This window comes from Arachis stenosperma, chromosome 6 (genome assembly GCF_014773155.1).
Source record: "Arachis stenosperma cultivar V10309 chromosome 6, arast.V10309.gnm1.PFL2, whole genome shotgun sequence".
Lineage (NCBI taxonomy): Eukaryota > Viridiplantae > Streptophyta > Magnoliopsida > Fabales > Fabaceae > Arachis > Arachis stenosperma.
The window spans coordinates 75,835,266-75,907,354 of record NC_080382.1 but is presented as its reverse complement, the minus strand read 5'-3'; the positions used below and the strand labels follow the sequence as shown (position 1 = coordinate 75,907,354).

At 38.7% G+C, this 72,089-nt stretch overlaps 1 protein-coding gene and 1 non-coding gene across 2 annotated transcripts; one reads left to right on the top strand and one right to left on the bottom strand.

The window, feature by feature from the left end:
- Window positions 1-26,042: 26,042 nt before the first annotated feature.
- On the top strand, window positions 26,043-26,151 carry LOC130938620 (small nucleolar RNA R71). The gene has a single exon (XR_009069779.1). It is a non-coding gene; the product is annotated as a small nucleolar RNA R71 (small nucleolar RNA).
- Window positions 26,152-60,011: 33,860 nt separating this feature from the next.
- LOC130934204 (uncharacterized) lies at window positions 60,012-60,653 on the bottom strand. Its single transcript, XM_057863791.1, has 2 exons — window positions 60,449-60,653; window positions 60,012-60,325 (listed from the first exon to the last, which is right to left on the bottom strand). The coding sequence occupies exons 1-2, from the start codon at window positions 60,651-60,653 to the stop codon at window positions 60,012-60,014; spliced, it is 519 nt and encodes a 172-aa protein (XP_057719774.1).
- Between the last annotated feature and the right edge of the window lie 11,436 nt (window positions 60,654-72,089).

The following is a 72,089-nucleotide window of genomic DNA, read 5'->3' as shown; positions in this document are numbered from 1 at the left end:
TACCCTTATTAGTCATTAGTTTGGTATTTAAAGTAGAAGATCACTTTCTATTAAGGATCTTCGCCCATCATTTAAGATGTTTTCATTTTACGCATTGTATTTTTTATCAGTATGAGTTTCTAAACCTCTTAGGTTGAGGGAAGGAGCCCTACTAAGTTTGCTAGAAAGCTCTGGAAGTTTGCTTTCCAGCACTGTTGAGAGCTCATCATTTGGGCCTCTGTAGCTCCAAATAGGCTCGTTTGAGTGCATAGAGGTCAAAATCTGACAGCTTTTGCTACGCTTTCCTTGCCTCTGAATTGGACTTTGCCAAAACTCCTCAATTTCATCCAGAAATTACCTGAAATCATCAGAAAATACAACAACTCAAAGTTGAATCCAAAAATGTGAATTTAGCACTAAAACTGATGAGAGGATATTTTATATGCTTTTTGGCATCATTTTCATATAGTTTTTAGTATGTTTTGTTTAGTTTTTACTAAGTAGGCTCCAGAAGTAGATTTTAGCACTAAAAAGATTGTTTTACCCTTACTTGTCATTAGTTTAGTATTTAAAGTAGAAGATCACCTTCTATTAAGGATCTTCGCCCATCATTTACCATATTTTCATTTTACACATTGTATTTTCTATTAGTATGAGTTTATAAACTTCCTAGGTTAAAGGGAGGAGCCCTGCTGAGTTTTATGGAATAATAAATGTATTACTATTTTTCTTTAATCTGTGTTTGATTCTCTATTCTAAGATGTATCTTCGTTCTTCATCAATATGAATGCGTTGAACTGGCATAAGGTTATCACATTCTACATGTGTTTAGATTGCATCTTTCATCGGACAATGATGAACCACCAGCTTGATTATACATCTCTCAGACGGCTAATCGACAACTTCGTTAGGGACTTCTCAAGACACCAGTTCAGCCAATTTACAGGGAGATTAGGGTCTCTGTGGTAGAGGCTAGAACCAAAGGCACAACATCCTCTGATCAGGGAAATTCGACCTTGGGGTTCAGAATAGATCCACACTAACCCTGGGGTTCAGATCTAGAGGAGTATTGGCGGCTGCTCAAACCAGCATCAATCACATACAGCCTGCCATAGAAGGAATCATTCATAATTAAAGAAGAAAGTAAGACCAGAGTTAATTCAGAAAGATAAAGCATCTCCAAACCTCAACCAATTCCGTATCTCTGTTTACATTCCAATTCACAAAGTATTTTATACACTTTTCTTTATTCCTTTAACGTAATTAAAGCTCAATCCACCAATTCTTCTACCTGCCTGACTAAGACCTCCAAGATAACCATAGCTTGCTTCAAACCACAATCCTCGTGGGATAGACCCTGACTCACTCAGGTATTACTTGGATGACCTAATGCACTTGCTGGTTCAGTTGTACAAAGCGTGGGGATGCGCACACTAAAAACCTATGAAGATATAATGAAACATAAACAAAACATAACTAAAACAATATGAAAATGATGCCAAAATAGCGTATAAATTATCCGCTCATCACTCAACTCACCCCACAGGAAGGTGCTGCCCCATAAGGGATCATCGTAGCGGGCTAGTAGAAGAAACTCAAAGAAGATGACTCCCAATCCCATCTACGGTTTGGGAGAAAAAGGGGCGGTGAAAACCAAAGGTTCCCAACAAGGAGATAACGTAGAACAAAGAGGTTTTTGTACTAACCTAAGTTTAACAGGGAACAAGTTGTATTTCATACTAAGTTTTCATCATAGTTGATAGATACATAAACAGAAAAAGAATAAACACATTGTAAAGCACAAGTAAAAATAAAAAATACAGACAATCAATCACATAGAAATGCACAATCAAGTATGTTTCATACTTCATCCTAGTGTAGGCCATGAACTCGTGTGCCGGTTTTCTACCCACTCCTGACAATACCTGGACACAAGTCCTGGGTATAGTTTTTCTAGCCGATGCACCTCATAAAATGGGCTATTCGATTACCATGTCAAATACCAAAACAAACATCTGATCGCCATGTTAGAATGTTTCTTCGCACTGAAAAATAGCTCAATACACGTTACGTATCGCCGTCTCCATCGAGTAACTCTTAAGTGGGCGTCCCCACACTCATATGCTAGGCGGTCTCAGCTCCACACTACTAGGTGGCCAGCTCGCAGTCTTGGATCTTTTGCTTTTCTTTGGGGCATAGTGCAGCAGTCTTTTGCTTATCTCGCTCACTCGTACACTGCCATAGTATAGCTCAAGAGATTCTCTACTCTTTTTAGCTTCACATTCTCTAATACCATGTTTCCCAAGCTTTCATTAAGATTCATGACTTTTTATATTCTTATTTAACCCTGAAGCGATACTCTACTGTTTAATCATTACATCTTAATTTAGCACTCGATTGCAATTCTTAGGGAGAACGACCCGAGGTTTAAATACTCTCAATTTTTTATATTGGTATGACTTAAGTGAAAAACAACTTAAACTTTGATGTGGGGATTCGATTTCCAGTTTGGACTATGCTATCAACGAAGAAGCTCTTTTCTATATTGAGAAATTCTAAACCAGCATTAATCTCTCACATCAAGTTTTTGGCGCCATTGCCGGGGAGTTGCAATAGTGTTATATTATTGAATATTTTTAATATGTGAATATGTGAATAGTTTGCATTTTGATCATTTCTTGATTTTTGTTAGTAGTTAGGAGTTTGTCTTAGTTACTTCTTAATAGTTTTTATTTTTTTATGTTCTTTCTTTTCTATGAATTCTCATCCCTTTGGGTTGGAGTTTGGTTTTTATAATGTTGTAGGGAATGGCAATCTTAATGATGGAATGAATCATGGATTGTAGGATCAATTGAGTGAGGAGCCATATACTTCTAGGCAACCTTCTTGGCAATAACCTCCTCCGTATTCTTATAGCTACTATCCACCTCTTGATGAACACCAATACAAATTAAACCCTCAACATTATGATCAACCTTACTCATAAGCCACATCACACTACCACCAAACACTTCCATATAATCCGATACCACATCCACTATACAACCAACCATACACACCTCAAGAACCACAATATAAGCCATGCAACCCATACTTAGAACCACCACCTCAATACACTCACCAACATGACCTACCTTTCAACTATAAAACCTTTCTTCCGAATAACGCATCTTCTTTTTCACCTCAATGTGAAATTCTCCAACACTTAATCAAAGAACAACAAGAGCTTCAAGCATTTCTCCAAGAGCAAGAAGAATTTCAAAATAGGCAAGGGCAATCTATGGCTATCATAGCCAAAGTGGTGAACCGCTTAGTCCAACTATGCTCAAGCAATCAAAGCCTTTCCCTTAAGTAATGTGGAGGATCAACTAAGGAGTGTAGTGAAGAGGAGAATATGGAGTGTTATAGGAAAGAAGAAGAGTTAGAGAATGAATCGCAACAAAAGGAGGAGAGTGAAATATTTAAACCGGAGGAGGTAAAGAGAGAATTGAGAGAAATTGTTCAAGAAGTGGATTCCATCATTAATGATTTTTTCGCCGCCTTGGTCAATCCCCTCAATGATCTTGATGAACCTTTCCCCATTGAGTTCGAAAGAGATATGGAAGTAGACTTCACACAACCTCCAAAATATGATCTGAGTGATGATGAAGAAGACTTAGCGGAGGTTGGTGAGGAAGAGCTAGAAAAGGTTGATGAAGAAAGAATTGAATGCGATGTGGGATTAATCAAAAGAGAACACCATCCGGGGCTCATTAAGCTTGAATTTCCAAGGTTTGATCTACATGATTGATGTAGAGCTCAATTGAGTAGATATAGGGGAATGTTTGGGTGTTTGCAGGAGGATTTCAAGTGTTTACCAGCCAGATAGAGTGATGAGAATCAACAACAAGATTGGGTGTACAAGATTTGGGATCTTGGAGGACACTGGAAATGGAAGCGTTGGTGGGGATTCAAGGAAGGATTTAAGCACAAGCCACCATAGCAAAAGCTTCATTCAATTGTCTAACTTAAGGACAATAAATAAAAGTGCTAGGTGGGAGACACCCTGTGATTGTAACATCCTTCTAACTCTTTTCTTCTTTAGCTTTTGCTTATTGAATTTTGTTTCTTTTTGTTAGTTTAGTTTAATTGGATTTTAGGCTTAATTTAGTTACATTTTAGTTTTGATCATGTGTTTTTGAGGGATAATATGTTTTCAGGTTGAAAATATTTATTGGATATTATGTTTGTGCCTTGAAGCCTTTGGAATTTTTTCAAAAATAGGTTAGTGTGGAAACGCAGAAAGGTCCCATTTCCATTGATGTGTGCGTACGCACATGGTGCGCAAAATTGAACTCCGTACAACTGAACTGGTAAGTGCACCCGGTTGTCCAAGTAATACCTTAGGTGAGTAAGGGTCGAATTCCACGGAGATTGTCGGATTGAGCAAATGATGAGCGGATATTTTATACGCTTTTTGGCATAATTTTCATATAGTTTTTAGTATGTTTTGTTTAAGTTTTATTAAGTTTTCATAGGTTTTAGTACAAAATTCACATTTTTGGATTCTACTTTGAGTGTGTATTTTTATGCAATTTTTGGTATTTTCTGACTGAAATTGAGGAGCTAGAGTAAAAGTCTGATTTAGAGACAAAGAAAGTGCATGCTGTTAGGATCTGACTTCCTTGCATTTGAAAGAGATTTTTTTGGAGCTACAGAAATTCAAATGGAGCTAACATCCAGAGCTTTCCAACAATGTATAATAGTCTATAGTTTGCTTCAGAATTGAAGGCCCAAAACTGGCATTCAACGCCAGCCTCTTGCCCTATTCTAGCATTCAATGCCCTAGAGGCCTCCTAACACGTGGATCTCAATCAAGCTCAGCCCAAACACTCACTAGGTGGGCCCCAAAACTGGATTTTTGCACTAAAAGACTATTTTACCCTTCTTATGTAATCCTCAGTCATTAGTTTAGTATTAATTTGAAAATTTTTACACTTTTTAGAACTTTATGCCATATTTTCATTTATCATTGTATTTTCAATCAGTATGAGTTTCTAAACCTCCTAGGTTGAGGGGAGGAGCTCTGCTTAGTTTTATGGATTAATAAAGTATTATTGTTCTATTTCAATTTATGTCTGATTCTCTATTCTAAGATGTATCTTCGTTCTTCACCAATATGAATGTCTTGAATCGGCATAAGGTTATCTCATTCTACATGGGTTCAGAGTGAGTCTTTTATCGGACAATAGTCTCAAAAATGATCTAGAGATGAAAATACAATAGTAAAAGGTCCTATTTATAGAGAACTAGTAACCTAGGGTTTACAGAAATAAGTTAATGATGCAGAAATCAACTTCCGGGCCCACTTGGTGTATGCTTGGGCTGAGCATTGAAGCTTTTATGTGTAGAGACTTTTCTTGGACTTAAATGCCAGCTTTTATGCCAGTTTGGGCGTTTAACTCTAGCTTGTATCCTGTTTTTGGCGTTTAACACCAAAATATGGTAGGAAGTTGGCGTTTGAACGCCAGTTTGCATCGTCAAAACTCGGGCAAAGTATGGACTATTATATATTCCTGGAAAGCTCAGGATGTTTACTTTCCAACGCAATTGAGAGCATGCCAATTGGGTTTTTGTAGCTCTAGAAAATCCATTTTGAGTGCAGGGAGGTCAAAATCCAACAGCCTCAGCAGTCCTTTTTTCAGCCTCTGAATCAGATTTTTGCTCAGGTCCCTCAATTTCAGCCAGAAAATACCTGAAATTACAAAAAACACACAAACTCATAGTAAAGTCTAGAAATGTGAATTTTGCTTAAAAACTAGTAAAAATATACTAAAAAGTAGCTAGATCCTACTAAAATCTACTTAAAAACAATGCCAAAAAGCGTATAAATTATCCGCTCATCACTTAACGCCACAGAAACCTCAGTAACCCACGGTCAATGGGATTATATGTCACGTATCCAAAGTGGCCTAGGCAAGCGCTTGGAATCCACAGTGCATTCTCTAGCTTATGGTTCAATGCTATCCGGGCAGGACTCACACGGAACCCATTTAGAACAAGGATAATTGTCACGTGTCACCCTCAATTCATTATATGAAGAACAAAAATGCACAAGAGGATAGAATCAAATATGTATTAAAATAGAACAGTAATATTATTAATCCATGAGAATTAGCTGAGCTCCTAACCCTAACATAGGAGGTTTAGTTGCTCATGCTTTACAAAAAGTAAAATGTGAAAAGGTAAAGGTGAGGCAGAAGATCCTAAACATGGATGATCTTCTCCTTTAAATACTAATCTAATAACAAAGAAGTACAAAAATGATGACAGACTAGACTAGAGGTGCGAAAATCAATCCGTGACCCACTTTGGTTGAGTACTTGGGATGAGCTTGGCGTCCAACTTCGAGGAATAGGCATTGAATGCCCATTAGGGGGTGATTGTTGCCTTGTGTCTTGGTGGGTGTTGAATGCCAGGAATGGGGTGGTTCTTAGGTGTTCAACGTTGGCTTATCTCTTTGGGGCGTTGAACGCCAGACAGGGGCTAGCTCCTTGGCGTTCAACGCCCAATATGGGCAAGCTCATTCAAAGAAAAGTATCGACCATTATATATTTCTAGAAAGCTCTCGAGATTAGCTTTCCGACAACATTTAGAATGCATCATTTAAATCTCTGTAGCTCCAGAAATGCTCATTTGAGTGCACAAAGGTCAAATTTTGATAACATCTGCTATGCTTTCCTTGCCTCTAAAATAGACTTTGCCAAAACTCCTTAATTTCAGCTAGAATTTACCTAAAATCACCATAAAATAAAATAACTCAAAGTAGAATCCAAAAATATGAATTGTTCACTAAAACCTATGAAAACATAATAAAACTTAAACAAAACATAACTAAAATAATATGAAAATGATGCCAAAAAGCGTATAAAATACCCGCTCATCAGAACACCAAACTTAAATTGTTTCTTGTCCCCAATCAACCAAAAACAAAGAAGGATCAGGAAGAAAAGACGGATACAATAGATCTCAGAGTTTTTCAACGAAGCTCAGTTCCAACTGATGAGCGGGGCTTCTAACAATTTACTTTTGAACAGTTTTGGCAACTCACTATCCTTTGAAGCTCAAAAGTGTTGATGTCTTTAAGAATTCAGAATCCGGATGATATTTTTAGCTCTCTTAGTTTAGTTCTTTTTTATTCTTGAACACAACTTCTTTTAGAGCCTGGCCGTGACCCTAAGTGTTTTGTTTTCCCGTATTACCACCGGATATATAAACGCCACAGACACTTAACTGGGTAAACCCTTTTGGATTCTGATTCAGCTTTGCTAGAATCCCCAGCCAGTGATGTCCAGAGTTCTTAGGCACACTCTTTTGCTTTTGGAATCAGGACTTTAACTACTCAGTCTCAAGCTTTTCACTTGACATCTTCACACCACAAGCATTTAGTTAGGGGAGGAGCTCATTTGAACTTTTTAGGCCAAGATTTTGTTTCTTTTAGGCCCTCCTAACCATTGATGCTCAAAGCCTTGGATACCTGTTCTTGCCTTTTGGTTTAAAGAGCTATTGCTTTTTTCTCTTTCTTTCTTTTTCTCGCTATTGCCTTTTGGTTTAAATAGCTATTGGCTTTTTCTCTTTCTTCTCTCTCTTTTTCTTTTCATTTTTTTTTCTCTTTCTCTTTCTTTTTGTTGCTTTTTCTTGCTTCAACAATCAATAATTGGAATATTCAGATTACCAATAATACCTCTCCTTTTCCATTATTCTTTCAAGAACCAACATTCTTTACGCTAACATCAAATATGCACTGTTGATTCATGCATTCAGAAAGTAAAAATAATGTCACCACATCAATTAATTGGACTATTCTTGTTATATAACTCGAGTTCATGCATCTTACTTCTCTTTTTGAAATAAAATTTTTCTTTTTAAGTATGGTGAGACATGCATGGAATATTTCATAGCTTAAGACAACACAAAGGATGATCATGTACTTAGAAACAGGGAACAAACAATGAAATACAATGAAAAACAGAAAAATAACATAAACAAAGGGTGATATGGAACGAGACCACCTTAGTGACGGCGGCTACTGCTTCCTCTAGAGAATCGAACGGAGCGCTTGATTTCTTCTATGTCATGCCCATGTCTCTATTGTTCTTCCCTCAAAGCTCTTTGATCTTCTCTTATTTCATGGAGGATGGTGGCATGCTCTTGGTGTTCAATCCTCAGCTGATCCATGTTGGAGCTTAACTCTCCTAGAGAAGTGTTTAGTTGATCCCAATATCCTTGGAGAGGAAAATACATCCCTTGAGGCATCTCAGAGAATTCTTGTTGAGGTAGCTCCACATGCTCTTGTTGTGGTTCATGTGCTGGCTTTCTAACATGCTCCATCCTTCTATGATAATTCCAGCTGTATTGCATAAGTGACATATGAGGTGAGGGAATGCCAACCTTGCTTGATTGGAGGTCTTTTCTGGCACCTTATACTTCATGTACCTCCACATCATCCCCAAGAATGATGCAGTGAATCATAATGGCTTGGTGGTGTACGAAACTAACTCCGCAGGTTTTGCACAGATAGACCGGCAAGTATATTGGTCATCTAAGTAATACCTCAGGTGAGTGAGGGATGATCCCACGAAGATTGTTGGTTTGAGTAAGAAATAGTTACCTTGTAGATCTTAGTCAGGTGGATAGAAAATGTAGTTGTCATGAGAAAATATATAAAATATATAAATAAATAAAATGTTACTAGATAGGTGTGAAATCAATGGTGTGAGAACGGTTGAGGCTTCGGAGATGCTTCTTCCTTCTGGATAAACTTTTCTCACCATCTACTCCAGCTTTTGATTGATTCATTCCATGGCGGTTGTATATGATTAACGTTGGGTCAACGGTAATTAATCTCCTCTGCTTTAGATCACACACCGGGTCAGCCGTCATCCAATCTGAATAGGGGTGAAGCTCTAGCAGTTCATTCCCTTGGTGATTCTACTCAAAACGCCACAGACAAGTCGGATCTTCTGGATTAGAAAATGCTACTCCTTTGGTTCTAGCCTATACCACAAAGGCCCTAATCACCCCGCACCTCGGCTACACTGATGTCTGGAGAAGTACCAAACGAAGCCGTGGATTAGCCATCTAAGAGATGTATAATCAAGCTTGTGGTTCAGTACTATCCCGTGAAGGACTCTCAAGAAGCCATGTGGAATTGGGATGACGGTCAAGTTACACTCTCAATCCATTAGGATGAAGAATGAAGATACATCTTAGAATAGAATCAAGCATAGACTGAAGTGGAATAGTGATTTTATTAATTCACAAGAATCAGCAGAGCTAATAACTTTAAACTATGAGGTTAGTAACTGATACTGTACAGAAAATAATCGTAAAAAGTTTGAATGGGCCAAAGATGACGTAGAAGATCCTAAATATGGGTGATCTTTTCCTATATATACTAATCTTATAACAAAGGATTATAGAAATAAGATAAACTAGGTTGATAGTGCGAAAATCCCCTTCTGGAGCCCACTTAACGAGTGTTTGGGCTGAGCTAAGGGTGTCTACACAAGCTAGTACCCTTCTTGGGCATTGAACACCATCTTTGTACTCTATTTTAGGCGTTGGATGTCAGCTGCTCCCTTTTGGGCATCCAACCCCATGAAGAGGGTGAAGTTCTGCCGTTGAACGCCATTTTTTGACCTATTATTTCCAGAACAAAGTATAAACTATTATATATTACTGGAAAGCCCTGGATCATAGCTTTCAAATTCCGTTAAGATCACAACATTTGGACTTCTATAGCTACCGAAATGTTTCTTCGAGTGCATGGAGGTTAGATTCTGACAGCATCTGTAGTCCTTTCTCTGTCTCTGAGTCGGACTTTGCCAAAACGCCTCAATTTTAGCAAAAAATACCTGAAATCATCAAAAAACACAACAAATCAAAGTAGAATTAAAAAATATGAAGTTTGTACTAAAACTTAAGAAAATATAATAAAACTTAAACAAAAAATAATGAAAACTATATAAAGATGATGCCAAAATGCGTATAAAATATCCGCTCATCAGAACACCAAACTTAAACTGTTGCTTGTCCCTAAGCAACCAAAACAAGTAGGATTAAAAAGAATTAGAATGATACAATAAATCTTAGAGTTCTCAATGAAGCTCATTTTCAATTAGATGAGCGGAACTAGTAGCTTTTTGCTTCTGAACAGTTTTGGCATCTCACTTTCCTTTGAAGCTCAGAATGATTGGCATCTTTAAGAACTTAGAATCCAGATGATACTATTGATTTTTCTAGTTCAGTTCTTTTTTATTCTTGTTCACAGTTTCTTTAGAGTCTTGGCCATGACCCTAAGCACTTTGTTTTTCAGTATTACCACCCGATACATAAATGCCACATACACTTAACTGGGTGAACCCTTTAGGATTGTGATTTAGCTTTGCTAGAATCCCCAGCTAGTGGTATCCAGAGCTCTTAAGCACACTCTTTTGCTTTGGATCACGACTTTAACTGCCAAGTCTCAAGCTTTTCACTTGACACCTTCACACCACAAGCATATAGTTAGGATACAACTCATTTGAACTGTTCAGGCTAAGATTTTATTTCTTTTAGGCCCTCCTAACCATTGATGCTCAAAGCCTTTTAGTTTAAAGAGCTATTGGCCTTTTGCTCTTGCCTCTTGGTTTAAAGTGCTATTGGCTTTTTCTGCTTTTTATTTTTTTCTGCTTGCTTTCTCTTTTTTTTCGCATATATATATATATTTTTAATTGCTTTTTGCTGCTTTTTCTTACTTTGAGAATTAATTTTTTTTTTAGATTTTTCAGATTATGAATAACACTTCACTTTCATCATTATTCTTTTAAGAGCCAACATTCCTCAACTCCAACATCAAATATGCACTGTTCATTCATGCATTCAGAAAGCAAAAGCAATGCCACCACATCAAATAATTGAACTATTCTTTATATATAACTTGAAATTCAGGTATTTCACTTTTCTTTTTCAATTAAAATTTTCTTTTAAGCAAGGTGAGAGATGCATGGAATATTTCATAGCTTTAAGACATAAAATAAAGATGATCATGCACTAGAAACAGACAATAAGATAAAATACATGGAAAACAGAAAAATAACATAGGCAATATGGGATTAAGGGAACGGATCCACCTTAGTGATGGCGGCTACTACTCCTTCTGAAGGATCCAATAGAGTGCTTGATTTCTTCTATGTCATGCCCCTGTCTCTGTTGTTCTTCCCTCATGGCTCTTTGATCTTCTCTCATGGCCTTTTGATCTTCTCTTATTTCATAGAGGATGGTGGAATGCTCTTGATGTCTCATCCTCAGCTGATCCATGTTGGAGCTTAATTCTCCTAGAGAAGTATGCAATTGGTCCCAATAGCCTTAGGGAGGAAAATGCATCCCTTGAGGCATCTCAGAAATTTCTTGTTGAGGTGCATGTGTAGGCTCTTTGGTTTGCTCCATTCTTCTTTGTCTTCTTCAATGGGGATGTCTCCTTCTATGACAATCCTAACTGAATTGCATAGATGATAGATAAGGTGGGGGAATGCCAACCTTGCTAAGGTGGAAGGCTTTTCAGCTTTCTTGTACAACTCTTGAGGCATTACCTCATGTACCTCCACCTTACTTCCAATCATGATGCAATGAATCACGATGACTCTGCCAATGGTCATTTCTGACCGATTGCGAGTAGGGATGATAGAACGTTGGATGAATTCCAACCATTCTCTAGCTACGGGCTTGAGGTCAAGCATTCTTAGTTGATTAGGCATGCCTTGAGTATCCCTCTTCCATTGAGCTCCTTCCACACAAATGTCTAAAAGGATTTGGTCCAGCCTCTGATCGAAATTAACTCTCCTAGTGTAAGGATGTGGGTCTCCTTCCAATACTGGCAAATGGAGCGCCAACCTTTCACTTTTCGGGCTGAAATCCAAGGGTCGCCCTCGGACCATGGTGCTCCAGTTTTTGGGACTTGGGTTTACGCTTGTGTCATGGTTTTTAGTGACCCATGCATTTACATAGAACTTTTGCACCATTAAGATTCCAACCTCCAGTACAGGATTGTTTAGGACTTCCCAACCTCTTCTCTAGATTTCTCGTCAGATCTCTAGGTACTCATTCATTTTTAGCCTAAAGGTGACTTCAGGAATCACCCACTTCTTTGCCACTACTTCATAGAAGTGGTCTTGATGAGCTTTGGTGATGAATCTCTCCATCTCTCAAGATTCAAAGGTGCAAGCAACAGCTTTCCCTTTCCTCTATCTAGAGGATTCTTCGACTTTGGGTGCCATAAGTGTGAATGGAAAGAAAAAAGCAACGCTTTTCCAACACCAAACTTTAAAGCTTTACTCGTCCCCGAGCAAAAAATGGAAGAAAAGAGGAGAAGAAGAAGAGAATAGAGTGGAGAAAGAGGGAGAGAGGGTTCGGCCAAGTGGGGGTTTATGTGTATGAGGTGTGTATATGAATGGTTGGAAGACGGGGTATTTATAGGGGTGGGATAAGGTATTATTCGAATGAATGGGTGGGAATTGGGTGGAAAATTTTGAATTTGAAGTGGGTGGGGGTTGGTGGGAGTTATGATGGTTTTGGGAAGAGATATGGATATGATTGGTTGAGAGATTATGGGGAAGAGTGTGTAGGGAAGAGTGAAAGTAAGAGAGGGAACAAGGTGAGGTAAGTAGAGATTCTGTGGGAGCCACTGATCCTGAGGGGCTAGGGAATTCGAATTCCATGTACCCTTGTAGGCATTGAACGCCCAGCTCCTACTCCTGGTTAGCGTTCAACACCACCTATGTGCTCCTTTTAGGGTGTTGAATGCCCATTAAGGGCCTCCTTCTTGGCGTTCAACGCTAGGTCTCTACTCCTGGCTGGTGTTCAATGCCAGCTTCATGCTTCTTGGCTAGCGTTCAACGCCAGCTTGGCTGCTCTTCATGGGCATTGAACGACCATTCTAGCCCTCTTGTCTGGCATTCAACGCCAGCAAAGTACTTGCTCTAGAGTATTCTATTTCCATTTATGACTGCCTCCATTTCTATTCTAACTACTGCACATGATCACAAACTTAAAGAAATAATTATGTAAATGAAATTGATATAACTTAAATAAACATAAAGAAAAACAAGAAACTAATTATTGATGGGTTGCCTCTGATGAGTCCATATTTGATGGTATATTTTGACTCAATATGGATGGATTCTAGGACAAGAACTCACACTTAAGCACCAAAATAGCATACTTTTGTGTTTTGTCCCTAATTTGATCCTAAATGTGAAAACATGCAATTCTGTACTTGGAATAAGCAATTTAATTCCAGTTTTATTCTACTCGATGCCATGACATGTTTGTTGAGTGATTTCAGGCCTTAAAAGCAAGAATGGATAGCCAAAAGTGGAAGAAAGCATGTACAAGAGAGAAAACATGAAGAAAATATGGAAAAGCACACACAGCGAAGTGTGTGTGCATACAAACATGCGTGCGTGCACACCAGAAAGAATTTCCATGTGTGCATGCGCACGAGTACCTGTGCATACGCACAGGTCAACTTTCAGCTAAGTGTGCGGACGCACGCATCTGTACGTCCGCACAGGTCCCTGCACGTGGTTGCATTAATGAAACACGTGCATTGCAAATTCTGAGGCCTCTGGGCCTATTTTGGAAGGCTTGGAGGCTGATTTTCATTAGGACTTAGATTTAATTTTTCCATAGTTTTTCATAGTTTTAGGAGTAGGAGTAGTGTAGAGTAGATTGCTCTCTTAGGGTTTTATTTTCATCATCATTGTAGCATTTTATAGCAAACTTTGATCTCTGATTTTGCTTCTTCAATTGTAAGTACTCTCAATTTTCTTTTAATTAAAGCACTTTCATTTTCTTTGGTTCAAGTTACTTTGTCTATATTTGCAATTTTGTGTTTCTTGAAGTTTTGATCAATGAATTTTATGTTTCATGCTTCCTTTACGTTTGATTGCTTGTTTATGTTTGGTTTTGTTGATAGTTGGTTATAGTTTTCCATTTTACTTTGCAATTTCCTATGTTTTGCTTTTATGCACACAAGGTGTTTGTGAAAATGCCAACTTTAGATTTTGAGTAGATTTTCCTACCTTGGCTTGTGGTTGAGTTCTTAGGATACTATAGTCATGATGTCCGACATTTAGTGGTGATTCTTGGGTAGTTAGTTGATTCTTGTTTCCATTGACGCTAGCCTTTTATCAACTAGTTGGTAAGTTGGTTAGAACTTATGGATTAAGGTCAATTATGCTTGCCTGACTTACTCCTCGATGTTAGGGGTTAACTAGGCGAGATTGACTCATCATAATTATCATAGTTGTGGTTATGGCGATGATAGAATTCCTTGGATCCTCTTATTCCCAAGTCAAGGCTCTTTATTGCATTTATACCATTTTCACAAGTTTTGATCTTTCTTTCTCTTTAATTGCATTAAGTACAATTTTGATCATCTCTTAGTTCTTTTATTTCTTAAGTTCTTTTAATCTTTCATTTCTCGCTAAAAAACCCCCTTTTTGCCTCCACAACCAAAAGCGTATAACACTTCAATTGCATTCCTAGGGAGAATGATTGGATTGTGAGTGAAGACAACTCTCATGCCAGGTGAGAGGCCTTCAATGGGGATATTTTTGTCCCTCAAACCTTTAGGTACCTTCTTCTTAGTACCTTTATTCTTAGTGCTTGATGATGGCTGCCTAACACCAAACTTAAAATTGGTGTCTGGGCGCTTTATATAGTTTTGCACTGAGAGAGATGGTTGGAACACTAGGTGTTGCACAACTATCTCTCTTTTGTCATAGGGAGAGTTAGGGTTAGGCATCTTGAATAAGATGTGGTCCTCCCATAACTATAGAATCAGCTCTCCCTTTGCTACATCAATGATGGCATTGGCAGTGTGATGAGCGGATAATTTATACGCTTTTTGGCATTGTTTTTAGGTAGTTTTTAGTATGATCTAGTTACTTTTAGGGATGTTTTCATTAGTTTTTATGCTAAATTCACATTTCTGGACTTTACTATGAGTTTGTGTGTTTTTCTGTGATTTCAGGTATTTTTTGACTGAAATTGAGGGACCTGAGCAAAACTCTGATAAGAGGCTGACAAAGGACTGCTGATGTTGTTGGAATCTGACCTCCCTGCACTCAAAATAGATTTTCTGGAGCTACAGAACTCCAAAATGGCGCGCTTTTAATGGCGTTGGAAAGTAGACATCCAGAGCTACAGAACTCCATACTTTATTTGTAATTAGACGACGTAAACTGGCGCTCAACGTCAGTTCCATGCTGCATTCTGGAGTCAAACGCCAGAAACACGTCACGAACCAGAGTTGAACGCCCAAAACACGTTACAACTTGGTGTTCAACTCCAAGAGAAGCCTCAGCTCGTGGATAGATCAAGCTCAGCCCAAGCACATACCAAGTAGGCCCCGGAAGTGGATTTATGTATCAATTACTTACTTCTGTAAACCCTAGTAGCTAGTTTAGTATAAATAGAACTTTTTACTAGTGTATTAGACGTCTTTTGACCACGTTACATCTTTGGTCTCAGTTTTATTTTATTATTCATCTTAGGAGACTATTGATCACGTATTGGGGGCTGGCCATTCGGCCATGCCTGGACCTTCATCACTTATGTATTTTCAATGGTGGAGTTTCTACACACCATAGATTAAGGGTGTGGAGCTCTGCTGTACCTCAAGTTTCAATGCAGGTACTACTATTTTCTATTCAATTCGACTTATTCTTATTCTAAGATATTCGTTGCACTTCAACATGATGAATGTGATGATCCGTGACACTCATCATCATTCTCACCTATGAATGCGTGGCTGACAACCACTTCCGTTCTACCTTAGACCGGGCGCATATCTCTTGGATTCCTTAATCAGAATCTTCGTGGTATAAGCTAGAATTGATGGCGGCATTCATGGAAATCCGGAAAGTCTAACCTTGTCTGTGGTATTCCGAGTAGGATTCCGGAATTGAATGACTGTGACGAGCTTCAAACTCGTGATTGTTGGGCGTGATGACAAATGCAAAAGAATCAAGGGATTCTATTCCAACATAATCGAGAACCGACAGATGATTACCCGTGCTGTGACAGAGCATTTGGACCATTTTCACTAAGAGGATGGGATGTAGCCATTGACAACGGTGATGCCCTACATACAACTTGCCATAGAAAGGAGTGACAAAGATTAGATAAAGACAGTAGAAAAACAAAGATTCAGAAGGAACACAGCACCTCCATACACCTATTTGAAATTCCCACCATTGGATTACATGAGTAACTTTATCTTTATTTTCTATTTAATTTATTATTATTATTTGAAAAACCAATAATCTCTTAAATTAGTTAAATCCGCCTGATTGGGATTTACAAGATGACCATAGCTTGCTTCATACCAACAATCTCTGTGGGATCGACCCTTACTCATGTAAGGTATTACTTGGACGACCCAGTACACTTGCTGGTTAGTTGTGTGGAGTTGTGACGAAGTGTGATTTATGTTTGAGAGCACCAAGTCTTTGGAGCCATTGTTAATGATCACAATTTCGTCTACCACAGTAGCTAGGAAGGGTCTTCCAAAGATGATAGATTCATCCTCTTCCTCCCTAGTATCCAAGATTATAAAGTCCGTAGGGATGTAAAGGTTCTCAACTTTTACTAAGACATCCTCTACACGACCATAGGCCTTTTTCATTGACCTGTCTGCCATCTCAAATGAGATTCTTATAGCTTGTTCCTCAAAGATTTCCAACCTCTTCATTACAGAGAGTGGCATGAGATTTATGCTTGACCTTAGGTCACACAGAGCCTTATCAAAGGTCATGGTGCCTATGGTGCAAGGAATTAAGAAGCGTCTAGGATCCAACTTCTTCTGTGGTAACTTCTACTGAACCAAGGCATTGAGTTCCTTGGTTATCACGGAGGTTCTTCCTCCAAATAACTTGGAATTTAGCTTCATAGGGACTCCCAGGTATCGAACAACTTGCTCCTCCCTAGTTTCCTCTCCCTCATCAGAGGAGGAGTACTCTTCAGATTCTACGATCTTCAACCAAGCATTCAAGGGAACTTCAACGGGCTCCTCATGAACCTTGGGTTCTATCAGTTCTTCAATAGGGAAAATCTCAGTGGGTTTAGGATCGCCAACTACTCCTATTGTGGTGTTCAACACCAAGACTTGTGTCTCTTTGGGCATTGAACGCCCAGCTTGTATCCCTTTACTGGCATTTAATACAAGTTTTTGTACCTCTTTGGGCATTGAACGCACAGTAAGGCCTTCATTACTGCTGTTCAACGCCAGTGATGGTGCTTCTTTGGGCGTTGAACGCCTAGTAAGGTCTTCCTTACTGGCATTCAATGCCAGGAATGGGTCTTCTTTGGGCGTTGAACGCCCAGTAAGGACTTCCTTACTAGCGTTCAATGCTGGATTACCCCCTTCAGGTTTAGCCTCAGCTTCTACAGTGATGGTCTTGCATTCTTCTCTTGGGTTCACTTCAGTGTTACTAGGAAGAGTGTTAGGAGGGTTCTTAGGAATTGTCTTGCTTAGCTGACTAACTTATACCTCCAAATTTCTGATGGGGGACCAAGTTTCTGTTATAAAACTGTCAGCGGTCTTAGAGAGTTCAAAGACTATAGTTCCTAAGTTAGAAAGGAACTGCTTAGAAGTCTCCATCTGTTGTTGAGAAGATAGGAATGGTGGTATATTGTTGAACCTATTCTGGGGTCTTCCACCTTGATTATTGTTGAAGCCTTGCTGAGGCTTCTATTGATCTCTCCATGAAAGGTTTGGATGATTCCTCCATAAGGAGTTGTAGGTGTTTCCATAGGATTTTCCCATGTAATTCACCTCTTCCATCATGGGTTCATCTGGATCATAAGCATCTCCTTAATAGGAGATGTCTTGAGTGCTGACAAGCTGCAGCTTGCATTCTAGTCAAATGCTGAGAGATCATATTGACCTGTTGGGTCAAGATCTTATTCTAAGCCAATATGGCAATTAGAGAGTCAACTTCTAGGACTCCTTTCTTCTGATCTACCCTATTGTTCACTGGGTTTCTCTCAGAAGTATACATGAATTGGTTGTTTGCAACCATTTCAATGAGCTCCTGTGCCTCTTCAGGCGTTTTCGTCAAGCGGAGTGATCCACCAGCAGAATGATCCAAGGACATCTTGGACATCTCAGATAGACCATCATAGAAGATACCTAGGATAGACCATTCTGAGAGAATGTCAGGAGAACATATCCTGATCAGTTGCTTGTATCTTTCCCAAGCTTCATAGAGGGATTCATCCTCTTTTTGTCTGAATGTTTGAACTTTCACCCTAAGCTTGCTCATCATTTGACCTGGAAAGAACTTGGCCAAGAAAGCATTGACTAACTTTTCCCTAGAGTCTAGGCTTTCTTTAGGTTGAAAATCCAACCATATCCTAGCTCTGTCTCTAATAGCAAAAGGGAAAAACATAAGCCTGTAGACCTCAGGATCCACCCTATTGGTCTTAATAGTGTCACAGATTTGCAAGAATTCAGATAAAAATTTATGTGGATCTTCCAGTAGAAGTCCATAGAATTTGCAATTCTGTTGCATTAGAGAGACTAACTGAGGCTTAAGCTCAAATTTATTTGCTTTAATGGCAGGTATGGAGATACTTCTTCTATAGAAGTCAGAGGTGGGTGCAGTAAAGTCACCAAGAACTTCCCTTGCACCTCCTCCATTATTCTGCTCAGCTTCCATGTTTGTATTCTCAGTTTCTTGTTCAAAAAATTTTGTGAGGTCTCTTCCGGAGTGTTGTGCTTTAACTTGCTGTAAATGCCTTCTTAGGGTCCTCTCAGGTTCAGGGTCATGATCAAAGAGAGGTTCTTTATCCCTGTTCCATCTCATAAACAAGAAAAAGAAGGACATGAAAGAAGGAGAATGGGAGTTTCTATGTCAAAGTATAGAGAACTCCCTGTGAGATGTGAAAAAGAAAGAATAATGAAGATAGAAGGATGAGATGAAGAATTCGAATAGAAAGGGTAGAGGATTTCAAAAATTAAAAAGTAAAAAGAGAAACTTGAATTAAAACATTTTTATTTTTATTTTAATTATTAAATGAACTAAAAAGATTTGAAAAATCAAGTGTGATTTTCGAAAAAGAAGAGAGAGAAAAAGGTAAGAAGTTTTCGAAAATAGAAGAAAGAGGAATTAGTTAGGAAGTTTTGAAAAAGATAGAAAGTGAAGGGGGAGTATTAAAAAGATATCAAACTTTTAAAATTAAAATAAGATAAGATAGGATATTTGAAAAAGATTTGATTCAAAATTTTGAAATTAAGACAAGATAAGATAGAGATTTGAAAATAAGTTAAAAAGATAAGATATGGTGAAGATTCGCAAAGATAGTAAGATTTAAAAAGATTTGAAAATTGATTTTTGAAAAAGATTTAATTTTGAAATTTGAAATTTGAAATATAAAATTTAGATAAGATAAGATAATGATTTGAAAATAAACCAAAGATAAGATAAAGATTTTAGAAAGTTTTGAATTTTAAAATTTAAAAGAAAGATGAGATAAGAAAGAATCAAATTAAAAGAAAAGATTTTGAAAATATTAAAAAAGATAGACCGGGAAAAACTTGGTGCACGAAACTGACACCGCACGTTTCGCACAGATAGACCGGCAAATATACCGAGTCGTCCAAGTAATACCTCAGGTGAGTGAGGGTCGATCCCACAGAGATTGTTGGTTTGAGCAATGATGGATGAGGATTAGCACCAGTTTTGGTTTTTCCACTTAAAATATCTTCCGTTGCAAGTATAGACCAAACTGACAACCAACTCCCATCATCAAAGTTTAGAAGGACAAATTATCACAATCAAAACCAATATAAACCGGGAGTTTGAATTCTCGGGTCGTCTCCCAAGGACCAACGATCAATGAGTGCACAATTTCGGTTGTAAAGGCAAATGAGATTTTCAATAAAGAGATGAACAATTAAAGGAATAAAAGAAAATTCAAAATTGCAAGTAATGAAGTAATAAAGGAATTAAAGAACTAGCTATATAACATGAACAAGTAAGATATAAAAGTAATTGATGTATGTATGTGTGTGTGTGTGATTCAAAGTATAAATGGAATCTTGGATTGGGATGAGCTAAGGATTCCTTTCCTTGTTGCAACAACAACTATGACAATTGTAATGGATTAATCTCACTTTGTTAACCCTTACATCGGAGAGTAGGTTAAGTGAGCATAGTTGTTCTTGATCAACAAATCCTAACTCACTTGCTAATTGTCTTAGCAACAAGTTAGCGTTAGTGGAAACAAGAACAGTTAACAATCCAAGAATAATCACTAAATGTTGGACATTCCAACTCTAGGAACCCAACTACTCATTTTCCCAAGCCAAGTGGTGGAAATTTAACCCATAATCAAAATTGACATTTCCACAAACACTTGGTGGGCATAAACACAATTCATGTCAAAATTGAGAAAATGCTTGAAACTATGAGCAACAAATGATCAAAATCAACAATAGCAACTCAACCAAGCATATAACAATCATCAATCATCAAAATCATCAACAATAGCAACTTAACCAAGCATATAAACCCTAATGGTGTTGAGAGAAAACTTAAAGAAAACTAAACCTAAAACATCCTACTACTATCTACTACTACTCCTAATGTTATGATATCCTTCTACTATGTTTGCCCCCTCCAATATGAGCTATAGCATCAGAATTGGGCCTCCAAGCCTCTTCGAAATGCAAGTCATGTGCATTTTCAATGAAGGCATGTGCGGATACTTGTGCGTACGCACAGACGTGTGCACACGCACACTTGGCCGAAATCTTAGGCTGTGCGTACGCACAAGAGGCTTGAACACGCACACTTGGCGATGCTTTGGATGATCATGTGACACACAAGATGCTGTGCGCTGGCACACTTGGCTTTGCTTTGCTGCCTGTGCGCACGCACAAGAGGTTGTGCGCACGCACACACCGCTTTATTATTCTCTTTTGTTTCTTCATGCTTCCTCCTCCTCGCATGCTCCTCTTCCATTCTCGCCAAGCCATTCCTACCTTGTACATCTAAAATCACTTACAAACAGCATCAAGGTATCGAATGAAAGGCAAATGGAATAAAATTAGGTTAAATTAGGCACAGAAGAGCATGTTTTCATAATCAAGCACAATTTAGGAGGAAAGTTCAAAAGCATGCCATTTAATGCAATAACTGTAGGTTTATATGATGAAATCCTCTCAATTCTAATAAAAACTTATCGTAAAATATGGATTCATCAAGCAAGCAATCGTTACCTTGCAGATCTTAGTCAGGCAGATAGAAAACATAGTTGTCACAAGAAAATGCAAAAAAATAGATAAATAAATAAAACGTTACTAAATAGGTGTGAAATCAATGGTATGAGAATGGTTGAGGCTTCGGAGATGCTTCTTCCTTCTAGATCAACTTTTCTCACCATCTACTCTAACTTATAATTGATTCATTCCATGGTAGGCTGTATATGATTAACGCTGGGTCAGCAGTCGTTAATCTCCTCTGCTTCAAATCAAACGACGAGTCAGTGGTCATCCAATCTGAACGGGGGTGAAGCTTTAGCAGTCCATTCCCTTGGTGATCCTACTCAAAATTCCACAGACAAGGACAGATCTTCTGGATTAGAGAACGCTGGTCCTTTGGTTCTAGCCTATACCACAAAGGACCTAATCGCCCCGCACCTCGGCTGCACTAATATCTCGAGAAGTACCCAATGAAGCCGTGGGTTAGCTATCTAAGAGATGTATAATCAAGCTTGTGGTTCAATACTATCCTGTCATGGACTCGCAAGAACCCATGTGGAATTGGGATGACAGTCAAGTTACACTCCCAGTCCATTAGGATGAAGAATGAAGATACATCTTAGAATAGAGTCAAGCATAGATTGAAGTGGAATAGTGATATTATTAATTCATAAGAATCAACAGAGCTCCTAACCTTAACCTAGGAGGTTAGTGACTCATACCATACAGAAAATAATAGTAAAAAGTTCGAATGGGCCAAAGATGAGGTAGAAGATCCTAAACATGGGTGATCTTTTCCTGTATATACTAATCTTATAACTAAGGAATACAGAAATAAGATAGACTTTGTTAATAGTGCGAAACTCCACTTCTGGGTCCCACTTGGTGAGTGTTTGGGCTGAGCTAAGGCTGTCTCTATGAGCTAGTACCCTTCTTGGTCATTGAACGCCAGCTTTAGACTCCATTTTGGGCGTTAGACGCCAGCTGCTCCCTTTCGGACGTCCAACGCCAGGAAGAGGGTGAAGTGCTGGCGTTGAATGCCAATTTTGAACCTACATTTCCAGAGAAAAGTATGGACAATTATACATTTCTGGAAAGCCCTAGATGTTAGCTTTCCAATGTCATTGAGTATACGACATTTGGACTTTTGTAGCTCCAGAAATTTATCTTTGAGTGTATAGAGGTCAGATTCTGACAACATTTGTAGTCCATCCTCTTTCTCTGAATCAGACTTTGCCAAAACTCCTCAATTTTAGCCAAAAAATACCGAAAATCATCATAAAACACAACAACTCAAAGTCAAATCAAAAAATATGAATTTTTCACTAAAACCTAAGAAAATATAATAAAACTTAAACAAAACAAAATGAAAACTATATGAAAATGATGCCAAAAAGTATATAAAATATCCGCTCATCACTTGGTCAATGGCTACTTTGGACCGGTTGCAACTAGAGATGATAGATCGTTGGATGAATTCCAACCATCTTCTTGCTACGGGCTTAAGGTCAAGCCTTCTTAGTTGGGTCTCTTTGCATTAATGGTAGATGAGGCGCCAACCTTACACTTTCTGGGCTGAAATCCAAGAGACACCCTCGGAACACGGTGTGCCAATTTTTGGGTTGTGGGTTCACACTAGTGTTATAATTTTTGGTGACCCACGCATTGGCATAAAACTCTTGTAACATTAAGATTCCAACTACCAGGATAGGGTTGGTCAGAACTTCCCAACCTCTTCTCCGAATTTCTTATTGGATATTCAGGTACTCATTCTTTCTTAGCCTAGAGAGGACTTCAGGAATCACCCTCTTCTTTGCCACTATTTCATAGAAGTGGTCTTGATGAGCCTTAGTAAGGAATCTCTCCCTTTCCCAAGGTTCAGAGATGGAAGCTATGGCTTTTCCTTCCCTCTTTCTAGAGGATTCGCTGACTTTGGTTGCCATAAGTGTGAATGGAAAGCAAAAAGAAAGGCTTTTCCAGCACCAAAATTAAAAGCTTTGCTTGTCTTCACGCAAATATGAATAAAAGGGAAGAATAAAGTAGAAGAAGAAGAAAATAGTAGAGATAGAGGGAGAGAGGGATTCGGCCAAGTGAGGGGGCTTATGTTGTATGAGAGTTGTGTATTTGTGGGTGATGGATGGGGTATTTATAGGGGGTTTGTATTAGGATTCGGTTATGGGGTGGGGGAATTGGGAGGGAAATATTTTGAATTTGAAGTGGTTGGGGTTGGTGGGAATGGATGGATGGTAGTGATGAAGGGTGTTCGGAAGAGAAAAAGGTGATATGGATGTGATTGGTTGAGGGTGCATGGGGAAGAGTGTATATGGAGAAAAGGGAAAGTGAGAGAGAGAAAAATGTGGGATATGTGGAGATTCTGTGGGACCCAATGATTCTGAGAGGCTAGAGAATTCGAATTCCCTGCCCCCTTGTGGGCGTTGAACACCCAGCCTCTGCTCCCTGGATGGCGTTCAATGCCATCTTCTTGCTCTTTCTTGGGCGTTCAGTCTCTGCTTTCTGGATGGCATTCAACGCATACTTCTTGCCCCTTCTTGGGCGTTGAACGCCCACACTATCTTTTTTGTGGCCTTCAACGCTAGCTTCTTCACCCTTTGGGGTGTTGATCGCTTCTCTAGCCTCCTTGTCTGCCGTTTAATGCCAGCTAGGGGTGTACTCCAAGGTGTTCTGCTTCCATCTCTGAACGTCTCTATCTCGTTCTAACTACTACACATGATCAAAAACTCACAATGGACAATGACAAAGATAAACTAATATTAGATAAATAAACTTAAGGAAGAACAGGAAGACTCTAGTTATGGTTAAGTTGCCTCCCAACAAGCGCTTCTTTAACATTACTAGCTTGACGATTAGCTCCTTTACGAAGACGAATAGGAGCTCAGAATGTCACCCCTTACAGTGAACCTCTTCCCTGTGCTCTCATGGATGAGTTCCACATGCTCTAGAGACAGGATTTTGTTCACAGTGTGTAAAATCATTGGGCTGTCTGTGAAGACAACCCTCATGCCAGGTGAGAGGCCTTCAGTGGGGATTTTCTTATCCCTCCAGCCATTAGGTACCTTCTTCTTAGTACCCTTATTCTTAGTGCTTGATGATGGATCCGCAACACCAAACTTAGATTTGGTACTTAGCGGCTCTGTATAGCTCTGCATTGAGAGATAGGGTTGGAACACTAAGTGTTGCACAGTTGTCTCCCCTTTTGGGAAGGGGTTAGGTTTGGGCATCTTAACTAAGATGTGATCCTCCCGTAATTGCAAAACTAGCTCTTCTTTTACCACATCAATTATGGCATTGGCTGTAGCTAGGAAAGGTCTTCCAAGGATGATGGATTCATCCTTGTCCTCTCCAGTATCTAAGTTTATAAAATCTGTAGGGATGTAAAAAGTTTTCAACCTTCACTAAAACATCCCCTACCAAAGAGATCTTGGCAGCCTCAAAGATTTCCAGCTTCAAAGATTCCCAGCCTCTCCATTACAGAGAGAGGCATGAGATTTATGCTTGACCCTAGGTCACATAAAGCCTTATCAAAAGTAATTGTCCCTATGGTGCAGAAAATTAGGAAGCATCCGGGATCCGACAGCTTCTGAGGTAGTTTTTGCTGTACCAAGGCATTGAGCTCCTTGGTGACAACTGGAGGTTCTTCCTCCAATGTCTCTGTTCCAAATAACATGCCATTCAGCTTCATCAGAAATCCCTAGGTACCAAGCAATTTGCTCTTCCCTAGTTTCTTCTTCCTCATCAGAGGAGGAGTATTTTTTAGAGTCTATAATCTACAACAAGGCATTCAAGGGAACTTCTATAGTCTCTGCAGGAGCCTTGGTTTCCTTCAGTTCTTTAACAAGGGGATCCTTAGTATGCGTTGAATGCCCAGCCTCTACTCCATTGCTGCATTCAGCGCCTCTAACTGCTCCTCTTTGGGCGTTGAACGCACAACTACTCCCTTGCTAGCGTTCAACGCCATCTTTTCCTCTTCCATTTTGACCTCATCTTCTACAGTGATGGCCTTGCACTCTTTTCTTGGGTTCACTTCACTGTTACTAAGAAGAGTGTTAGGAGGAGTCTCAGGGATTCTCTTACTCAGCTGACCAATCTGTACCTCCAAATTTCTAATGGAGGATCTTGTTTCAGTAATAAAACTATGAGTCGTTTTAGAGAGACTGGAGACTATAGTGGCTAGGTTGAAGAGGCTCTGCCTAGGAGTCTCTATCTGTTGCTGACAAGATATGAATGGTTTATTGTTAAACCTATTATGGTTTCTTCCACCTTGATTGTTATTGAAGCCTTGCTTAGGCTTCAGTTGATCCCTCCAGGAAAAGTTGGGATGATTCCTCCATGATGAGTTTTAGGTGTTTCCATAAGGTTCATAATTGGGATTAAATGAGGTATTTCCTAAACAGTTAACCTCATCCATCTTGGGTTGATCTGGATCATATGCCTCTCCTTCATGGAAGGCTTCTTGAGTGTTGTCAGCTACAGCTTATGATCATGTTGACCTGTTAGGTCATGATCTTATTCTGAGCCAATATGATAATCAGAGTGTCAATCCTTAGGACTCCTCTCTTATAAGCTACCCGGGTGTTTACAGGGTTCCTCTCAAAAGTGTACATGAATTGGTTGTTAGCAACCATGTCAATGAGTTCCTGTGCCTCTTCAGGCATTTTCTTCAAGTGGAGTAAACCACTAGCAGAGTGGTCCAATGCCATCTTGGACATCTCAAAAAGGCCATCATAGAAGATATCTAACATGGTCTAGTCTGAAATCATATTAGGAGGGCACTTTCTGATCAATTGCTTGTACCTCTCCCAGGCTTCATAGAGGGATTCACCCTCTTTCTACCTGAAGGTCTGAACTTCCACCTTGAGCTTGCCCAGCTTCTGAGGTGGAAAGAACTTGGTGAAGAATGCATTGACCACCTTTTCCCAAGAGTCTAGGCTTTCCTTGGGCTGAGAATCCAACCATAACCTAGCTTTATCCCTTACAGCAAAAGGAAAAAGCATAAGCTTGTAAATTTCTAGATCCACTCCATTAGTCTTGACAGTATCACAGATCCGCAAGAAATCAGATATGAATCTGTTTCGATCTTCCTGTGAAAGTTCATGAAACTGGTAGTTCTGCTGAACTAAAGTGACAAGTTGAGGCTTCAGCTCAAAGTTATTTGCACTAACGGTAGGTATAGAGATGCTTCTTCCATAGAAATCAGAAGTGGGTGCAGTGAAGTCACCTAGGACCTTCCTTGCGTATCCTCCACCATTAGGATTGGCTGCCATGTTTGTATTTTTTGCTTCTTATTCGAAAAGCTCTGTGAGGTTTCCTCTAGAGTGTTGTGCTCTAGCTTGTTGTAAACACCTCCTTAGAGTCCTCTCAGGTTCAGGGTTAGGATCAAAGAGAGGTTCGTTATCTCTGTTCCTGCTCATAAACAAGAAGGAAGAATGCAACAGAAAAAAAAGAAAAGGACTCATTATGTCAGAGTATATAGGTCCTTTGAGAGAGTTATACGAGAAGAAAAGTAAAGAAATATATCTTTTAAGTTAAAAGTGTTTTCGAAAAATAAATAGAAAAAGAAAAAGAAGATTTTCAAAAACAGAAGAAAGAGAAAGAGGTAAGAATTTTTGAAAAAGGAGAGAGAGAAAGAAGTAGAAAGTTTTCAAAAATAGAAGAGAGAGAAAGAAGAATTAGATAGATACCAAACTTTCAAAATTAAAATAAGATAAAACCAGTAACTAACCAACTAACAAGATTTGAAAACAAATTAAAAGATTTGATTTTGAATTTTAATTTTAAAATCAAGTAAAGACTTAAAAGTTTTAAAATTAAAAAGAAGATAACATAGGAAGGACTTAAAGCAAGAAGATATGATAAAGATTTGAAAAAGATAAGATTTGAAACTTGATTTTTGAAAAAGATTTGATTTTAAAATAAGAAATTTGAATTTGAAATTTTAAATTTTGAAATTGAATTTTAAAAAATTTGAGATTAAAGTAAGATAAGATATGATTTTTGAAATTTAAAGAAAGATAGAAGGATAAGATAAAGATTTGAAATTCAAAATTTAAACTTTACTAACAAGAAAACACCAAACTTAAAATTTTTAAATCAAGATAAGGAAAGATATTAAGGATTTTTGAAAATTTAAAGATAAAAGAAAAACTTTTTTGTAATTTCGAAATTTAAGGAAAAAGAAAAATAACTAAGAGACACCAAAATTAAAATTTTTAAGATCAAACAAGAAAAATTACAAGGAATAATTCGAATACCAAGATGAACACTCAAGAACAAATTCAAAAATTTAAAGAAAAGATGAACACAAAAAGGGATGTCAAACATAAAAACTGACACAAGACTCAAACATAGAAAAAGATTACTAAAGAAAAAAAAAAGGTTTTTGAACATTTTTTTTTTGAAAAAGAAACAAGAAACAAGTAAGACTCAAAACCAGAAAATCAAAAGAAAATAAATGGTCAAACACAAATAAAGGTTTTGAAAAATTCTTTTTGAGAGAAAACAAAAGGCACAAACAAGAGAGCAAGTAAACCTTAAAAAGTACCTAAACTAAGCAACAAGGTAGTTTGGTAGTTTGTCAATCTCAGAACAATCCCCGGCAATGGCGCCAAAAACTTGGTGTGCAAAATTGAACTCCACACAACTGAACCGGGAAGTGCACTGAGTTGTTCAAGTAATACCTCAGGTGAGTGAAGGTCGAATCCCACGGAGATTGTCAGATTGAGCAAGTAATGGCTATCTTGTAAATCTTAGTCAGGCGATTAGAAACGATGGTTGTTTATTAATAAGCATAAACAAAATAATAAAGAACAAAATACCAGATTAGTGTAAATGCAATGATGGATAATTAGTTAAGGCTTCGGAGATGCGTATTCTTTTCAGATTAACTTTTCTTACTGTCTATTTCAACAACGAACGATTCATTCAATGGCAGCTGTAATTGACTAACTCATGTAGCATCCTCATTAAGTTAGTCTCTTCTAAACCATAGTAGTCCACCATATCCAAGCAAGTCATGTAGCATCCTCATCAAGTTAACTCATGGCTTCCCCCTATAATCGAAGGTGAAGACCTATGCAATCCACTCCCCTTCACGATCTTACTGAAAACGCCATAGACAAGGTCGGATCTTCTGAATTAGGGAGCGCTTCTTCTCATTCTCTATCCTCATCACCACAGAAACCTCGGTAACCCATGTTCAACCGGATTATATGTCACATATCCAAAGTCACCCAAGCACGCTCTTGGAATCGGTAGTGCATTCTCTAGCTTATGGTTCAATGCTATCCAGGCAGGACTCACACGAAACCCATGTAGAACAAGGATGATTGTCACAGGTCACCTTCAGTTCATGAGATGAAGAAAGAAAATGCACAAGAGAATGGAATCAAACGTGTATTGAAATAGAACAATAATATTATTAATCCATGAGAATCATCAGAGCTCCTAACCCTAAATTAGGAGGTTTAGTTGCTCATGTTTTACAGAAAGTAAAACGTGAAAAGCTAAAGGTGAGGCAGAAGATCCTAAACATGGGTGATCTTCTCCTTTAAATACTAATCTAATAACTAAGAAGTACAAAAAGTATGACAGACTAGACTAGGGGTACAAAAATCCATCGTTGGGCCCACTTTGGTTGAGTACTTGGGCTGAGCTTGGTATCCAACTTTGAGGAATGGGCGTTGAACGCCCATTATGTGGTAATTGGCGCTGCCTTATGTCTTGGTGGGCATTGAACACCAGGAATGGGGTGGTTCTTGGGCATTCAACGCTGGCTTGTCTCCTTGGGGCGTTGAATGCCAGCCAGGGGGTAGCTCCTTGGCATTCAATGCCCAGTATGGTCAGGCTCCTTCAAATAAAAGTATAGACCATTATATATTGTTGAAAAGCTATAAAAGTTATATTTCCACCTCCGTTAAGAGCGAGTCATTTGGAATTCTGTAACTCCCGAAATGCTCGTTTCAGTGCACAGAGGTCAGATTCTGACAGCATCTGCTATGCTTTCCTTGCCTCTGAATCAGACTTTGCTAAAGCTCCTTGATTTCAGCCAGAATTTACCTGGAATCACCATAAAATACAACAACCCAAAGTAGAATCCAAAAATGTGAATTTTGCACTAAAACCCATGAAAACATAATAAAACTTAAACAAAACATAACTAAAACAATATGAAAATAATGCCAAAAAGCGTATAAAATATCCACTCGTCAGCGCACTCCAAATTTTGCTCCCAGCTGGGTGCGCGCGTACAGACCTATGCGTGCACACAAATGACCATATTTCATTTAAAAAAAATGCCTTTATTTGTGTGCGTACACACACGTGCCCTTCTTCTATAAACTATGCGTACCCACCTAGTTGTGTGTACGCATACTCATTAATTGCCTCCTGGCCGGGGACATGCACACATGCTTATGTGTACGCACACCCTCCATTTTCCACCTTGTTTGTGTACACACACCTGTCCATGCGTATGCACAAGTGTCATTTTGAAAATTTTGTTTTTTCTTTATTTATTTTCTTGCTTTTACCATGTTTTCTACTTATTCTAGTTAGTTTTAATAGGTATGTGCACTGTGCATCAAGTATTCGATGAAATGCCTAAATAAACCTTTAGTTTAATACATGTATTGTAGCTACCATATGTATTGGACTATATCCTTATTTGGCATTCTAATAAAGAAATGTGCACATTTGAATTATTGTAATACTATTTGTAATTGAATTTCAATAATGTACTTGGTTGTTGCTTTGTGTTGCTAGCACCAAAATGATAGGGAAATTACCATTGGGTTTCATATTTGGTGGAATTATTAACAAGTGCATTGAATATTAGTGATTTGAATTGAATTTTTTGTTCATTATGGTTTTCAAATCGATATAATCACATAACAAGGTACGTGTTTGTTTTTAATGCTTTGCATTTGTTTCAGTAACTTGACTTGATTCTTATCAAGCTTGTCACTTTTTACAACTAGCACCTTGTCCGTGTGACTATTTCATTACTCTTGAGGATGAATAAGTAGTTTTCTTTTCATTATCGAATTGGTTATTATTTGTTGTGCTATTTTATATTAATTTTGCGCTTTCACTTGCGTAATTTTAATATCCAATATTCTCTAAATTCAATTCACTCTTGTTGTAATTGCCTCGGTTTGCTTGTGTTTCAATTGATGTTCATCCATTGCTTGCATCTTAGGCCATTTAATTGAGCAGTACATGCTTACTTTTGGATTGTGTGGTTTCCGTTTAACCGGCCAATGTGTGTGTTCTAACCGAGCGCATATTTGGAATACACACATTGTCTTTTATCATACCACACTACTATGAAATCTTTCTCAATTCATGTTTAATTGTTTTATACTACAACCCGAACTCCCTCATCTTCCAGCTGAAGGTGGAGTGCCTTAGAGCATTTCTCCCCAGATTATGATGCATGCACGGAGGACCGTGCAACGCTTAAGTGTGGGGAGGATTTGTGACTTTTGGGGTGTAAATTTGACTTTCTGAATACTTGCACTCTATTTTGCTTTTAGTATTATGTTTTTTATGGATATTTGTTATTATTATGTTACTTTTGCACTGTTTACTCTTATTTGTTTAGTTGTATATATCTTAGCTTATTTTTAGTTTCAATTCTAATATTGCATTTCATCTTTACATGGTATATAGTTTATAGCTAGTAGTTGTAATTGGATGTTATGAATAGTATAGTGCCTAGTTCAATTTTGTCCTAAATGTTCATGATGATTTTTGGACAGTGGAAATTAGAATGAGAACTAGGAAATTTTTGAAATTGCATCCAACAAAACATACATACATACATAGGAAATAATATTGGCAAAAACAACAAAAATTTTCAAGAAAAAAATTTCTTTTAGGGAATTTCATTGTTTTGATTCAATATTTTTTAAACTTGCTTGAATTGTTTTGTGGAACATAGAAAAGAGATAGAATAAACAATCTTGTGAGTTGTTGGGCTTATAATGCGTGGTTGCATATTTCAACCACAATCTTTATTCTTGTGTGCTATGCTCCTTCTATGATTGTGATCTTAGATTTTTAATTATTTATGTCCGATATAGCCATATAGCCATACCCTTGTATCTACCATTGTGATTGAGGCCATTTTGAATTAAAAGTCACTAACCCATATAGCTATACCCTTGTATCTACCATTGTGAGCCAATTTTGAGCTTTTTAATCTGATGAGCGGATAATTTATACGCTTTTTGGCATTGTTTTTAGGTAGTTTTTAGTAAGTTCAAGCTACTTTTAGGGATGTTTTCAATAGTTTTTATGATAAATTCACATTTCTGGACATTACTATGAGTTTGTGTGTTTTTCTGTAATTTCAGGTAATTTCTGGCTGAAATTGAGGGACTTGAGCAAAACTCTGAAAAAGGCTGACAAAAGGACTGCTGATGCTGTTGGAATCTGACCTCCCTGCACTCAAAATGGATTTTCTGGAGCTACCGAACTCCAAATGGCGCGCTCTCAACGGCGTTGGAAAGTAGACATCCAGAGCTTTCCAGCAATATATAATAGTCCATATTTTATTCGGGAATTAACGACGTAAAGTGGCGCTCAACGCCAAGTACATGCTGCTGTCTGGAGTTAAACGCCAGAAACACGTCATAACCCGGAGTTGAACGCCAAAAACACGCTATAACTCGGTGTTCAACTCCAAGAAAAGCCTCAGCTCGTGGATAGATCAAGCTCAGCCCAAGCATACACCAAGTGGGCCCCAGAAGTGGATTTATGCATCAATTACTTACTCATGTAAACCCTAGGAGCTAGTTTATTATAAATAGAACTTTTTACTATCATAATCTCATCCTGGATTGTATTTTGAATCCTGTGATCATGTTTTGGGGGCCGGCCATTCGGCCATGCCTGAACCTTTCACTTATGTATTTTCAACGGTGGAGTTTCTGCACACCATAGATTAAGGGTGTGGAGCTCTGCTGTACCTCAAGTTTCAATACAATCACTACTACTTTCTATTCAATTCTCTTTTATTCTTATTCCAAGATATACGTTACACTTAACTTTGATGAATGTGATGATCCGTGACACTCATCATCATTCTCACCTATGAACGCGCGTGATTGACAACCACTTCCGTTCTACCTTAGGCCGGGCGCATATCTCTTAGATTCCCCAACAGAATCTTCGTGGTATAAGTTAGATAGATGGCGGCATTCATGAGAATCCGAAAAGTCTAAACCTTATCTATGGTATTTCGAGTAGGATTCTGGGATTGAATGACTGTGACGAGCTTCAAACTCCTGAAGGCGGGGCGTGATGACAAACGCAAAAGAATCAAGGGATTCTATTCCAACCTGATTGAGAACCGACAGATGATTAGCCGTGCTGTGACAGAGCATAGGACCATTTTCACTGAGAGGATGGGATGTAGCCATTGACAACGGTGATGCCCTACATACAGCTTGCCATGGAAAGGAGTAAGAAGGATTGAAGGAAGAGTGAGTAGTGAAGTAGAGTTTCAAGAGGAGCACAGCATCTCCATACACATATCTGAAACTCCCACTATTAATTTACATAAGTATTTCTATCCCTTTTATTTTCTTTATCTTTTAAATATCTAATCCAATTACATTTGACCCTATGAATCCACTTAACTGAGATTTACAAGGTGACCATAGCTTGCTTCATACCAACAATCTCCGTGGGATCGACCCTTACTCACATAAGGTATTACTTGGACGACCCAGTGCACTTGCTGGTTAGTTGAATGGAGTTGTGATCATAAATTCCAATAGAGCCAATATTTAAATTTCATACAATTACAAAGAGACCAACTTTTTGGTGATCACAATTTCGTCCACCAAGTTTTTGGCGCCGTTGCCGGGGATTGTTCGAGTATGGACAACTGACAGTTCATCTTGTTGCTCAGATTAGGTAATTTTCTTTTCAAAAATCTTTTTCAAAATTTTTCTTTTCTTTTTCATTTTTCCTAACTTTGTTTTCGAAAAATATTCTGTGTTTCTCGTTTGAGTCTTGAGTCAATTTTTAAGTTTGGTGTCAATTGCATGCTTTAAAAATTTTTTCTTGCATTTTTCGAAAATTTCATGCATTCATAGTGTTCTTCATGATCTTCAAGTTGTTCTTGGTAAGTCTTCTTGTTTGATCTTGATGTTTTCTTGTTTTGTGTTGTTTGTTGTTTTTCATATGCATTTTTTGTTTGTTAGAGTCCATGCATTAAAGATTTCTAAGTTTGGTGTCTTGCATGTTTTCTTTGCATCAAAAATTTTTCAAAAATATGTTCTTGATGTTCATCATGATCTTCAAAGTGTTCTTGGTGTTCATCTTGACATTCATAGCATTCTTGTATGCATTCATTGTTTTGATCTAAAAATTTCATGCATTGAGTATTTTTGTTGTTTTTCTCTCTCATAATTAAAAATTCAGAAATCAAAAAAATATCTTTTCCAATTTTTCCTCTTTTTCGAAAATTTCAAAAATCATTTTCAAAATATTTTCAAAATCTTTTCCTTATCTTTTATATCTAATTTTCGAAAATTAGCTAACAATTAATGTGATTGGTTCAAAAATTTGAAGTTTGTTACTTTCTTGATAAGAAAGGTTCAATCTTTAAATTCTAGAATCTTATCTTGTAGTTTCTTGTTAGTTAAGTCATTTGAAAAATTAAATTTTTTTCAAAATATCTTTTTCTTAAAAATCTTATCTTTTTATCTTATCTTTTTCAAAATTTTATCTTTTTCAAAAATTTGATTTCAAAAAATATCTTATCTATCTTTTTATCTTCTTATCTTCTTATCTTTTTAAAATTAAAATTTCAAATCTTTTTCAATCAACTAACTAACTTTTTGTTTGCTTCTTATCTTTTTCAAAACCAACTAACTACTTCTCCCACTCCAATTTCGAAAATATCTCATCCTTTTTCAAAATTCTTTTTAATTAATTTAATTATTTTTAATTTAAATTTAATCTTATTTCTTATCCAATTTTCGAAATTACTAACTCCTTTTTAAAAAAAAAAATTTATTTTCGAAATTCACTATCCCTTCTCCTCTTCTATTTATTTAATTATTTACTAACACTTCTCTTCACCTCTCTTCATCTAAATATCCGAACCCATTCTTCTTCACTCTCCTCCCCTTTCCTCTTCTACTAATATAAAGGAATCTCTATACTGTGACATAGAGGATTCCTCTTTCTTTTCTTGTTTTCTTCTCTTTCATATGAGCAGGAATAAGGACAAAAGCACTCCATCATTCTCCATGAAATAAGAGAAAATCAAAAAGCAATGAGGGAGGAGCAACAAAGGCAAGGAAGGGACATAAAAGAGCTTAAGAACATCATTGGTCCTTCAAGAAGAAGACGCCACTAAGGTGGACTCATTCCTTGTTCTTATTTCTCTGTTTTTTGGTTTTTTATGTTATATGTCTATCTATGTTTTGTGTCTCTACTTCATGATCATTAGTATGTAGTAACTATGTCTTAAAGCAATGAAAAAAATCCATTAATCCTTCACCTCTCTTAAAAGAAAAATGTTTTAATTCAAAGGAACAAGAAATACATAAATTTCGAAAATTATCCTTGAATTTAATTTAGTTATATTGATGCGGTGACAATACTTTTTGTTTTCTGAATGAATGCTTAAACAGTGCATATGTCTTTTGATATTGTTGTTTATGAATATTAAAATCGTTGGCTCTTGAAAGAATGATGAACAAAGAGAAATGTTATTGACAATCTGAAAAATCATGAAATTGATTCTTGAAGCAAGAAAAAGCAGTGAATAGCAAAAGCTTGCGAAAAAAAAAGTGGCAAAAAAAATAGAAAGAAAAAGAAAAAGCAAGCAGAAAAAGCCAATAGCCTTTAAAACCAAAAGGCAAGGGTAAAAAGGATCCAAGGCTTTGAGCATCAATGGATAGGAGGGCCCAAGGAAATAAAATCCAGGCCTAAGCGGCTAAATCAAGCTGTCCCTAACCATGTGCTTGTGTCATGAAGGTCCAAGTGAAAAGCTTGAGACTGAGTGGTTAAAGTCGTGATCCAAAGCAAAAAGAGTGTGCTTAAGAGCTCTGGACACCACTAACTGGGGACTCTAGCAAAGCTGAGTAACAATCTGAAAAGGTTCACCCAGTTATGTGTCTGTGGCATTTATGTATCCGGTGGTAATACTGGAAAACAAAATGCTTAGGGCCACGGCCAAGACTCATAAAAGTAGCTGTATTCAAGAATCAACATGCTTAACTAAGAGAATCAATAACACTATCTAAACTTCTAAGTTCCTAGAGAAGCCAATCATTCTAAGCTTCAAAGGAAAAAGTGAGATGCCAAAACTGTTCAGAGGCAAAAAGCTACAAGTCCCGCTCATCTAATTAGAACTAATATTCATTGATATTCCGAATTTATAGTATATTCTCTTCTTTTTATCCTATTTGATTTTCAGTTGCTTGGGGACAAGCAACAATTTAAGTTTGGTGTTGTGATGAGCGGATAATTTATACGCTTTTTGGCATTGTTTTTAGGTAGTTTTTAGTAAGTTCAAGCTACTTTTAGGGATGTTTTCAATAGTTTTTATGATAAATTCACATTTCTGGACTTTACTATGAGTTTGTGAGTTTTTCTGTAATTTCAGGTAATTTCTGGCTGAAATTGAGGGACTTAAGCAAAACTCTGAAAAAGGCTGACAAAAGGACTGCTGATGCTGTTGGAATCTGACCTCCCTGCACTCAAAATGGATTTTCTGGAGCTACAGAACTCCAAATGGCGCGCTCTCAATGGCGTTGGAAAGTAGACATCCAGAGCTTTCCAGCAATATATAATAGTCCATATTTTATTCGGGAATTAACGACGTAAAGTGGCGCTCAACGCCAAGTACATGCTGCTGTCTGGAGTTAAACGCCAGAAACACGTCATAACCCGGAGTTGAACGCCAAAAACACGCTATAACTCGGCGTTCAACTCCAAGAAAAGCCTCAGCTCGTGGATAGATCAAGCTCAGCCCAAGCATACACCAAGTGGGCCCCGGAAGTGGATTTATGCATCAATTACTTACTCATGTAAACCCTAGGAGCTAGTTTATTATAAATAGAACTTTTTACTATCATAATCTCATCCTGGATTGTATTTTGAATCCTGTGATCATGTTTTGGGGGCTGGCCATTCGGCCATGCCTGAACCTTTCACTTATGTATTTTCAACGGTGGAGTTTCTGCACACCATAGATTAAGGGTGTGGAGCTCTGCTGTACCTCAAGTTTCAATACAATCACTACTACTTTCTATTCAATTCTCTTTTATTCTTATTCCAAGATATACGTTACACTTAACTTTGATGAATGTGATGATCCGTGACACTCATCATCATTCTCACCTATGAACGTGCGTGATTGACAACCACTTCCGTTCTACCTTAGGCCGGGCGCATATCTCTTAGATTCCCCAACAGAATCTTCGTGGTATAAGTTAGATAGATGGCGGCATTCATGAGGATCCGGAAAGTATAAACCTTGTCTATGGTATTCCGAGTAGGATTCTGGGATTGAATGACTGTGACGAGCTTCAAACTCCTGAAGGCTGGGCGTGATGACAAACGCAAAAGAATCAAGGGATTCTATTCCAACCTGATTGAGAACCGACAGATGATTAGCCGTGCTGTGACAGAGCATAGGACCATTTTCACTGAGAGGATGGGATGTAGCCATTGACAACGGTGATGCCCTACATACAGCTTGCCATGGAAAGGAGTAAGAAGGATTGAAGGAAGAGTGAGTAGTGAAGTAGAGTTTCAAGAGGAGCACAGCATCTCCATACACCTATCTGAAACTCCCACTATTAATTTACATAAGTATTTCTATCCCTTTTATTTTCTTTATCTTTTAAATATCTAATCCAATTACATTTGACCCTATGAATCCACTTAACTGAGATTTACAAGGTGACCATAGCTTGCTTCATACCAACAATCTCCATGGGATCGACCCTTACTCACGTAAGGTATTACTTGGACGACCCAGTGCACTTGCTGGTTAGTTGAATGGAGTTGTGATCATAAATTCCAATAGAGCCAATATTTAAATTTCATACAAGTACAAAGAGACCAACTTTTTGGTGATCACAATTTCGTCCACCATAATCCCCTTTTGTTCTAATTGTTGCCGCATCATCAACCTTAAGCGAAAAATCATGAATAACCTTGAATTGCATCTTTGATTAGCTTAGGTTGAGGAGTGTGTGTCATTTAAGTGTGGGAGAAAATTGTGGGAAGCATTGGTATAAAATAAAAAGTTATTTTGGGTACTTCATCGAAAAATTTGGAAAATGGGTGCCCATTCATGTATCAAGTTGCTTTAGCCATACGTATTTGTCATAGAAAAAGAAAATAAAAAAAATAAAATGAAAAAAATAATAACAAAAAGGGGACAAAGGTTGCCCCAAAGAAAGAAATATGAATAAGGAGTGCATATGTGGACTTGGATGAAAATGATGCATGAATGTGTGTAAAAAGAGAGGAATGGGAAGTTAGGTTGCATGTTAGTGATTAGGTTGATACAGATTGGGTGGGATACTTTAGCTAATCAAAGATTCAATTTATTAGTCCACTTAACCATATTAGTTCTACCTTAACCCTAACCCTATTACAACCCTAAGAAGTCCTCATGATATTTGCATACTTGCATCAAATACTTGTTGATTGTTATGACTAGCAAATTCTAGAAAGCATGATTAGAGGAAGCTTGAGTGATTAAACCCTAAACCCTAAACACTGAGCAATTAGAGTGTATACACATCCGGTGAGGGGCTCGATTGCTCAATTCTATCTCTCCACACATCTTATTTTGTGTTTTCTTGCAAGTTGCTTCTTCACTTTTAGAAATCTCAAATCAATTCTTTAGATTGTGATCACATTGCACTATTTCCTTACTTGTTGCCCTATATGTCTATATGATTACTTGGGAATTTGGTTGTTTGTTTTGCCAATTCAATAGGAAACTATAGTATAGATAGAAATAGATAGCCTTTAGAATACTTGCATACAAATAGATAGTTTCATTAAATAAGTTGTTTGCCTTTTACCCTTCTCCTTTGATTGTGATTAGCATGCGGACATACTATTGTTTAAGTGTGGGGGTATTGATGAATCCATATTTCATGGTAAATTTTGGATTGAATTGAGCAGATTTCATCACATAAACTCGCATTTATTCACTTAAATAGCATACTTTTGTGTTTTCTCTCTAAATTGCACCTAAATGTGAAAACATGCTTTCTCATGCCAAAATTGAGCAATTTTATTCCACTTTTATTCCATTCAATGTCATGATGTGTTTTGTTGAGTGTTTTCAGATCAATTAGGCAAGAATGGCTTGGGAGAAGTGGAAGGAAAGCATGCAAATTGGGATAACACTAGAAGAAACAAAGGAGAAGCACACATTGCAGTGGCTCACAATTTTGGCGGCCTCCTGGCCTAATTTGGAGGTTCTGAAGCTGAAATTGAAGGGCAACACTTGGGAAAAGATGCCTGATGACTTACATCATCTACCCTTTTTCTTGCATAAAAAGGACTATAAAAGAGGCATAATCTCAGTTGATCATTACAATTCATGCCTTAATTGATGAATATCATAGTACATAGCTTTGAAATGAGTTTGTGTTGAATTTTAGGTGAAAAAGACATAAAAAATGGGAAGAAAACAACAAAACAAGTAGGGCGTGTGAAGCAGGCGTGCCACTTGGAACAAACGCCACAAAAATGTATTGGCGTGGCATGCCAGAAGTTGGGCAAGGCACGTTGGTACAACATTCCAAAGAGCAACAATGAGGACCATCAAAGGGGAGTGGCACACCAGAAGCTGGGTGTGGCACGCCAATTCATTACCTAGAAGAATCATCACTAGGGCGTGCCACTTTGTATCGAAGGTGTGGCACGCCAAATCTAGAGTTCACTTGGGCGTGCCACTTGAGGATCAAGGCGTGGCACGCCAAGCTTAAAAGACCCACAATTGAATGGGTGTGCCACTTGAGCAACATGGCGTGGCACGCTGGTACAAAACTCTGGAGAAGGGGCTGAAGGCAAATGAAGTCTGGGCGTGTCACGTGAACAACCAGGCATGGCACGCTAATGAACAAGAATACAATGCAAAAAGCTGGGCGTGCCACTTGATATCGAAGGTGTGGCACGCCAGCTCAAGAAGTCCCACTAAGGCGTGCCACTTGAGTGATTAGGCGTGGCACGCCAGCACTTAACAAAGCTGGACCAAGGCAAATGAAGGGCGTAACACGCCAGTCTCATGGCGTGGTACGCTGGTAGTGTTTTCCAGAGAAGAAGGAGAAAAGCCAATGAACTAGGGCCTGCCACTTGGAAGACGAGGCGTGGCATGCCAGCAAGAAGATGATGCATTCAGAGGGGCGTGGCACGCTAGTACAAATTTCCAGAAGCATGGAAATGTGGAAGATGGCCTTGGGCGTGCCACTTTGGCTCGAAGGCGTGTGGTACACGAAATCGTGATTCACACTTTTCACAACTCCGTGCAGCTGACCAGCAAGTGCATTGGGTCGTCCAAGTAATACCTTCTGTGAGTAAGGGTCGATCCCATGGAGATTGTCGGCTTGAAGCAAGCTATGGTCATCTTGTAAATCTCAGTCAGGCGGATTCAAATGGTTATGAAGTTTTGATAATTAAAAGATAAATAAACATAAAATAAAGTTAGAGATACTTATGTAATTCATTGGTGTGAATTTCAGATAAGCATATGGAGATGCATTATTCCTTCTGAATCTCTACATTCCTATTGTGTTTATTCAATCATTCATACTCCTTTCCATGGCAAGCTATATGTAGGTGGATCACCGTCATCAATCGCTACCATCCATCCTCTCAGTGAAAATGGTCCTCTACAGTTTCCCACATGGCTAATCATATGTCAGTTCTCGATCATGTCGGAATAAGATCCATTGATCCTTTTGCACACTGTCACTGCGTCCAACACTCGCGAGTTTGAAGCTCGTTACAGTCAGCCCTTCCCAGATCCTACTCGAAATACCATAGACAAGGTTTAGACTTTTCGGATCTGAAGAATGCTGCCCATGTGATTCTAGCTTATACCATGAAGACTCTGATTCCATTGAATGGAAGCTCTGTCGTCAGGAGAGGAAACCATGTGTCGTGAACTAGGAGGCCAAGAGATACACACTCAAGCTATTACATGTAGAACGGAAGTGGTTGTCAGGCACGCGTTCATAAGGGAGAATGATGATGAGTGTCACGGATCATCACATTCATCAGATTGAAGTGCAAGTGAATATCTTAGAATAAGAATAAGCTTGAATTGAATAGAAGAACAGTAGTAATTGCATTAATTCATGAGGAACAGCAGAGCTCCACACCTTAATCTATGGTGTGTAGAAACTCCACCATTGAAAATACATAAGTGATAATGGTGTTCATTGGTTTTGGCCCCCAGAGGAGGAACCAGAATAACCAAGACCTCTAATACAATGAGAAAAAGTAATATTTAAACTAAAACTAGTAGCTAAGGTTTACAGAGATAAGTAAATGATGCAGAAATCTACTTTTGGGCCCACTTGGTGTGTGCTTGGGCTCAGCATTGAAGCTTTCCTGTGTAGAGACTTTTCCTGGAGTTAAACGCCAGCTTTGGTGCCAGTTTGGGCGTTTAACTCCAGCTTGTAACTCAGTTCTGGCGTTTAACGCCAGAATAGGACAGGAAGTTGGCAATTAAACGCCAGTTTACGTTGTCAAAACTCGGGCAAAATATAAATTATTATATGTTGCTGGAAAGCCCAGGATGTCTACTTTCCAACGCAATTCAGAGCGCGCCAGTTGGGCTTCTATAGCTCCAAAAAATCCACTTCGAGCGCATGGAGGTCAGAATCCAACAGCATCTTTAGTCCTTTTTCAGCCTCTGAATCAGATTTTTGCTCAGGTCTCTCAATTTCAGCCAGAAAATACCTGAAATCACAGAAAAATACACAAACTCATAGTAAAGTCCAGAAATGTGATTTTTGCATAAAAACTAATAAAAATATACTAAAAACTAACTAAATCATACTAAAAACTACCTAAAAACAATGCCAAAAAGCGTATAAATTATCCGCTCATCACAACACCAAACTTAAATTGTTGCTTGTCCCCATGCAACTGAAAACAAAATAGAAAAAAGAAGAGAATATATAATGATTTTCCACTATATCAATGAAACTTAGTCCCAATTAGATTAGCGGGGCTAGTAGCTTTTTGCTTCTGAACAGTTTTGGCATCCAAATTTATCCTTTGAAATTCAAAATGATTGGCATCTATAGGAATTCAGAATTTTGGATAGTGTTATTGATTCTCCTAGTTCAGTATGCTGATTCTTGAACACAATTACTTTATGAGTCTTGGCCGTGACCCTAAGCACTTTGTTTTCTAGTATTACCACCGGATATATAAATGCCACAGACACATAATTGGGTGTACCTTTTTAGAGTGTGACTCAGTTGCTAAAGTCCCCAGTTAGAGGTGTCCAGAGTTATTAAGCACACTCTTTCTGCTTTGGATCACAACTTTAACCACTCAGTCTCAAGCTTTTCACTTGGACCATCATGACACAAGCACATGATTAGGGACAACTTGATTTAGCCGCTTAGGCCAGGATGTTATTCCTTTAGGCCCTCCTATCCATTAATGCTCAAAGCCTTGGATCCTCTTTACCCTTGCCTTTGGGTTTAAAGGGCTATTGGCTTTTTCTGCTTGTTTTTTCTTTTTATTTCTTTTTCTTTTTTTGCCATTTTTTTCTTTTTTTTCGCAAGCTTTGTTATTCGCTGCTTTTTCTTGCTTCAAGAATCAATTTCATGATTTTTCAGATTATTAATAACATTTCTCTTTGTTCATCATTCTTTCAAGAGCCAACAATTTTAACATTCATAAACTTCACTATCAAAAAAATATGCACTGTTCAAGCATTCATTCAAAAAATAAAAAGTATTGCCACCATATCAAAATAATTAAACTAATCTCAAGATAAAAATTGAAATCCAAGTACTTCTTATTTTTTTGTAATTTAGGCATATTTTTCATTTAAGAGAGGTGAAGAATTCATAGAATTATTCATAACTTTAAGGCATAGACACTAGACACTAATGATCATGTAATAAAGACACAAACATAGACAAACATAAATCATCAAATTCGAATCATAGAAAAATAAGAACAAGGAAATCAAAGAACAGGTCCACCTTAGTGATGGCGGCTAGTTCTTCCTCTTGAAGATCTAATGGAACGCATGAGTTCCTCTATGTCTCTTCCTTGCCTTTGTTGCTCTTCCCTAATGGCTATTTGATCATCTCTAATTTTATGGAGAATAATGGAGTGCTCTTGGTGCTCCATCCTTAGTTGCTCCATGTTGGAACTTAAATCTCCCAAAGAGGTGTTGAGTTGCTCCCAATAGTTGTGTGGAGGAAAATGCATCCCTTGAGGCATCTCAGGAATTTCTTGATGAGGAACTTCCTCATACTCTTGTTGAGGTCCATGAGTGGGCTCTTTTATTTGCTCCATTCTTTTTTTGGTGATGGGCTTGTCCTCTTTAATGAGGATGTCTTCCTCTATGACAATTCCAGCTAAACAGCATAGGTGACAAATGAGATGATGAAAGGCTAACCTTGCCAAAGTGGAGGGCTTATTAGCCACCTTGTAGAGTTCTAGAGGTATGATCTCATGAACTTCCACTTTTTTCCCAATCACGATACTATGGATCATGATGGCCCAATCCACAGTTACTTTAGATCGGTTGCTAGTAGGAATGATGGAGCATTGGATGAACTCCAACCATCCTCTAGCCACAGGCTTAAGGTCCGGTCTTCTCAATTGAAACAGCTTGCCTTTTGAGTCTTTTTTCCATTGAGCTCATTTTACACATATGTCCATGAGGACTTGGTCCAACCTTTGATCAAAGTTGACCCTTCTAGTGTAGGGGCGTTCGCTTTCTAGCATCATTGGCAAGTTGAACGCCAACCTTACATTTTTCGAACTGAAATCTACGTATTTCCCCCGAACTATTGTAAGCCAATTCTTTGGATTCGGGTTCATACTTTGATCATGGTTCTTAGTGATCCATGCATTTGCATTGAACTCTTGAACCATTAAGATTCTGACTTGTTGAATGGGGTTGGTGAGTACTTCCCAACCTCTTCTTCGAATCTCATGTCGGATCTCTGGATACTCATTCCTTTTGAGCATGAAAGGGACCTCAGGGATCACCTTATTCTTGGCCACAACTTCATAAAAGTGCTCTTGATGGACCTTTGAGATGAATCTCTCCATCTGCTATGACTCGGAGGTGGAAGCTTTTGCCTGCCCTTTCCTCTTTCTAGAGGTTTCTCCAGCCTTAGTTGCCATAAATGGTTATGGAAAAACAGAAAAAAGCAATGCCTTTACCACATCAAACTTAAAAGGTTTGCTCATCCTTGAGCAAAAGTAGAAAGAAAGAAGGGGAAGAAGAGGAAAATGGAGGAGATGGAGGGTGGTATGTGATTCGGCCAAGGGGTAGTAGTGGTGTTGGTAATGTGTGAAGATGAAGGAGTGTGGAGGGGTTTATATAGGAGTGGGGGGGAGAGTTAGGTTCGTGTATTTGGGGTTGGGTTTGGGAGGGAAAAGTGTTTGAATTTGAAAAGTGAGGTAGGTGAGTTTTTTTTTTTTGGGAAGAGGGATGGAGGTGATTGGTGAAGAGAATATAGGGAAGAGGATATGATTTGATAGGTGAGTGGTTTTTTGGGTAGAGTGTTATAGAGATGTGTGGGGGGGAGAAAGAGAGAGGTGGGATAGGTGGGGATCCTGTGGGGTCCACAGATCCTGAGGTGTCGAGAATTTCTCATCCATGCACCATTTAGTCGTGTAAACGCCCTCTGTATGCAATACTGGCGTTTAACGCCAGACTGTTGCCTGTTTCTGGCGTTAAATGCCAACTTTTATACCTTTCAAGTTGTAGCCTATTTCTAGCGTTAAACGCCAGTCTCGTGCTTCTTTCTGGTGTTAAACGCCAATCTGGTGCCCATTTCTGGCATTAAATGCCCAGAATAGTGCCAGACTGGGCGTTTAACGCCCATCTTGCTACCCTTACTGGTGTTTAAACGCCAATAAATTCTTCCTCCAAGGTGAGTTGTTTTTAATGCTGTTTTTAAATTTGCTTTGATTTTTTTGCAGTTGTTTTTGTAACTCCACATGATCATCAACCTAAAGAAAACATAAAATAATAATGGAAAATGGAAATTTAACATAGATAAATAAAAATTGGGTTGTCTCCCAATAAGCGCTTCTTTAATGTCAATAGCTTGACAGTGGGCTCTCATGGAGCCTCACAGATAATCAGAGCATGCTTGTGGCATCTCAACACCAAACTTAGAGTTTGGTTGTGGCCTCCCAACACCAAACTTAGAGTTTGAATGTGGGGGCTTTGTTTGACTCTGTATTGAGAGAAGCTTTTCATGCTTCTTCTCCATGTGTACAGAAGAAGAACCTTGAGTCTTGAATACAAGGTAGTCTTCATTCAATTAAAGGACCAACTGTCCTCTGTCAACATCAATCACAGTTTTTGTTGTGGCTAGGAAAGGTCTGCTAAGGATGATGGATTCATCCTCATCCTTCCCAGTGTCTAGAATTATGAAATCAGCAGGGATGTAAAGGCCTTTAACCTTCACTAGCACATCCTCTACTAGTCCATAAGCCTATTTCATTGATTTGTCTGCCATCTCTAGTAAGATTCTTGCAGCTTGTACCTCAAAAATTCCTAGTTTCTCTATTACAGAGAGTGGCATGAGGTTAATACTTGACCCAAGGTCACACAGAGCCTTCTCAAAGGTCATGGTGCCTATGGTACAGGGTATTAAGAATTTACCAGGATCCTATTTCTTTTGAGGTAAAGTTTGCTAAACCCATGTATTCAGTTAATTAATGAACAATAGAGGTTCATCCTCCTAAGTCCCATTACCAAATAGCTTGGCATTCAGCTTTATGATTGCTCCTAAATATTGGGCAACTTGCCCTTCAGCAATGTCTTCATCTTCTTCAGAAGGTGAATAGTCATCAGAGCTCACGAATGGTAAAAGGAAGTTCAATGGAATCTCTATGGTCTATGTATGAGCCTCAGATTCCTGTGGTTCCTCATTGGGGTACTCCTTAATAGCCAGTGGACGTTCCATGAGGTTTTCCTCACTGGAAATCACTGCCTCTCTCCAAGTTCTTGGTCACGGTTATGGCCTTGCACTCTCTTTTGGGATTCTCTTCTGTATTGCTTGGGAGAGTGCTAGGAGGAGTTTCAGTAACCCTTTTACTCAGCTGACCCACTTGTGCCTCAAAGTTTCTGATGGAGGACCTTGTTTCATTCATGAAACTGAGAGTGGCCTTAGATAGATCAGAGATTATATTTGCTAAGCTAGAAGGATTCTACTTAGAATTCTCTATCTGTTGCTGAGAGGATGATGGATAAGGCTTGCCATTGCTAAACCTGTTTCTTCCACCATTATTATTGTTAAAGCCTTGTTGAGGCTTTTGTTGTTCCTTCCATGAGGAATTTGGATGATTTCTCCATGACCAATTATAAGTGTTTCTATAGGCTTTACCCATGTAATTCACCTCTGCCATTACAGGGTTCTCAGGATCATAAGCTTCTTCTTCAGAAGATGCTTCTTTAGTACTGTTGGATACAGCTTGCAATCCATTCAGACTCTGAGAAATCATATTGACTTGCTGAGTCAACATTTTGTTCTAAGCCAATATAGCATTCAGAGCATCGATTTCAAGAACTCCCTTCCTCTAATGCGTCCCATTATTCACAGGATTCCTTTTAGAGGTGTACATGAACTGACCATTTCAATGAGTTCCTGAGCTTCTGCAGGCGTTTTCTTCAGGTGAATAGATCCACCTGCAGAATGGTCCAATGACATCTTAGACAATTCAGACAGACCATCATAGAATATATCTAGGATGGTCCATTCTGAGAGCATGTCAGAAGGACAATTTTTGGTCAGTTGCTTGTATATTTCCCAAGCTTCATAGAGGGATTCACCTTCTTTCTGCCTGAAGGTTTGAACATCCACTCTAAGCTTGCTCAGGTTTTGAGGAGGAAAGAATTTGGCTATGAAAGCCATGACCAGCTTATCCCAAGAGTTTAGCCTATCTCTAGGTTGAGAGTCCAACCATATTCTAGCTCTGTCTCTTACAGCAAAAGGGAAAAGCATAAGCTTGTAAACCTCGGGATCAACTCCATTGGTCTTAGCAGTATCACAAATCTGCAAGAATTCAGTTAAGAACTGATAAGGATCTTCTGATGGAAGTCCATAAAACTTGGAATTCTGTTGCATCAGAGAAACTAATTAAGATTTTAGCTCAAAATTGTTTGCTCCAACGGCAGGGATTGAGATGCTTCTTCCATGGAAGTTGAAAGTTGGTGCAGTGTAGTCACCAAGCATCTTCCTTGCATTGTTATTGTTGTTGGGTTCAGCCATTATTTCTTTTTTGAGATTTTCTGTAAGGTTTTCTCTGGATTATTGTGCTTTAGCTTCTATTAGCTTCTTCTTCAGAGTCCTTTCAGGTTCAGGGTCAGCTTCAACAAGAATATTCTTGTCCTTGCTCCTACTCATATAAAAAAGAAGAGAACAGAAAGGAAGAGGAATCCTCTATGTCACAGTATAGAGATTCCTTAAGGTGTTAGAGGAAAATAAGAATAGAAGGGTGAGGTAGATAGAGGCGAATTCGAATATATAAGGAATGAGAGAGAGGGGGTCCGAATTATTAAAGGAGGATAGGTGTTAGTGATTAAATAGAAAGAGATGAGAGAGAGGTAATTTTCGAAAATTAAATCAAAATTTAAAACAATTAGTTAATTAAAAAGAATTTTGAAAAATGGTTAATGGTTTTCGAAAATCAAAAGTGAGAAAGTGGTTAAGTGGTTTTGAAAAAGATAAGAAATAGTAAGTTTTGAAAAGATAAGAAGTTAGAAAAAGATTTGGAAATTAAGATTTGAAAAACATATGATTTGGAAAATATTTGATTGAAAAAGATTTGATTTTTAAAAAGATATGATGGAAAAGATATGGTTGAAAAAGATTTTTGAAAAGATTTGATTTTTAAAATTGATGACTTGACTAACAAGAAACTAAAAGATATGATTCTAAAATTCAAATATTGAACCTTTCTTAACAAGAAAGTATCAAACTTGAAATTTTTGAATCACAACATTAATTGTTAGCAAGGATTTTTGAAAATATTAAAAGAAAAATGAAAAAGATTTGATTTTGACAAAGATATGATTGATATGAGAGGATATGAAAAAGATAAGATTTTGAAAAATTAGTTTTAAAACTTGAAAATTTTAAAAAGATTTGAATTGAAAACAAAACTACCTCCTTGGTGCTATCCTGGCATTAAACGCCCAGAATGGTATCCATTCTGGCGTTTAACGCCCACTTGGCTACCTCTTTGGGCGTTAAACGCCCAGCCAGATACCCTGGCTGGCGTTTAAACGCCAGATTTCCTTTTTCACTGGGCGTTTTGAACACCCATCTTTTTCTCTATGATTCCTCTGCTGTACGTTCTGAATCTTCAATTCTCTGTATTATTGACTTAAAAAGACATAATTTTGAAAAAAAAATTTTGAATTTTTAATGAGGAGAAAGAAAAACAACAAAATGAAACTAATTATGAAAAAATTAGAATCAAACAGATAATGCATGCAAGAAAACTTTAAATGTCCAGATGAACACCGAGAACACTTTGAAGATCATGATGAACATCAAGAACATATTTTTGAAAAAAAATTAGAAAAGAAAGATATGCAAGACACTAAACTTAGAAATTTTCATACTAGAGACAATAATAAGTTGAGAATGCACATGAAAAACAACAAAAGACACAAAACCAGAGAATTTAAAGATCAGACAAAGAAAATCATCAAGAACAACTTAAAGATCAATGAAGAACACAATACATATATTTTTGAAAAATGCAGGAAAAATAGAAATATGCAGTTGACACCAAACTTAAAATTTGACACTAGGCTCAAACAAGACATACAAATTATTTTTGATTTTATGATTTTATTAAATTTTTTTGTGATTTTTCGAAAATTTTTTTTTTGAAAAAGGAAATAAGAAACTAAAAATTTTTAATAAGAATTCCAGGAATCATGAAATGTTAGTCTAAAGCTTCAGTCTAAAAAGATTAGACATGGTTAACCAAGCTTCAGCAGGACATTACATACAACAACCAAATTGATGGGAATCAACTGGCTCCTGTGATGATAAAAGCATCATCTGAAACTCTAGAATTCATTCTTAAAAATTCTGAAGAACAAAATAAAAAAGAAAAATACCTAATCTAAGCAACAAGATGAACCGTCAGTTTTCCAAACTCGAACAATCCCAGGCAACGGCGCCAAAAACTTGGTACACGAAATCGTGATTCACATTTTTTACAACTCTGTGCAGCTGACTAGCAAGTGCACTGGGTCGTCCAAGTAATACCTTACGTGAGTAAGGGTCGATCCCATGGAGATTGTCGGCTTGAAGCAAGCTATGGTCATCTTGTAAATCTCAGTCAGGCGTATTCAAATGGTTATGAATTTTTGATAATTAAAAGATAAATAAACATAAAATAAAGATAGAGATACTTATGTAATTCATTGGTGGGAATTTCAGATAAGCATATGGAGATGCATTATTCCTTTTGAATCTTTGCGTTCCTATTGTCTTTATTAAATCATTCATACTCCTTTCCGTGGCAAGCTGTATGTAGGGGGATCACCGTCGTCAATGGCTACCATCCATCCTCTCAGTGAAAATGGTCCTCTACGGTTTCCCGCATGGCTAATTGATGACAAGTCATCATATACCCATTTTTCAAGCTAATTTCACTTGTTTTGTTAGCATTTATGCACTTTCTTGCATCCTAAGTTAGTGATTTGGAGTGAAAATGCATAACTTCTCTAAATCAAGCAACCACCATGAAATTAATGTTAAATCATGAGGTTTAAGCTAATTTTGATTGAATTTTAATTGATTTATAAGCCTCTTGAATTTAGTGATACTTTGAGTGGTTGTTTGGTTTATTATAGGTGAAGGAAAGAAGAGAAAAGGAAAAGCGTGGCATAAAAAGTGTAGCCGAGGAAAGAAAAGCGTGGCCGAATCAAGAAGAAGCGTGCCGTATAAATGGGGGAAGCAACATTGCCCTCCACAAGGGCAGAATGCCCTCTAGGAGGGCAACATTGGGTGACCAAGAGGAGAAGGCAATTCTGCCCTGCCCACTCCAAAGGCAGAGCACAAAATGTGCCTTGGAACCAAGAGAAAGCAAATTCTGCCCTGCCCTTGTGGAGAGCAGAATCGAGCACCTCAAGGAAGAAAATCAACAAAAAAATATCAACTATGCAAGCCACAAGGTTCGAACAAGAAACCATGAGGAAGCCAAGCTCCAAGACCCATTGCCGTGCCAAGAAATCAAGCAAAAAAATGAGAAGCGTGCGTCCGCCCAGGTTCGAACACGGGCGTGCAATATGGCAACACTGCCCTGCCCTTGGCGCGGGCAGGGCAGCAATTGGACTGGCGCACCACACAACAATTTCTGGCGCACCAACTTTGCTTCCTGGCGCACCAAACTCTCGTCCTGGCAAGCATCTGACGCGCGCGTTCCTCCCCTGGCGCACCAAAGCCTTCTCTGCCCTGCCCTTGGCGCGGGCAGGATCTTGTGTAGCGCACCAATTTTGATTTGCGCGCACCAATTTCCCCCTGGCAACACCATACGCGCAACACTCATCCAAGGCATGCATCAGCACGCACCAAACTTCCCGCCCTGCCCTTGGCGCGGGCAGGGCAGCCTCTCAAGCACCACGCCGTGCCAGACTCGCACCCCTGGCAACACCAGACGCGCACCACGCAGCACCAACTTGCACCAAGGCCGCACCAAACTTGTGCACCATGCATCAATTTTCTGCCCTGCCCTCCACAAGGGCAGGGCAGCCTCCTGGGAGTGAATTTCATAGGCCGAAAATTTAAATTAAAATCCCATGTTAGCTCATTTCTTCACCAACTCAAAAGCCCATCCAAATCCCAAAATCCAAGAATAGAAAGTGTATAAATAGGAGTTAGTTTGATTGAATTAGGACTTTTAGCTACCTTGAGCTTTTATTTTACTTTTTACCACTTAGACTTTTACCTTGGCTTTTGAATTTCAATTTCTTTGAGCTTTCTTGAGAGACTTGTCCGAGAACTAAGAGGATCAAGGGAGAATTGACTGATCTCCTTCCTCATTTCCCTTGGGCAATTCTACTCTCTTGTTTTTGAGTTTTGGGTGTGTGAAATTGGGGAAATTCTGTCCCAATTCCCATTCAAGCTCTTTGCACTTTGTTTTCTGCATAATTCAATTCCAATTCTGTTCTTCTATTGCTCCTTCTTTAATTTTCTGTCAATTGCTTAGATAATTCAGATCTGGGAAGGAAATTGGGTTTTAGGCTCTGCTACCTAAGCCCTTGGGATCCTGAGATCATAATTCACTCTTGGTTCTTCTGTGAACCTTTGCTGCATTTTATTTTCTCTCTGTTTGAATGCTAATTGCTTCTGATTTAAATTCTGCTAGATCAATTGCTGCAATTTACTTAGATCTTGCAATCCCTTTCCTCAATTCTTCTTGCCATTTAAGTTACTGCACTTTAAATTTCTTGCACTTTAAGTTTCAGTCATTTACTTTCTTGCTCTTTAAGATTCTGCAACTTTACAATTCTGTTCTTCAATTTACTGCACTTTTCCCTTCCCCCTTTACATTTACTGTCATTTACTTCCTGTTAAACACAAATCACTCAACCAACACTTGATTCGCTTGACTAAACCACCCACTAAACTAAAATTGCTCAATCCTTCAATCCCTGTGGGATCGACCTCACTCATGTGAGTTATTATTACTTGATGCGACCCGGTACACTTGCCGGTGAGTTTTGTGTTGGATCGTTTTCCACACATCACTAATCATCTGTCGGTTCTCGATCATGTCAGAATAAGATCCATTGATTCTTTTGCACACTGTCACTGCACCCAACACTCGCGAGTTTGAAGCTCGTCACAGTCATCCCATCCCAGATCCTACTCGGAATACCACAGACAAGGTTTAGACTTTCCAGATTTGAAGAATGCTGCCCATGTGATTCTAGCTTATACCACGAAGACTCTGATTGCACAGAATGGAAGCTCTGTTGTCAGGAGAGGCAACCATGCATCGTGAACCAGGAGGCCAAGAGATACACACTCAAGCTATTGCATGTAGAACAGAAGTGGTTGTCAGGCACGCGTTCATAAGGGAGAATGATAATGAGTGTCATGGATCATCACATTCATCAGGTTGAAGTGCGAGTGAATATCTTAGAACAAGAATAAGCTTGAATTGAATAGAAGAACAGTAGTAATTGCATTAATACATGAGGAACAGCAGAGATCCACACCTTAATCTATGGTGTGTAGAAACTCTACCATTGAAAATACATAAGTGATAATGGTGTTCATTGGTTTCGTCCCCCAGAGGGGGAACTAGAATAACCAAGACCTCTAATACCATGAGAAAAGTAATATTTATACTAAAACTAGTAGCTAAGGTTTATAGAGATAAGTAAATAATACAGAAATCCACTTCCGAGCCCACTTGGTGTGTGCTTCTGCTGAGCATTGAAGCTTTCATGTGTAGAGACTTTTCTTGGAGTTAAACGCCAGCTTTGGTGCCAGTTTAAACATTTAACTCAAGCTTGTAACTCAGTTCTGGCGTTTAACGCCAGAATAGGGCAAGAAGTTGGCATTTAAACGCCCGTTTTCATCATTAAAAATCAGGCAAAGTATGGACTATCATATATTGCTGGAAAGCCCAGGATGTCTACTTTCCAACGCAATTGAGAGTGCCCCAATTGGGTATATGTAACTCCAGAAAAACCACTTCGAGTACAGGGAGGTCAGAATCCAACAGCATCTTTAGTACTTTTTCAGCCTCTGAATCAGATTTTTGCTCAGGTCCCTCAATTTCATCCAGAAAATATCTGAAAATACAAAAAAATACACAAACTCATAGTAAAGACCAGAAATGTGATTTTTGCATAAAAACTAATAAAAATATACTAAAATCTAACTAAATCATACTAAAAACTACCTAAAAATAATGCCAAAAAGCGTATAAATTATCCGCTCATCAGCGTGGCACCCCACGGGTGAAACAGAGGATGGCGTGCCACTTGAATGGTGAGGCGTGGCATGCCAAGTCAGAAACAGAGGGAGCATGACCTGCCAGAGAAGCGCTAGTCACACGCCAGCTGGAAGATCACATTTGTTGAGTTTCTTTTTCCTCCAAATTGTAATTTTCTTTTCACTTTTGTAATTTCCTTTATTTTCTAGATCTAGGAGTAGTATAAATACCCTTGGATGTATTGGAAAATGGGGGGTTAACAAGTCACAGAGATCACTATCTCAAGAGATTGTAGAGTTTTAGTTTTTAATTCACTTTTCCCACTTCATCTCTTCCATCTTTTGTACTTTCTTTCTGAACTATGAGTAGCTAAATTCCCTCTCATTGAGAGAGGAAGCTCTATTGTACTGGATGGATTAATGATAGTGAATTTCTTCTTCTCTTCATCTTCTCTTTGATTTTCTAGAAGGAATTTTGATGAGTTGCATGATTGAAGAGGATATGAGCTGGATTTAATCCAAAGAGACAATATCTCCTAATCTCAATGAATTCCCCCATTCTTATCTCTCCCATTCTTTTATAGCTTTTATTTACATTCTACAAATTCCCATTCCCCTTTACATTCCTGCTATTTCTATTTCTGCACTTTATTGCTTTCCTTTATTCTTTTGCCATTTATGTTTTTGCCATTTATAATTCTGCACTTACAACTTACTTTGTTAAGCTTGACTAATTTACCAATTAATTAAAATTGTTCAAATCTACCAATCTCTGTGGATACGATCCCACTCCACTGTGAGTTAATACTTGACGATAATTTTGGTGTGCTTGCCAAGAGCGGATTCATCAATATTATTGGGAGGGGAGTGAATCTCAAACTCATCAAGTTTTATGGTGCCATTGCTGGGGATTGGTTTGAATTTGACAATGATTAAATTGATTGGAGAGCTAGATTAAGCATTTTTATTTTTCCTTAATTGTTTTCTTATTCATTTCCTAGTGTAATCTTTAAATTCCTTTCTAATCTCTGTTTTTCTTTCTCTTCTTTTTGAGATTTCTTTAGCTATTCATTGTTTATACTTTCACTCTTCTAACTGTTTGATTAATTGCATCACTCAAGCTAACCACTAATTTCGACTAAGGAGATTCTTTCACTTGCTCTTTTCTTGCTGTGTGTTGACTGTATGACAGGAAGAAGAGGAGAAACTTCAACCTCTTTTGATAGTGAACCTAAGAGAACCTTCCATAGATTCAGGAGGGAGGCTAGAGGTAAAGGCATAGTTGAAGAAGAACCAGTGAAAGAAGATCTAACAACCACCATGGAAGACGAAGTGCACGACAATGTTGGAGGAGGTGCTGAAAATCAAGCTGGGCATGAGAGGAGAGTTTTAGGCTCCTACATTAACCCAAATCCAGGAAACTGTGGCAGTAACATCCTCAAGCCAACAATCCATGCTAAAAATTTTGAGTTAAAACCCCAACTCATCACACTAGTTCAGAATAACTGTTCATATGGAGGAAGTGCTCAAGAAGATCCAAATTAGGATCTCAACACATTCTTGAGGATATGTGATACTGTAAAATCCAATGGTGTACATGATAAACCACTATTTTGTGATTCAAATTGTATTTAATTGTGTGGTTTTATCAAGTCTTCACCTACTTATTCATATGATTTGCATGTATTTACAATTCCTTCCTAAAAATATTCTATGATTAAAAACTTGCTTCCTTAGATCTTTTAGTTGTCTATTTTTATCTTCCTTCACACCATTCGATGCCATGATATGTGTGTTAAGTGTTTCAGGCTTCATAGGGCAAGAATGGCGTAAGGAATGAAGAGGAAGCATGCAAAAATGGAAGGAACTCAGGGAATTGAGGAGATGACCAGCGAGAAGTCACGCGGTCGCATGGCTCACACGACCGCGCAAAATGGAAGAAATCAGAGTGACGCACTCGCGTACCTGACGCGACCGCACAGATTAGAAGCTGCACGAACGACGTGAATGCGTGGACAATGCGCACGCGTGGTACGAGAGACGCTGAGTGACGCGATTGTGTGGACGACGCGGCTGCGTGACGTGCGCGATCTGCAGAATTACAAAAGTCGCTGATAGAGATTCTGGGCCGAATTTCAACCCAGTTTTCGGTCCAGAAACACATATTAGAGCCAGGGAACATGCAGAGACAAAAATAACAATTCATTCCGCATAATTTCAAGCTTTTAGATCTGAATTTACTTCTCCCCTAGGTTTCTCACTTAAACATTTGAATTTACTTCTCCCCTAGGTTTCTCACTTAAACATTCATATTTAGGATTTTGAAGATTTTGGTTTTAGCTTTTGAGAAGAGTCTACCTCCGGTACTAGTCATTATAGCTTGTTATTTACTTTTCATTTATTCTTCCATATTCTTAATTCCTCCAGAGTTGACATTGGATTATTTTCACAAGTTATTAATACAGACTATCTTTATTTTTAATTAATCTCTTTTTTATTATTTATTATGTCTTCTCTTATTTTCCCCATTGATTCTGTGAAGTCTATAATTATGATGAGTGAGTAGTTCCCCAACTTGATTGGGAGATGATTAAAAGGAGATCCTTGAGTTAGAATACTCAAGAGTTCAATTGTAATTGGTGCATTGTTGGTTGGCTTGTTATTCATTGACTCTAATCCTTTCCAAGGGAGAGGATTAGGACTTGTAAATAGAAGTTGACTTTTAATTTGACTTCCCTTCATTCGTTGAGAGTTAACTAAATTAAAACAATGACTAATTATTAATTGCTCTTGATTAAATTCCAACAAGGATGGAACTTCCAATTAATCTTCTCCAAGTCAATATTTTATTTAAATCATATAATTTCTCAAATTTAATTTTCTGTTCATCAAATTCAAACCCCCTTTTGAAAACCTCTGATTGATAAAATAGCACACCTTCCTGCAACTCGTTGGGAGACGACCTGGGACTCATACTCCAGTATTTTATTTCTAAAATTTGTGACAACCATTTTCTAAATTGACGAGTGGATTTTTACCGGTTAAGAACTGTACTCACAACGCCATTTCTCTAATTAATTTTTAATCTGCCAATTTTCGCTCACGTCAATTTTTGGCACCGTTGCCGGGGAGTTGGAATAGTGTGCTAATTTATTGATTGGAATTTATTTAATTGCATTTTTCTTTTTTATTTTTATTACTATGAGCTGCACGTTTCTTTCATTAAATGACGCGCTCACTTCCTGATCCAAGCTTGCCAGTATTTAACCCTGAGATTGAAAATACTATTTCACGTATAATGCAAGCTCGGCGTCGGCTAGTCCTCTCTGAGGACGAACCTAAAACGTCATCTAAGGTAGAAACAAGCTCCCTCTCTACTGATCCAGTTGATTTATGTGCAGGTGACATGGCAGCACCTAGGAGAGTCACTATCCAGGAGGCTGAGGCCCCTGATTTTACACTACAACCATTCCAGGCACAACACCCAGCAGTGGCTGTGGATTTTAAAATAAAGTCTGCACTACTCAACTTGATGCCCAAGTTTCATGGCTTACCTGCTCAAGAGCCTATCAAGCACCTTAGGGATTTTCAGACAACTTGTTCTACTGTTAAGCGTGATGGCACTGACGAAACTTCTATTCTGCTAAAGGCTTTCCCATTCTCTCTTGAGGGGAAAGCAAAAGAGTGGTACTACACTCAATCCAGAGCAACTGTTTCTAACTGGGATACGCTTAGAAGAAAATTATTGGAGAAATTCTTTCCAGCTGAGGTTGCCGATAAACTGAGGAAAGACATGTCCATGATCGTTCAGGACGAATCTGAAACTCTCTATGAATATTTGGAACGCTTCAATAATCTTCTGGAAGCATGTCCCTACCATATGATTGACAACATAGTGTTGCTCGGCAACTTTACACAGGGCATGAAATCTCAAGATAGGACCACATTGGAAGGTGCTAGCAATGGGTCTATGAAGAAGTACAAGACTACAAAAGAGGCATGGCAATTGATCAGCGACTTAGCTAAATCTACTAGGAATCACAAGTAGAAGCAAGGTCGGTCAAGAGCTGTTGCAGAGGTATCCACTAGCAAAGAGACTGCTGCTATAACTCAGAGCTTATGTGAAATGACCAATTTACTGAAGCAGATGCAACTAAGTCAACAACAAGCTCAGCAAGTTCAGCCTTCCCCACCACAGCACAGCCAACAGTTGGTTCCCCAAAGAGTATGCGGAATCTGTACAGATTACAGTCATTATACTGATGAGTGTCTGCAACTCCAACCGGAAGACCACACTGTGGCAGCCACTCACAACTTCTATGACCGCCCCAACCAAGGATACAATCAACGTGGCAGCTACAACCATGGATGGCAGGATAACCCCAACCAAGGCTGGAGAGATAATTCGAACCAAGGTTGGAGGGACAATCACAACAGAGGAGGCAGGGATAACAATGGAAACTGATGTGTGGAAAACGATCCAACAAAAAACTCACCGGCAAGTGTACCGGGTCGCATCAAGTAATAATAACTCACATGAGTGAGGTCGATCCCACAGGGATTGAAGAATTGAGCAACTTTAGTTTAGTGGTTGATTTAGTCAAGCAAAAAAGGATTGATTTGAGTGATTTGTAGCAGACAGAAGGTAAATTGCATGAATTATAAAGGGGAAAGGGATGAATTGCAGAAATTAAAGAGAACTGAAAGTAAAGGTGCTGAATCTTAAAGAACAACAAATTAAATGACTGAAACTTAAATTGCAAGAAATGTAAATTAAGGTAACTTAGAGTGCAAGAAATATAGATTTCTTGAATGAAAAAAGGAATTGGGAATTGGGATTGCAGAATTTAAACAAGCAGAAGTAAATTTCATTAAATACAAGAGTAGAAGATGAATTGAATTGAAGTAGATCTCAAATAGTAAAGGTAGAATGCTTTGAAACGTAAAACAGAAAATGACTTGTGCTTAATTGCAGCAAAATAAAAGATGGTTGAAGATCTCATGAGTGGAAGAGACTAGAAAACAAGTCTAGATCTCAAATCCTTCCTTGATCCAACAAGAACAATTGCAAAAGAGAAATAAAGAAAAGTAAATTACAGGAAGAATAGAAGATGAAGCATTAAACGGAAAGTGAAATTCAATTATGCAGAGAAAGTAAACAAGAGATCTCAAGGTGAGATTGAAACAGAAGTTCTTCAATTCTCCACCCAAGATCCAAAGCAAGAAAAATAAAAAGTGCTCAAGCAAGAACAAGGAAGAAGAGAGATCAATTCTCCTTCCCAATTCTCTAAGATCTAAACTCAAAAGTAAAAGCTCCAAAATGAAAATGAAAGTTCAGAAAATTTTAAAGTGAGTCTAGAGGTAAAAGTAAAAGAAAAAATATTCAAGGTAAAAGGTCCTAACTAAATCAAACTAGCTTCTATTTATACACTTTCTATTCTTGAATTTTAGAATTTGCATGGGCTTAAAAGATGGGTGAAGAATTGAATTAAATTGGATTTTTAAGTGAATTTCCAGCCCAAGCGTTGCTCCCAGGAGGATGCTCTGCTTTTGTGGAGAGCGGAGCATTGAAGCTTATGTTGGAGATCCTTGTTGCGTGCCAAGGCTTGGAGAGGCATCAGGATAATGGTCCGCTCTTGTGGAGAGCGGAGCAGTGTGTGTCTTGTGCGCTCCTTGCTTCCCTGGACTGTGTCATGATGCGTGCTTGTGTGCGCCAAGGAGTGGAGAGCAGAGCATTGGTGCTTCCAAGGGGCACTTGGTTCGAGACTTGGTGGAGGAAGTTGCTACATTTGTTTTCTTGGTTTCCTTGGCACCAAAGTAACGCCTAGGCCTTTACCTCCCTGGAGGTCTTGTGTTCGAACCTTGGAAGTTGAAAACAAGCCAATTTCCTTGCATTTGAGTGCTGCCCCCCTTCCTTCTTGTGATTGGGTTCGAAACCCATGGGGGCCATTTGGAGACATTTTCCTTCAATTTTCCTTCAAGAGAAGCCCGAAAATGCTCTCAAGGAGAGCGGAGCAATGTTCTTCCTCCCTTGTTTCTTGTTTCCCAAATTGTGCTCCGCTCTCAAGGGGAGCAGAGCATTGAGCCTTGTTTCCTTGGTCTATTGTTGTGCTTCCTTGAAAGAGTGCTCCGCTCCTGAAGAGAGCACTATGCTTCCTCCTTCCATGCGCCATGCTTCATTGCTTCCTTTGCCACACTCTTTTATTCTTTGGGCCACACTTCTTAGGCCACACTTTCTTGTTTTCTTTTTTTCTTCACCTACAAATAATCAAAACAACCAATCAAAGTATCACCAAATTCACAAGGTTTATGAATCATTAAAAATCAACTGAATTTAGCTTTAAACTTCATGATTTAGCATCAATTAAATGGTGGTTGTTTGATTCAAAGAAACCATGCATTTCCACTCTAAATTGCTTACTTATAATGTAAGAAAGTGCATAAAAACTAGTGAAACAAGTGAAATTAGCTTGAAAAATAGGCATATGATGACTTGTCATCACAACACCAAACTTAAATCTTGCTTGTCCCCAAGCAAGCATCAAACATAAGAGGGAATGAAATGAAAAAGAGAAGCATGCATATCCTTATTAAGCATAAAATTGAACTTGGTTCATGGAGTTTTTATGCAGACAATGATAACTCAGTTATTGTTTGCTGTTACATAAGAGGTGTTTCCCTTAAAGGCTTATTAAACTTGCTGTTACAAGGCTTCATTTATGCTTGTTCCATTGCTAACTTTTCTTTCTTCGTTTTGCTTAAAGAGCTTTTTATTCATTGAAGGCTTTGTGGCAAATGTTGCAGCAGCCTTTGGCTTTATTTTTGCCCAACATTTCTTCACCACGGACACATGACTCACCTTTTTTCCTCCTAGGATCATTGATGCCCAGCATCTCTTTGGATAACTAAATGCTTTGTAATTAGGTTGCTCTTTATTGTGGGCTTTCAGTTGGCAATCCCAAATCAGTTGATCTAAGTGGCCAAGTTTTGAAATACTCCTCAGAACCTACTTGCCCAAGCATATCCTAGCACAAAAGCACCACAGGCATGTGTCATAGGGTCCAAGCTATTGGTGCCTAGCCTTATTCTTTGTTTTTCTTTGCCACTTTTAGCTTTTTCTTCTTCCTTTTCTTTCTGTTTTATTTTGTTCTCAAGGGATCCTGACTTATACAAGCCTTTATGACAGCAAGCTAGTTCACACTTTAATGAAAATGACATTATGCAGCATTTATTTCATGAGTTATGCATTTAATCAAACACATACCACCACTAACTTCCATTCTAACTTATGCAACATTGGATATTTACTTTCTAATTCAAACATTTCTCTTTTATTCAAGCATATGGGAAACAAAACAAAATTTAAAGCTAAGTGCTGAATGACAAACATATATGCAATTTATTTTTCTAGCTACTTATTGAACCTATAAAAGTGCAGGATGGATGAAATAAAAGAAAAGAGACATTGGAGGCATATCATGTTTCAGACATGCATCTTCCTTATTAAAAGCATGAAAGAACTTTGCCACCTTCTAATGGTTGTGGCTTCTGCTTGATTCTTCCTTCTTTTTCTTTCTCTTCCCTAGCTTGGAATAATCTTGGATTTCTTCACTAGGGCATCTTCTATCCCAGACAGAATCTAAGAGTCCTGAGAGCCTAGCTTCTTCCAATCTTTGAAGAGTTATCTCTGTATAGTGATGAGACTTTGCTTGCTGATAGTCTCTAAATTCTTGGCATTTCTCAAATGGTTTGATTTGTTGATTTAGTGCTGGCAAATTGTGGGTCAAATACTCCAACCTTGCTTGTATATTTTCATCATACTCTACTCGTTGTACATGTCTAACCTCTACCATAGTATGATGAATGTTCATCCACTGATACAGGTTGTGACTATATTCCCCTGCTTTAGCTTGACTAAAGTACAGCTTATCATATGATTCTCGAAATTCTTTTGATTGCTCTTTCTGACCTTCGAGAATCTCTGCTTGAAACTCTTGCTGCTGAGCCATCATTTGTTGTTGCCAGCTCTCTTGTTTTTCCTCCATTTGATGTTGCGAAGCCTCTCGTTCCTCTTTATCCCTCAAATATTGCTCCTGGCGCTCTGGATATTGCTCTTGTTGTGCTTGCATGAGTTGCTGGGATAGCTCTTCAATTGCTCTTTGTAGTTGACTCATGTCTATGGCACCATGAGCTTGCTCTTGTCCTTCCTCTCTTTGTGACTTTCTTTGTCTGGGAGCTACCACCCCCTCGTGATCATCTTCTTCATTCATCCTTTCCATGCTCTTCTTTGTGATTCATTTCCCTTTTTTCACTTTTTCTGTGTCCTCATCTTCAAAAATTACTCCAGCTTTGTTGCATAGCCTGAGGATGGTGCTTGGATGGCCAAACCTACTTGATTTGCTTGTGCTTTCGGCTATCTCTTGAATACTGTCAGCTATGAGTTGTGCGAGGTTGATTTCACCTCCATGTAGGATGCAGTATGTCAAGAGTGCTCGCTTGATTGTGACCCATGAGGTGTTTCCAGTAGGAAGGATAGATCTCCTTACTATCTCATACCACCCCTTGGCCACATGAGTGAGATTTATTCTTTTCAAGTGGCTTGGGACTCCTTTTGAATCTCTTTCTCAGTCTGTGCCTTCCATGCATATCCTTGTAAGATCTCATCGGGATTATTTTCCATCTACAATCTGGTCTCAAAACTAGGCTCTGCATAAGTTATGGTCCTCAACTTCAGGGCCCTTGTGATGGCTGCTGGACTGAAATCCATCTTGTAGGGGGCGCTGTCTTTGCTCTCTTTTATAGCATTTGCATAAAATTCCCTGATCATGACTGCACTAATGTTGACAAGAGGATCGCATAGAAGTTCCCACCTTCTTTCCTTAGTGATTTGCCTCATGATGTGGTACTCCCCGTCCTTCAGCTCAAGGCCATTCTCATAAATGACATGCTTTGTCTTCATGAGCCTGTGATATCTCCCTTCGTGGAATTGGGACCTAAATTTTCTTGCATCATAAGATGGAGGTTCGGTCACCATTGGTTCCTTTTCTGGCCTTCTTTCTGATCTTGAAGAGGCCATTAGATTTGGGGTGAGAAGAAGGGAAAAGTGGGTTGTGTTTGGGATGATGTTCGGCTTTGTTATGATAGAAAGGGGAATTGTTGGCCTTATATTTTGTGGCTTGTATGAATGTGTAAGCCATTTAATGCCAACGGCTACTTATAGGCAAGGCCTTCAAGTTTTCTAACAAAACCACAATGAATGGGGGGGGGGGGGTTCGTTGATGACCATGAAGGGTGAGGATTGAGTTGAACAATAAAGAGGACTCTTGGAATGAACGGTCTGCATGCCCTGGTGAAGCTTGACGAGAATTCTCTTCTCATTGTTTGCATGTATTTGGATTTCCAATGTTGCATGCATGCAGATTTTGCTTTCCAAGAGGCACGCTTCTTTAGGCGTGTGATCACTTCTCACTTAGCTTGTCAAAGCCGTGGCCCCTCTTCTTCTTGTCTTTATCTCTATCTCCTTTCCCTGATTAAATCAAAATAAGCTAGCCTTAGGATGTAATTGTACACGGTGGTAAGTGTGTTGCAATAAAGAAGAAAATATTTTTGTTTCTTATTTATAAAGGATCAATTGTGTCCTTCAATAAATGAGCCAAGGTTTGGTGAACACCAAACTTTTCTATTGCTGAGAGATGACTGCAAAATATAGATAATTTCTCACAATTGATACCTTTATCATAAGATGTAATTTTTCTATCATAGAGTTCTAAAATGTAATTATGCATGATCCATCTATATATGATCCTGATTCCCTGAACAAGAAATGTTCTTCTGACAATTGTTACATATGCCGACACCAAACTTAGTGTTTGGTCATATGCTTCATCCAGGATGACTAAGCACATGGCTTAAGAATACTTGAAAAACTAATCAAGATGTGCCTTAAGGCACACCAAACTTAGAAATCTGACATATGCTTCAAAACAATGCATGCGTTTATCGAGTCTGTTCATGAGAATGCAAAATCATACTAAGGTGATCATAGCTTATTGGGTTTAAAACAGCAGGAATATTAAATCATGGGTTGCCTCCCATGGAGCGCTCTTTTATTGTCACTAGCTTGACATTGATCCCCTTAGGGTGGTTGATGGCTGAAATGTCGGAGCTTGTCCCCCCTCAGTGTAAGCCTCCTTTCTATGCCTTGATGCTCAATTTCAATGTGCTCGAGAGAGAGTACTTGGTTAACAGTGTAATGATCTTTTGTTCCCAACTGTTGATATACTAATTGCACCTTGTCACCTTTGGAAAATCCTTCAGTTGGGATTTTTTTATTCTTCCACCCTTTATAAGCCTTCTTCTTGTTTTTCTTCTTTTTTCTTGTTAATCTTTCTTCCTTGACAGTGGCTTTAGTTGTGATACCTCCCTTTTTGTTTATCATCCCGGCTTCTTTTTGAATTCCTTCTCCTCCTTGTACCTGCTCATTCTTCTGCTCTACTATGTTGTTGGTTGCTTGCCTTGGAAAACAGTCACTACTTATCTTGCTTGTCTCTTCATTAATTTGTGATTCTGGAAATACATTCAAGGTAATGCTTTCCTCATGCATCCTGAGGGTTAGCTCTCCCTGTTCTACATCTACGATGGCTCTAGCAGTGGCCAAAAATGGTCGACCAAGTATTATAGAGTCATTCTCATTTTCTACTAAATCCAGGATCACAAAGTCTGTAGGAAAGATGAACTTGTCAACCTTAACTAAAAGGTTTTCAATCACCCCTTTGGGATGTACCACTGATTGGTCCACCAATTCCAAGAACATCTGTATTGGCTTCACCTTTCCTATGCCAAGCTTTTCCACTAAAGAGGATGGGATTAGATTTATTCTTGCTCCTAAGTCACACATTTCCTTGTTGATGAATTGGCTTCCAATGGTGCAAGGTAGGAAGAAACCTCCAGGATCTTCAAGCTTGGGAGGGAGTCCTTTTCTGATTAGTGCACTGCATTCTTCAGTGAGCATTACAGTTTCCTTCTCACTCCAACTCCTTTTCTTGTTGATGAGCTCCTTTAGGAACTTGGCATATAAGGGCATCTGCTCCAATGCCTCAGCCAAGGGATGTTGATTTCCAATTTCTTGAAAGTCTCCAGGAATTTGTGGAAATGTTGATCCTTGGTTTCTTTGTTGAACCTCTGTGGATCTGGCAATGGAGGAGTGAAGGCTTTCTCCTTTTGTTGTTGTCCTTGAATTAATTTCTCCTCTCTCTCTTGTAAATTGGTTGGCTTGTCTTCTTTCTTTTTTTGCTTTTCTGTGTTCTTGTTTGGCATCACATCTTGATCATTGGTTTCTTCTGTGTCTGTTGACTTTTCCTTTTCTATTGGCCCTTTGCTGCTCTCCATTGCTTCTTTGTAGTGTCATTGTTGCTTATTAATGTTCTCCCACTTATTAACTGCACAGCCTTGCACTCTTCCTTAGGATTGGGAATTGTGTCACTTGGCAAGGAACTTGATGGCTTCTCTATTGAAAATTGTTTAGAGAGCTGGCCAATTTGCCTCTCCACATTCTTTATGGAGACTTCTTAATTCTTGGCTATCATCTCTTAGTGCTTCCACATTTTGTCCATCAAAGTTTCTAGGTTGGTGATTCTTTGAGATTCTGGTGATGCTTGTGGTTGGTTGTGAGATGTGGGTGGTGGATGGTAAGCATTTTGGTTGGTGGACTGGTTATGGGCTGGATAATGGTTAGAGTTAGGGTAAGTGTTTTGTGGTTTTCTGAAGGAATTTTGGTTGTTATTTTGCTAGTTATTCCTTGAGTTATTTTGGTTTATGTTTCTTTGCCATGGCTGTTGGCTTTGGTTATGGTTATCTCCCCACCTAAGGTTGGGGTGGTTCTTCCCGGAAGAATTGTAAGTATCGTCATAGACCTCATTCTATCCAGAACTTTGGTTATACATGTACTGTACTTGCTCCTGTTGCTGTTCTTCTTGGCTCTCTTCATTTTGCACCCATGTAGTTGATGATTGGCTTGTATTCACAGCTGCTACTTGAAGACTGTCAATTTTCTTGGCCATCTGCTTGAATTGTTGTTGAATTTGTTGTTGTATCATCTTGTTTTGAGCCAAAATAGAGTCCACTCCTTCCAGTTCTAGTACTCCATTCCTCTGTGATGGTTGTCGGGTTCTTTGATGAGCAAAGAAGTATTGGTTGTTGGCCACCATATCTACAAGATTCTGGGCTTCTTCAGCAGTTTTCATCAGTTGTAATGAACCTCCAGCAGAGTGATCTAATGCCTCTTGAGATTTCAATGTTAAGCCTTCATAGAAATTCTACAGCATATCCCATTCATTAAACATCTCTGGAGGACACTTTCTGATCAAAGCTTTGTATCTCTCCCATGCTTCGTACAACGATTCAGCATCTAATTGGGTGAATGTCTGCACTTCAGTTTTCAGCCTGATAATCCTTTGGGGTGGGTAGAATTTGGCTAGAAATTTGGTCACCAAATTATCCCAACTAGTGATACTTCCTTGGGGGAAGGTCTCAAGCCATTGTGCAGTCTTGTCTCTCAATGAGAATGGGAACAGCAGAAGCTTGTAAGTTTCAGGATTTGCACCATTGGATTTGACAGTGTCACAAATCCTCAAGAAGGTGGATAGGTGCTGGTTTGGATCTTCCAATGGGCTTCCTCCATAGGAACAATTGTTCTGGACAAGTGTAATGAGTTGTGGCTTCAACTCAAAATTGTTTGCATTGACATTGAGAGTGAGATTGCTGCTCCCACAGTGTCTTGGGTTTGCAAATGTGTAAAAAGCTAGAACTCTTCTTTGAGGAAGATTATTGTTGGTCACTCCCCCTGTTGGATTCGAATTTGAGGGATTTCCTTCCATTTCGTGATACTCTTCTTCCTCTGAACCTTCTTCTTTTCCAACAACACTCTTTCCTTTAGCTTCTCTTCTCAACCTCCCGAGAGTTCGTTCGTCTTGCTCAGAGAAGTGAGGATTCTCTCTTCTTACCTGTGACATACACACAATCACAAGGAACAAACAGCAGCACTCTTGAAAATTGAGTGCAGTTAGTTGAGACAAAATCTCAAACAGTTAGTGAATTAATCAAAATTAAAGAAAAAGTGCTTGATCTAAACTACCACCTCACTTAATCATTGTCAATCTATTTCAATCCCCGGCAGCGGCGCCAAAAACTTGATGTGTGGAAAATGATCCAACACAAAACTCACCGGCAAGTGTACCGGGTCGCATCAAGTAATAATAACTCACATGAGTGAGGTCGATCCCACAGGGATTGAAGAATTGAGCAATTTTAGTTTAGTGGTTGATTTAGTTAAGCAAACAAGGATTGATTTGAGTGATTTGTAGCAGACAGAAGGTAAATTGCATGAATTATAAAGGGGAAAGGGATGAATTGCAGAAATTAAAGAGAACTGAAAGTAAAGGTGCTGAATCTTAAAGAACAACAAATTAAATGACTGAAACTTAAATTGCAAGAAATGTAAATTGAGGTAACTTAGAGTGCAAGAAATATAGATTGCTTCAATGAAAAAAGGAATTGGGAATTGGGATTGCATAATTTAAACAAGCAGAAGTAAATTTCATTAAATAGAAGAGTAGAAGATGAATTGAATTGAAGTAGATCTCAAATAGTAAAGGTAGAATGCTTTGAAATGTAAAACAGAAAATGACTTGTGCTTAATTGAAGCAAAATAAAAGATGGTTGAAGATCTCAGGAGTGGAAGAGACTAGAAAACAAGTATAGATCTCAAATCCTTCCTTGATCCAACAAGAACAATTGCAAAAGAAATAAAGAAAAGTAAATTACAGGAAGAATAGAAGATGAAGCAGTAAACAGAAAGTGAAATTCAATTATGCAGAGAAAGTAAACAAGGGATTTCAAGGTGAGATTGAAACAGAAGCTCTTCAATTCTCCACCCAAGATCCAAAGCAAGAAAAATAAAAAGTGCTCAAGCAAGAACAAGGAAGAAGAGAGATCAATTCTCCTTCCCAATTCTATAAGATCTAAACTCAAAAGTAAAAGCTCCAAAATGAAAATGAAAGTTCAGAAAATTTTAAAGTGAGTCTAGAGGTAAAAGTAAAAGAAAAAATATTCAAAGTAAAAGGTCCTAACTAAATCAAACTAGCTTCTATTTATACACTTTCTATTCTTGGATTTTAGAATTTAGGTGGGCTTAAAAGATGGGTGAAGAATTGAATTAAATTGGATTTTTAAGTGAATTTCCAGCCCAAGTGTTGCTCCCAAGAGGATGCTCTGCTCTTCTGGAGAGCGGAGCATTGAAGCTTATGTTGGAGATCCTTGTTGCGTGCCAAGGCTTGGAGAGGCATCAGGATAATGCTCCGCTCTTGTGGAGAGCGGAGCAGTGTGTGTCTTATGCGCTCCTTGCTTCCCTGAACCGTGTCATGATGCGTGCATGTGTGCACCAAGGAGTAGCGCTCTGCTCTCCTTGTGAGCAGAGCATTGGTGCTTCCAAGGGGCCCTTGGTTCGAGACTTGGTGGAGGAAATTGCTGCATTTTTTTCCTTGGTTTCCTTGGCACCAAAGTAGCGCCTAGGCCTTTACCTCCCTGGAGGTCTTGTGTTCGAACCTTGGAAGTTGAAAACAAGCCAATTTTGGCTTGTTTTCCTTGCATTTGAGCGCTGCCCCCCTTCCTTCTTGTGATTGGGTTCGAAACCCATTGGGGGCATTTGGAGACATTTTCCTTCAATTTTCCTTCAAGAGAAGCCCGAAAATGCTCTCAAGGAGAGCGGAGCAATGTTCTTCCTCCCTTGTTTCTTGTTTCACAAATTGTGCTCCGCTCTCAAGGGGAGCAGAGCATTGAGCCTTGTTTCCTTGGTCCATTGTTGTGCTTCCTTGAAAGAGTGCTCCGCTCCTAAAGAGAGCACTATGCTTCCTCCTTCTATACGCCATGCTTTATTGTTTCCTTTGCCACACTCTTTTATTCTTTGGGCCACGCTTCTTAGGCCACGCTTTCTTGTTTTCTTCTTTTCCTCTCCTACAAATAATCAAAACAACCAATCAAAGTATCACCAAATTCACAAGGTTTATAAATCATTAAAAATCAACTGAACTTAGCTTTAAACTTCATGATTTAGCATCAATTAAATGGTGGTTGTTTGATTCAAAGAAACCATGCATTTCCACTCTAAATTACTTACTTATAATGCAAGAAAGTGCATAAAAACTAGTGAAAGAAGTGAAATTAGCTTGAAAAATAGGCATATGATGACTTGTCATCAAAAACTAAAGGTGGAATAACAATAACAATTTCAGGCAGTAGAATCAGAATCAGGCCTACAGAGCACCTCATCTAAGACAGCCTCAAGCATCTCAGCAGACCCCTCAGATCACCTATCCCACTTCATCCCCTAATGATGAGTTACTACAATCTATTGACCGAAGATAGCAGGCCATGGAAAACAACCTTACTTCTACTCTAAATGGTCTGAACTCTACCTTGCAAGCCTTTGTCTCACAGATTGGATCACTGAATAACTCTAACAACCAGTCCTCAAGCTCTGGTGGACTCCCCTCTCAACCATTACCCAACCCCAAGGGTGGCATCAACACCATTAGCCTGAGATCTGGAACCACACTACAATAGAGGAATCCAGAGGAATCAAGCCCATCAGAACACGCCTCAGCTGTGGACACAGTTGATGTAGAGGATGTTGAAGAAGAAGTTAAGGCTCAAGACATGGCTTAAGTAGACACAGCCCAACCAAGGAGTGCAGAACCCCAGCAAGCTGAAGCTATCAAAGACGCCACTCCTATTCCATTCCCACACCTTGCTAAGAAGCCCAGAAAGCAAATGGAACTAGATCCTAAAATGGTAGAGATTTTCAAAAAGGTTGAGGTAACTGTTCCCCTTTTTTATGTTATTTTGCAAGTGTCTAAATATGCAAAGTTTCTAAAAGAGTTCTGCATACATAAAGATAAAATTAATGAATTAGAAACTATTCCTTTAGGTAGTTCTATATCTGCTTTAATTGGAAATATACCTGAAAAATGTAGTGACCCAGGCCCATGCATGGTTAACTGTACCATTAGAGGTGTGATATTTTCTAACTGTATGTGTGATTTAGGAGCATGTGTGAGTATTATGCCCTTGTCTATATATAATGCTTTAAGTAACCCTCCCTTAAAAAGGTCGGCAACTCATTTTGTGTTAGCAGTTAAAAGCATTATCACAGTGGTTGGAATTGCTAAAGATGTATTGGTGAGCATTAAGGGGCTCACATTTCCTATTGATTTTTATATCCTGGAGATGCCCCAAAATGACTCAAGTAGACCTTCGTTAACATACAATGACGAGAATGGAAGCAAACACGCAGACGCAGAAGTGGAGAGGAGAAGGACGCCGTGCCTGAGGAGAGAGAACGACGCGGTGAAGCTGCTAGGGTGACGGCGCAAGAGTGGCCGGTGGCTAGCTGTGAGGGTTTTGAAGTTTGAACAAAGTGGAGAGTGAGTGAGTGACTGGAGTCTAGAGAGTTGGGGTTTGGATGGGAATAGAGAGTTAGAGAGGGCGCAGCAACAAAGGTGAGAAGGGAATATAGGGTTAAGGTTTTTTAATGGGTGAAATTACTAAAATACCCCCTATGTTAGAAATAAAGTAAGAGTATTTAAGTAAGTTTAACAATTCAGGGAATTATTGGGGATGGGGCGGGAATCCCCGCTCGGGTCCCCGCGCCTGTCTCGGGGGAATTTTGCTCCCCATCCCCATCCCCACGGGAAAAATTCCCCACCATCGGGGCTCCATTTGAGGCGGTCCCAGCGGGGATCCCCGCCTGCTGGGGATTTTTGACACCCCTACTTGGTAGACCATTTTTGAAGACTTCAAAATTCAAGTTGGATGCCTTCTCGGGTACCTACTCCTTTGAGGTGGATGGTAGAACAGTGAGCTTCAATCTAGATGAAGCTATGAAGCATCCCCCAGAAGATTACTCCATATTCCAATGTGACATCATTGATGAAATCATAGCTGCAACTCATCGGGAAGAAATGGAAGAGAGTCACATGGAGCAAGATCCAAGTGTGGGGACACCCTCTGAACATACTGAAGTTTCATCACCATTTTTGCCAAGGCCAGAAAATCCAAAACCAAACCATGAGCAGAAAATGGAATTGAAACCCCTTCCTCCACACCTCAAGTATGCATACCTTGAGGACAAGCAGAAGTTTCCAGTCATCATTGCAAGGGAGCTCACTTCCCACCAAGAAGAACAACTGCTTAGTGTATTGAGGACGCATAAGAAGCAATTGGATGGAGCTTGGCAGATATAGTAGGCATCAGCCATCAAGTCTGTGAACATAGAATATTCTTAGAAGAGGGAGCAAAGCATGTCCGTCAACCTCAGAGAAGATTGAATACCACCATCTTAGAAGTTGTCAAGAAGGGAGTAACCAGACTACTTGAGGCAGATATCATTTACCCCATTTCAGATAGCGAATGGGTCAGCCTAGTCCAAGTAGTGCCCAAAAAGTATGGAGTCACAACAATAAGGAATGAGCAAAGAGAGCTTCTGACAACTAGAGTGCAGAATGCATGGAGAGTTTGCATTGACTACAAGCATCTCAACCAAGCCACTCGCAAGGATCACTATCCCTTCCCATTCATTGATCAGATGCTTGATCGCCTATCAGGTAAATCTCACTACTGCTTTCTAGATGGTTACACAGGTTATTTTCAAATCCATATAGCTCCTGAAGATCAGGAAAAGACTACTTTTACATGTCCTTTTGAGACTTATGCTTACAAAAGAATGCCCTTTGGCTTGTGCAATGCACCAGCTACTTTTCGAAGGTGCATGATGAGTCTTTTCTCTGATCTCATTGAGACTTGTATGAAAGTTTTTATGGATGACTTTAGCGTTTATGGTGATTCATTTAACCTTTGCTTGGATAGTTTATCTAAAGTATTGGACAGGTGTGTTAGTTCAAACCTTGTTTTAAATTTTGAAAAGTGTCATTTTATGGTAAAACATGGTATTGTTCTCGGACATGTTGTTTCTAACACTGGTATCTCTGTGGACCCAGCAAAGGTGGATGTTATTTCTAGTTTACCTTACCCCTCCTCTGTGAGGGAAGTCCGTTCGTTCCTTGGCCATGCAGGTTTTTATAGGAGATTCATCAAAGACTTCAGTAAGGTAGCACTACCCTTATCCAGACTACTACAGAAAGTGATTGAGTTCGAGTTCAGTGCGGATTGCAAGCAAGCGTTTGATAAGCTAAAGACCGCTCTGTCTCAAGCTCCGATTGTAAGGGGACCAGACTGGAGTCAACCATTTGAAATCATGTGTGACGCCTCCAATCATGCAGTAGGAGCAGCACTGGCTCAACATGAAGGTAACGACCCTTTTGTAATTGTTTATGCATCTAAGACTTTAGATGCTGCTCAATCTAATTACACTACTACTAAAAAAGAGCTTCTAGCTATTATTTGTGCTCTGGATAAATTTCGAGCCTATTTACTTGGTACTAAGGTAGTAGTGTACTCAGATCATGCAGCTCTGAAATATTTATTAGCTAAAAAGGAGTCTAAGCCAAGGCTAATACGTTGGATGCTATTGTTGTAAGAATTTGATCTGGAAATTAAAGATAGGAGTGGTAACCAAAATTTAGTGGCTGACCACTTGAGTCGCCTTGAGCACATTAAAGATGACTCCATTCCAATCAATGATAATTTCCCATTTGATAGCTTACACGCAGTATCTTATGTAGCCCCTTGGTATGCACTTGTAGCTAATTATCTAGTTAGCCATACTTTTCCTCCTAATTTTACTAAGCATCAGAGAGACAAGCTGAAAAGCGAGTCCAAATACTATGTATGGGATGACCCATATCTATGGAGGTGTGGTGCTGACTATGTAATTAGACGGTGTGTACCTCACTTAGAATTTCAGTCCATTTTAGAGGCCTGCCACTCATCTGAGAGTGGAGGACATTTTGGCCTTCAACGAACTGCTAGAAAAGTTTTAGACTGTGGATTCTGGTGGCCTACTCTTTTTAAAGATGCTGCTGATCTTTGTAAATCTTGTTCTCCATGCCAAAGGTTTGGTAATATATCCCAGAGGGATGAAATGCCTCAACAAATTATGCTTTTTTGTTAAATTTTTTATGTTTGGGGCATTGACTTCATGGGTCCATTTCCAAACTCTAATGGCCACCTTTATATACTGTTAGCTGTAGATTATGTTTCTGAATAGGTGGAAGCAATTCCTACCCATACTGGTGATGCTAACATTGTTGTTTCCTTTGTTAGAAACCATATTATTTGTCACTTTGGATCACCACGAGCAATCATGAGCGATCAAGGCACTCACTTTTGTAATAGGACACTAACAGGTTTACTAAAGAGGCATGGGATAATCCATAAAGTATCAACAGCATATCACCCCCAGACTAATGAGCAAGCAAAGGTGTCTAACAGGGAGATAAAGTGCATACTGCAAAAGGTAGTCAAGCTTCATAGAAAGGACTAGAGCACCAGGCTCCAAGATGCACTTTGGGCATATCGGACGGCATACAAGACACTAATTGGGATGAGTCCTTTCCACTTGGTTTATGGAAAGGCCTGTCATCTCCCAGTTGAGTTAG

Excerpts from the sequence above, each read along its gene's own strand:
- LOC130934204 (XM_057863791.1), bottom strand. The coding sequence starts at position 60,653 with ATGAGTCAACTACAAAGAGCAATTGAAGAGCTATCCCAGCAACTCATG. Across the intron at positions 60,326-60,448 it reads TCAAGCAGAGATTCTCGAAG|AGGTTAGACATGTACAACGA; the intron begins GTCAGAAAGAGC and ends ATACTATGGTAG.